General features: G+C 39.9%; 2 pseudogenes; both read left to right on the forward strand.

The window, feature by feature from the left end:
- The first annotated feature begins 20,232 nt into the window (after nucleotides 1-20,232).
- LOC138845026 (myotrophin pseudogene) lies at nucleotides 20,233-26,734 on the forward strand (annotated as a pseudogene).
- Nucleotides 26,735-40,532: 13,798 nt separating this feature from the next.
- On the forward strand, nucleotides 40,533-41,597 carry LOC127488522 (ras GTPase-activating protein 4 pseudogene; annotated as a pseudogene).
- Nucleotides 41,598-72,089: the final 30,492 nt, after the last annotated feature.

Here is a 72,089-nt window from a genome sequence, read left to right on the forward strand (position 1 = left end):
AGGCAGGTCACGGAATGGCAGGTTTCATTTGTAATTACATAAGGGACATGAGAAAACTTGTGTTCCTTTGAAAATTTTGAAGGTTTCAGGTGAGGTTAACATAGGTAGTACAGATTTTGAGTTTGTGTGGACTTTTTAAAATTTCTTTGCTGTTTATAATTGAGACCAACTTTTTTTTAAGGTTTATGTATTTAAAAGGCAGAGTTACAGAGAAAGAGAGGGATAGAAAGTTACTGCTTGTTCACTCTCCAAATGGCCTTAACGTCTAAAACTGGGCCAAGAGCTTCATCTGAGTCTCCTAGGGTGCTGGGGCCCAAGCACTTGGGCCCTGTTCTGCCTTTCCAGGTGCAGTAGCAGGGAGCTGGATTGGAAGTGGAGAAGCTGGGACTTTACCTGGCACCAATAGGGTATGTTGGTGTCAGAGGTGGCAGTTTTACCTGCTACACCACAATGCTGGCCCCAATACCAACTCTTCAATGTGATTCTTCTCAACTGGTTTCAAGAATTTAGACTAGAAATAAATGTTATGGTAAAGAGATATAGTTGCAAAATCAGTTTCTATTATTCCAGATACTGTTATCTTTCCCTAGATTTATCTTGTTTGCTGTTTCTAGTAATTCCAATCAACATGGATGTAGTCATTTAATGTATCTACAACTATTGTTTTTACACTATTGATATTTGGCATTCAATGACTACATATTGCCAAAGAGGGTCCAACTATGGAATTATCACCAATTTAATTGCTCTGAAGTGTGTAGCTACCACTTTGTATTTTTATTTTGAAAAATTTACAGATGATTATGTCCAGGCATTTTATTGTCATTTGAACTTCAGTTTCCCTGGAGTTTCTTGTGTAGATTTTAAAATATTATGCCAATGTGTTTTCTATGGACTCTAAAATAAACTGCATTTTGTTTAGAAAAGAAAACTGAACATGAAATATACATTGTAAAGAAGAATATCAAGATAACTCCTTGAAAATAAACAGCTTCTATCATCAGTTAAATGCCCTTATGTTATGATGATATAAGCTGTGCTTTATTGAATTAGTACATTAGAGAGCGTTATTCACAGGTGGACAATGATATCATTTTAACTTATAGGAGGTTTTTTGGGATACAGAAATAAATAGGTAGAAAAATTCATATATTCACTTATGTTAACAATATTTCTTTCTGTTCTGTTATATAGCAGGTGATTAACACTGTGGTAAAGAGATAGAGGGATCCTCTAGCTACTGGTTTACTCCTCAAATTCCTGCAACAGCCAGAGCTGTGCCAGATTAAAACAAGGGCCCATAACTCAATCCATGTTTCCACATGGGTGGGCATAAAGGAAGGACTTGAGTCATCATCTGCTGTTTCCCAGAGTGTATATTAGCAGGAAGGCTAGATCAGAAGCAGAGTAGCCAGGACTCAAACCAGTTGCTCTGATATGCAGCACAGGCTTCCCAAATGGTGATTTAAGTTGCTGTGCCACATGCCCATATCCAGAGGGTCATTCTTTCCTTAGAAACTTAAGGCCCAGAAAACCAGGGAGTTTGAGTAGTCCTGAATTTACAGACACTGAAATATGTTGTACAAATTAATGTCTACTGAAGGATCCTGTTGTTTGCAATTTTGATTGCATGATTTCACCACAGTTTGTGCAATGTCCTCTTATTACATTATAGTATGAGATTGCCTGTAATTGGGGTTGATGCATTTGCTACAGCAAGGGCCATTGGGTAGACAATAAATAACTGCTTCCTGGCAGAAAGAATATCAGTTCCTGCCCATTGTCCACTTTGGAAGAAGAGACCCTTACAATATAGAGAGCTATTGAAAAGAACAAAAGTGAAAAATTTCAAAAAAAAGCAGTCAGGAAATTCAGGCCTGTGTTTGAGGATACAACACTGAAAACCCAAGCAAATGGCCCCTTTTCCTAACCCTAAAAATCTGGGACTCCTACAGGAGGAGTAAGTGCACAGTGACTCCTGTTGTTGACTAACAAATTGACACTCTTGTTTATGGTGTCAGTAATCACCCTAGACTCTTATCATGACTTGCCAAGGCTATGGAAGCATTTTGAGTTCACCGACTTCTGATCTTATTTAGACAAGATCATAGTCAAAGTGGAAGTTCTCTCCTCCCTTCAGAGAAAAGTAACTCCTTCTTTGATGGCCTGTTCTTTCCACTGGGATCTAACTTGCAGAGATCTTTCATTTAGGTTTCTTTGGGGTTTTTTTTTTGTTTGTTTTTTTTTTTTTTTTTTTTTGCCAGGGTGTCTTGGTTTTCGATGCCTGAAATACTCTCATGGGCTCTTCAGCCATATCTGAATGCCTTAAGGGCTGATTCTGAGGCCAGAGTTCTGCTTAGGACATCTGCCATTCTATGAGACTGCTGTGTATCCCACTTCCCATATTGGATCATTCTCTCCTTCTTAATTCTATCAGATAGTATTAGCAGACACTAGTCTTGTTTGTGTGATCTATTTGACTCTTAGACCTATCATTATGATCAATTGTGAACTGAAATTGATCACTTGGAATAGTGATGTGGCATTGTTACATGCCACCTTGATGGGATTGAATTGGAATCCCCTGGCACATTTCTAACTCTATCATTTGAGGCAAGTCAGATTGAGCATGTCCCAAATTGTATATCTCTTCCCTCTCTTATTTCCACTGTTATATTTAACAGGGATCACTTTTCAGTTAAAATTAAACACCTAAGAATAACTGTGTGTTAATTACAGAGTTCAACCAATAGTATTAAGTAGGACAAAAAAATACTAAAAGGGATAAAGTATTAAGTTATTCATCACCAGTCCAGACAAGGGCTGATCCAGTCACTGTTCCTCATAGTGTCCATTTCACTTCAACAGGTTTCCCCTTTGGTGCACAGTTAGTTGTCACTGAGCAGGGAGAACGTATGATATTTGTCCCTTTGGGACTGGCTTATTTCACTCAGCATTATGTGTTCCAGATTCCTCCATTTTGTTGTAAATGACCGAATCTAGTTTCATTGTTTTAGACTGCTGTATAGTATTCTAGAGTACATGTCTCATAATTTCTTTATCCATTCTACTGTTGATGGGCATTTGTGTTGGTTCCAGGTCTTAGCTATTGTGAATTGAGCTGCAATAAACATTAGGGTGCAGACCGCTTTTTTGTTTGCCAATTTAAATTCCTTTGGGTAAATTCCAAGGAATGGGATGGCTGGGTTGCATGGCAGGGCTATATTCAGGTTTCTGAGGAATCTTCAGACTGACTTCCATAGTGGCTTGACCAGTTTGCATTCCCACCAACAGTGGGTTAGTGTCCCTTTTTCCCCACATCCTCGCCAGAATCTGTTGTTGGTAGATTTCTGAATGTGAGCCATTCTAACTGAGGTGAGGTGGAACCTCATTGTGGTTTTGATTTGCATTTCCCTGATTGCTAGTGATCTTGAACATTTTTTCATGTCTGTTTGCCACTTGGATTTCCTCTTTTGAAAAATGTCTATTGAGGTCCTTGGCCCATCTCTTAAGTGAGTTGTTTGTTTTGTTCTGGTGGAGTTTCTTGATCTCTTTATAGATTCTGGTTATTAAACCTTCATCTATTGCATAGTTTGCAAATATTTTCCCACTCCGTCGGTTGCCTCTTTACTTTCCTTACTGTTTCTTTTGCAGTACAGAAATTTCTCAATTTGATGCAATCCCAATTTTTAATTTTGGCTTTGACTGCCTGTGTTTCCGGGTTCCTTTCCAAGAAGTCTTTGCCAGTGCCTGTATCTTGCAGGCTTTCTCCAATGTTCTCTAATAATTTGATGGTGTTGAGTCATAGATTTAGATCTTTAATCCATGTTGAGTGGATTTTTGTGTAAGGTGTAAGGTAGGGGTCTTGCTTCATGCTTCTGCATGTGGAAATCCAATTTTCCCAGCACCATTGGTTGAATAGACTGTCCTTGCTCCAGGAATTGGTTTTAGATCCTTGATCAAATATAAGTTGGCTATAGATGTTTGGATTGATTTCTGGTGTTTCTATTCTGTTCCATTGGTCTATCCATCTGTTTCTGTACCAGTACGATGCTGTTTTGATAACAACTGCCCTGTAGTATGTCCTGAAATCTGGTATTGTGATGCCTCTGGATTTGTTTTTGTTGTACATGATTGCTTTTTCTATTCGAGGTCTCCTGCGTCTCCGTATGAATTTCAGCATCATTTTTTTAAGAGCTGAGAAGAATGTCTTTGGTATTTTGATTGGTATTGCATTGAATCTGTAAATTGCTTCTTGGAGAATGGACATTTTGATGATCTTGATTCTTCCAATCCATGAGCATGGAAGATTTTTCCATTTCTTGGTATCCTCTTCTATTTCTTTCTTTAAGATTTTGTAATTCTCATCATAGAGATCTTTAACGTCCTTGGTTTATTCCAAGGTATTTGATTGTTTTTGTGGCTATTGTGAATGGTATTAATCTTAGAAGTTCTTTCTCAGCCATGGCATTGCCTGTGTATACAAAGGCTGTTGATTTTTGTGCATTGATTTTATACCCTGCTACTTTGTCAAAGTCTTCTATGAGTTTCCATAGTCTTTTAGTAGAGTTCTCTGGATCCCCTAAAGAAGAATCATATCATCTTCCAAGAGGGATAGCTTGAGTTCTTTCTTCCCAATTTGTATCCCTTTAATTTATTTTTCTTTCCTAATGGCTCTGGTGAAACTTCCAGAACTATATTGAATAGCAGAGGTGAGAGTGGGCATCCCTGTCTGGTACCAGATCTCAGAGGAAATGCTTCCAACTTTTCCCCATTCAATAGGTCGTTGGCTGCGGGTTTTCAAAAAGTTGCTTTGATTGTATTGAGGAATGTTCCTTCTATACCCAATTTGCTTAGAGTTTTCATCATAAAGGGTGTTGTGTTTTATCGAATGCTTTCTCTGCATCTATTAAAATAATCATATCATTTTTCCTCTGCAGTTTGTTAATGTGGTGTATCACATTGATTTGCGAACACTGAACCATCCTTGCATACCAGGGATAAATCCCACTTGGTCTGGGTGGATGATCTTTCTGATGTGCTGTTGCATTCTATTGGCGAGAATTTTATTGAGGATTTTTGCATCCATGCTCATCAGGGATATTGGTCTGTAATTTTCTTTCATTGCTGCATCTTCTTCTGCATTAGGGATTAAGGTGATGCTGGTTTCATAGAAAGAATTTGGGAGGATTTCCTCTCTTTCAATTGTTCTGAATAGTTTGAGAATATTTGGAGTTAGTTCTTCTTTAAATGTCTGGTAGAATTCAGCAGTGAATCCATCTGGTCCTGGGCTTTTCTTTGTTGGGAGGGTCTTTATTACTGTTTCAATTTCTGTCTCAGTTATGGGTCTATTTAGGTTTTCTATGTCTTCCTGGTTCAATTTAGGTATGTTGCATGTGTCCAGGAATCTATCCATTTCTGATAGATTTCCCTGTTTTCTGGCATACAAGTCCTTGTAGTAATTTCTGATGATTCTTTTTATTTCTGTGGTGTCTGTTGTTACGTTTCCTTTTTCATCTCTGATTTTATTGATTTGGGTCTTTTCTCTCCTTTTTGGTTAGTTGGGCAAACGGTGTGTCATTTTTTTTTTATTTTTTCAAAAAACCAACTCTTCATTTGGCTGTTTTTTGTAATTTTTTTTTGATTCAATCCTGTCGATTTCTTCACTGATTTTAATTATTTCTCTTCTACTAGATTTGGGTCTGGTTTGCTGCAGTTTTTCTAGATCCTTGAGATGCATTGAAAGCTCATTTATTTGGTACCTTTCCAATTTCTTGATGTAGGCACCTATTGCTATAAACTTTCCTCTTAACACTGCTTTTGCTGTATCCCATAAGTTTTGATATGTTGTGTTGTTATCCTCATTTACTTCCAGAAAGTTTTTGATTTCTCTTTTGATTTCTTCTATGACCAGTATTAATTCAGGAGCATATTGTTCAATCTCTATGTATTTGCATATGCTCTACGGATTCCTGAGTTTCTCCTTTCCGGCTTCATTCCACTGTGGTCTGACAAGCTGCATGGTATGATTCTAATTCTTTTGAATTTGCTGAGACTTGCTTTATGGCCTAGTATGTGGTCAATCCTGGAGTAGGTTCAATGCACTACTGAGAAGAATGTAAATTCTTTAGACGTAGGATCAAAAGTTCTGTAGATATCTGTTAGATACATTTGGGCTATAGTGTTGATTAAATCTGCTGTTTCCTTGTTGATCTTCTGTCCAGTTTATCTGTATATTTCTGAGAGTGGAGTATTAGAGTCCCCTAATTCTATTGTATTGGATTGTAAGTCTCCCTTTAAGTCTCTTGACATATATTTTAAATAAACTGGTGCCTGTAATTATGTGCATATACATTTATAATAGTTAAATCTTCCTGTTGAATTGATCCCTTAATCATTATATAGTGCCCCTCTTAACAGTTTTTGTGTTAAAGTTTCTTTTGTCTGATATTAAAATGGCTACACCAGCTTTTTTTGGTTTCTGTTGGCATGGAATATCTTTTTCCACCCTTTCACTTTCTGTCTGCATGCATCTTTGTTGGAAAGATGTGTTTCTTGTAAGCAGCAAATAGATTGGTTTTTCTTCTTAATGCATTCAGCCAGTCTGTGTCTTTTAACTGGAGAGTTGAGGCTATTACCATTCAATGTGACTATTGATAAGTAGTAATTTTGCCTTGCCATCTTCCCAAAGATATTTCCAATATATGCTTTGAACTTCCTGTGATCTTTTACTGGGAGGTTTTCTTCTTTTACCTTCTTTCATATTGATGACCGTGTTTCTGTTTCTGTGTGTAACACATCTTTAAGCATCTTTTGCAGGGCTAGATGAGTGGCGACAAATTCTTTCAATTTCTGTTTGCTATGAAAGGTCTTTATTTCACCTTCATTCATAAATGAGAGCTTTGCAGGATATAATATTCTGGTCTGGCAGTTTTTCTCTCTTAGTACCTGGGCTATATCTCGCCATTCCCTTCTAGCCTGTAGGGTTTCTGATAAACTTCTGATATACAGAATTTCAGAATGCAAATTTGTGCTGCTCTAAGACACTAAGTCTGCAGATATTTGCTATTTTAGTCATAGAAAATGAATACACAGGCAAGCAGTTTAGCTGGAGGTGGAGAAGATAGAATGTTGGAAAATAGAATTCAAAAATTATTTTTATTTGGTGATTCAGATATCAAGATAAATGTGTAAATAGATAAGTTATTTTGAAACAGGGAAATCCTGCAATAACACTCAAGTTCAACTATGGTGTTGTTCACTACTTTCATTTACACTTAGAATCACACCTGCCTTTAATTGTTACATCACATGGGAAAAATCTGATTTGTATTAATGTAGGAAATAATCCATGGAATTCAAAGTTAAAATAATGTTTTCTCCATCATGAATCAGTTCCAGTGAGAACTGACAATAGGATTAGGGTTATGCTGGAAGTGAGACAGAGGATACTTATTGAGGAAGTTTGGTATGCTTACGGGTTTCATGGTGTCCTTCATTTCATGAAAGTCAAGAAAGATCTGGGCCAATGGCCAGCTGTATTATAAAAGATTTTGTCAGATTAAAACAGCCTCCAGTGTACAGTTGCAATTTACATTTTTCTTACATTAAGCAGCAGAGCTACGTTTGCAGGAAGTGGGATGAGGGAGAGAGAAAAAGGAAAAATAGAGCTTTCTTGTTCTATTACTTAATTTTTTTGCTTTAGGAGTCCTAGATTGGGTCCAGCATTTTAGTGCAGCAGGTTAAGCCACCACTTACAATGCCAGCCTCCCATATGAGCACCAGTTCATGTTCCAGGTGCCCCACTTCCAATCCAGCTCTCTGCTAATGCAACTGGCAAGGCAAGACAAGATGGCCCAAGTGCTTGATCCTCTGCCACACACATGGGAGACCCAAATGGAATTCTGGGTTCCTGGATTCAGCCTGGACCAGTCCTGATCTTTGCATCCTTTTGTGGAATGAATCAACAAATGGAAGACTTGTGTTCTCTCTTTGCATGTGTGTGTGTGTGTGTGTATGTGTGTGTGTATGTGTATGTATGTATGTATCCCTCACTCTTTGTAACTCTGCTTTTTAAATAAAAATTTTCTTAAGAAATAAAGAAGAGGTCCTGGCTTGTGCTTATAAACTGCTATTTGAAGGCATCCAGGATCCTCCTACAGAATAATAAATCCATACTTCACTATAGAACAACCAACCCAAACAACAAAAATGAAATTGCATGCATTCTTTAATTTTATGTCTATAGCTTTCTCCCAAGAGGAACACTTTTTTAAAAACATCTGGAAGGTGATTAATCTAGTACAATTTATCTAACCTGACTGGAAAAGAAGAAAAATAAAAACACAAGGTCATCTAAAGATTTGAAAGATTTGGAACCACACAGATTAATATAATTACATTTTAGTATTTTATTTTTCATAGTTTATATGAAAAGCAAGTTCCATTAAATTTAGTTTATGTTGCTAAGATATTTTTCTCAGTGAATAACCTCCTTTTGTAGTGCAAATATATTATTTGACCATCAAATTGAAGAATTAATTTTTTAGAGACCGGTGCCATGGCTCAATAGGCTAATCCTCCACCTTGCAGCACCAGCACACTGGGTTCTAGTCCCAGTCGGGGCACCACATTCTGTACCAGTTGCTCTTCTTCCAGTCCAGCTCTCTGTTGTGGCCCAGGAGTGCAGTGGAGGATGGCCTAAGTCCTTGGGCCCTGCACCCATATGGGAGACCAGGAGAAGCACCTGTCTCCTGGCTTCGGATCAGCATGGTACACTGGCCACAGAACACCAGCTGCAGCGGCCTTTGGAGGGTGAACCAATGGAAAAAAGGAAGAACTTTCTCTTTGTCTCTCTCATTGTCCACTCTGCCTGTTAAAAAATTAATTTTTTAGGTTTATTTATATATTTGAGAGACAGAATCACAGACAGAGAGAGAGAGAGAGACAGAGAGAAAGGTGTTATATCTGCTGGTTCACTCCCCAAATGGCACAATGGCTGGACCTGGGCTGATCCAAAGCCAGGAGCCAAGAGCTTCTTCCGCATCTCCTATGTGGGTGCAGGGGTCCAAGCACTTGGGTCATCTTCCACTGATTTCCCAGGCCATAGCAGAAAGCTGGATTGGAATAGGAGCAGCTGGGACACAAACTGGCACCCATATATGGGATGCAGGTGCCACAGATAGAGGCTTAGCCTACACCACAGTACCAGCCCCCCAAATTAAATTTTTGAGTAGCCTTTTGGATCTGAATATAACAGTCAACCTTATAGCTAACTATTCCTTTGTAATGATTTGATTTCCTTGAAAATATTCAGGTATTATGTTTTAAGTATTTTATTGAAAGTATATTATAATCAAGATGTCATTACCTATGAATTGAATCCAACAAAAAAGAAACTTGCTTGCATAGACATGTATTTAAGGAAATTTCTTCCTTTTGTATTTAAATAAAAATTTCCTAGGACCTAATAGAATTTTAAGACACATTGTTAGGATCAATAGTATAGAGTTTGACTTTGTGTAGACACAAGTAATAAAAGACTTTAGAAATATTTTCATTTTAAATAAAAATAAAGCTCCAGTTTGCAGCTCATGTTCAGAGGTTCTGATATACATGTTTTTTAAAAAAAGGCTGGTGTGGTGTGTGACTATAGGAGTTGAATCAATGAGCAGAGACTAATGCCATTGACAGATCCATTGCTCATATTAATAGTGCCATAAAAGATAAAACTTTGTCTTTATAGCTAAATATTTTTAAAAGCTATAGTCAATATACAAGTGAGATTATTATGAATAAGTACATTTCCAAAAATAGAATATGACAGATCAATTTTTGCTAAATTTTGTATAACCTAGAAAATTTGTATCTTTCTGAATAGTGTACCATTTTCAATGAATATTAGAATTTTATAGGAAGGCAATGTCAATAATGATACATATGGATAAAATTAGGATAGTAGTACAAATATAAAACAAATCAAGAAAATAAGTGTAAGGGACATATCTTTGGGCCACCAGGGAAGATGCCACTTTGGATTCCTGATCCAATATTGGGGTGTCTGAATTTCAGTTCCTGCCCTGCTTCTGACTCACCTTTCTGTCAATGTGCATTCTGAAGAGCAACAGATGATGACAACAATATTTAGGCCCCTGCTACCCACAGGTGAGACCTGGATTGACCTGGGTTTCTTGCTTGGCCTGGCCCTGCCTCAGGTTTGGCTGGCATTAGGGAAGTAGACCAGTAGATGGCACATCTCTCTGTATAAGTTTCTCTCTGTTGGTGTCTGCTTTTCAGGTAAATAAAATGATTAAATGAACTTTGGAAAGTATAAAGTCATCTTATAAAGTACTGTGCAGTGACTAAAATAAAAAGCATAATAGATGTGATGCCCACAAACTTCAAGGCAGATTTTAATTGGTTTCAGGGTAGAAATATTGGCATGTGAGAATAATACTGGAGCTGTCATTGTGGACAGGGAGCTAAGCTGCTACCCGCGATGCCAGAATCCCATGTCAGACTGCCAGTTAAAGTCTCAGCTATTCTGTTTCTGATCCAGCTCCCTGCTAATGTGCATGGGAAAGCACTGTATTATGGCCCAAGTACTGGGGCCCCTGTCACTCACATGAGAGACTAGGTTGGAATTCCTAGCTCCTGGCTTCAGCCTGGTCTAGCCCCAGTCATTGTGGCCATTTGTGGAGTGAATCAGCAAATGGAAAACTGTTCTCTTTCTTTCTCTCTGTCATATGTCCTTCAAGTAAACAAATAAATATTTAAAAAATAAGAATGTTGGTTCAAAAGGATGATATTGCATGTAATATAAGTATACCATTTAAGGTTGGGAAAGAACAATTGAAAAATTTTTAAATATTTATTTTATTTATTATTTATTTACTTATTTATAATTAGAGAGAGAGGAGAGAGGGAGAGACAGAGAGAGAAAAGGAGAGAGACCTTGCATATATTGACTCACTCCCCAAAAGTCTGCATTGGCTAGGGCTAGGGCAGGCCAAATCCAGGAGCCAGGAGCATCTTCTAGGTCTCCCATGTGGATTCAGGGGCCCAAGAACTTGGGCCATCCTCCACTGGCTTTCTCAGGCACATTAGCAGGGCATTGGATCAGAAGTGGAGCAGGGGCTAGCTGATGTAGCAGGTAAAGCCTGGTACTGTAGTGTAGGCTAAGCTTCTGTGCACCCACATCCCATATAGGTGCCAGTTCGAATCCCAGCTGCTCCACTTCCAAGTGTCACTTTTTTTTAAAGGTTTACTTATTTGTTTGAAAGAGTTACACAGGGAGAGGAGAAGCAGAAAGAAGGGGGAGTCTTAAGTCTGCTGGTTCACTCTCCAATTGGCCTCAACAGCCAGAGCTGTGGTGATCAGAAGCCAGGAGCCAGGAGCTTTTTCTGGGTCTCCTGGAAGTTCAGGGTCCCAAGGACTTGGCCCATCTTCTTCTGCTTTCCCAGGCCATAGCAGAGATCTGGATTAGAAGTGGAACAGTCGGTCTCAAAGTGGTGCCCATATGGGATTCTGGCACTTCAGGCCAGGGCATTAACCTGCTGTGCCACAGCATCAGCCCCTGAAGTGTCATTTTTATCATATCAAATTAATGGTAAATGCTACTGACATGACTTTTCATTTGTGATGTCAACCATGATCCCCAAGCATTGTAGCGGTTTTCAGGTTCTTCACTATATGATGTTTGTTTTCTCATTCTTTCACTACTCCATTCTTTGAAAACCAGTCACTAAGCATAACAAACTTTCAAGAGGGGGAGAAATTCACTTCCATGACCTTGAGATTTTCTCCAGATGAATCTAGTTTTACTAGACTCAATATTGTTGTATTTTACACCTTTATTTATTTATTTATTTTTTTGACAGGCAGAGTGGACAGTGAGAGAGAGAGACAGAGAGAAAGGTCTTCCTTTGCCATTGGTTCACCCTCCAATGGCCGCCGTGGCCGGCATGCTGTGGCCAGCACACTGCGCTGATCTGATGGCAGGAGCCAAGTACTTATCCTGGTCTCCCATGGGGTGCAGGGCCCAAGGACTTGGGCCATCCTCCATTGCACTCCCTGGCCACAGCAGAGAGCTGGCCTGGAAGAGGGGCAACCGGGACAGAATCCGGTGCCCTGACCGGGACTAGAACCCGGTGTGCCGGCGCCACAAGTTGAAGGATTAGCCTAGTGAGCTGTGGCGCCAGCCACACTTTGGTTATTTTAAGAGCTGTCTCAGGGCCGGTGCAGTAGCTCACATGGTTAGTCCTCTGCCTGCGGCAACAACAACCCATATGGGCACCGGGTTCTGGTCCTGGTTGCTCCTCTTCCAGTCCAGCTCTCTGCTGTGGCCTGGGAAAGCGGTGGAGGATGGCCCAAGTGCTTGGGTGACTACACCTGCATGGGAGACCAGGGAGAAGCACCTGGCTCCTGGCTTTGGATCAGCACAGCAGTGGCCATCTGGGGGGTGAACCAACAGAAGGAAGACCTTTTTCTCTCACTCTCTCACTATCTGTCAAATAAATTTTTTAAAAAGTATTTAGGAGTCATTTATATATGAGAATATAATGCTATTTCTTATAATTTACTGAAAATTTGAATATGGGAATCATTTATTTGATAGGGCTTTGGTCTACAATTACTTTGTCATATTTAAAACAATTTTTTAAAAAAAGAAAATAAATATTCATAAATAAATAATAAGTACATTTTGTTGACTTGCTGAATGGAACATGTTAGTCACTCATCTGAAAATTTAGGTGTGCAGCATATTGATTGCGTGAAATGCCTCCAGTTCTTCAGCTTTCCTTTTTTCATGTCTGTTGCCACATAGCATTCTTGTGGCTTCCCACTCTTCTCTAGATACCACCCACATTTCCTGGTTTGTACAGTGAGATGTGTTCAGGTAAGACAGAAGAAGAGATTTGGAAAGTCATTTGTACATCTCCACCCATGCTCTTGATCTTTTATCGTGGCCATAACCATATACCTGAGCAAGCCTTCTAGAGTTTAAAAATCATGACTGTGTTCTTTGGAGTCTGTTAGTATGGAGCCAGATGTAGAGCCCAGGTGCCCTAGTCAGAAAAGCTGAGGCCATCCTAGGTTAGCTGCCATCCGATGAATTCCAGATATATAAGTGAGCCCCAGTGAGACTGGTTGAGTCTAGCCCAAGTGAACTACACCTCACAAACACAAGCCCTAATTACGTATTTCTTGCTGTAGATCACTGAATGTTTGGTATTCTTAGAATAATTACTGATATAATATCTTCATATTAATATCAAGAAAATGCAACTTTAAATTTCATTAGACTTCCCGGTGTGTTTGTGACATTTCAAATATACCAAGAAACATATTAACTTTCTCACATATTTTAGTAGAAAATGACCTATAAGTGTTATATAATTTTACTTATCCCAGTAAAGGACTAGTGTTAGCAAGTGGGCATTAAGACTTGTTCAAGGGACTTGCCCAAATGGTGGAGTTAGAAACGTGCCAGGGGATTCCAATACAATCCCATCAAGGTGGCATGTATCAATGTCATCTCACTAGTCCAAGTGATCAATTTCAGTTCACAATTGATCACACTGATAGGTCTAAGAGTCAAAGGGATCACACAAACAAGACTAGTGTCTGCTAATACTAACTGATAGAATCAAAAAGGGAGAGAACGATCCATCATGGGAACTGAGATACACAGCAGACTCATAGAATGGCAGATGTCCTAAATAGCACTCTGGCCTCAGAATCAACCCTTAAGGCATTCTGATCTGGCTGAAGAGCCCATGAGAGTATTTTAAGCATGGAAAGCAAAGACACTCTGGCAAAAAAAATAAAAAAGAAGACCTCAATGAAAGATCTCTGCAAGTGAGATCCCAGTGGAAAGAACGGGGCCATCAAAGAAGGAGGTACCTTTCTCTGAAGGGAGGAGAGAACTTCCACTTTGACTATGACCCTGTCTTCCTAAGATCAAAGTCAGCAAACTCAAAATGCTTCCATAGCCTTGGCAACTCATGACTAGAGCCTAGGGAGATTACTGACGCCATAAACAAGAGTGTCAAATTGTTAAGTCAACAAGAGGAGTCACTGTGTACTTACTTCTCATGTGGGATCTGTCCTTAATGTGTTGTCCAATGTGAAGTAATGCTATAACTAGTACTGAAACAGTATTTTGCACTTTGTGTTTCTGTGTGGGTGCAAACTGATGAAATCCTTACTTAATATATACTAAATCAATCTTCTGTATATAAAGATAATTGAAAATGAATCTTGATGTGAATGGAATGGGAGAGGGTGTGGGAGATGGGAGGGATGCAAGTGGGAGGGAAATTATGGGGGGAGCCATTATAATCCATAAACTGTACTTTGGAAATTTATATTTACTATATAAAAATAATAAAAAAAGACTTGTTCAAAGGGCTGGCACTGTGGTATAGAAGGTTAAGCCACCACATGCAGTGCCAGCATTCCACAGGGGCACCAGTTTGAATCCCAGCTGCTCCACTTGTCATCCAGCTCTCTGCTAGTGCTCCTGGGAAAGCAGTGGAAGATGGTCCAATTCTTACTGGGCCTCCTCCACCCACATGGGAAACCCAGAAGAAGCTGCTGGATACTGACTTTGGCCTGGCCCAGCCCCAGCTGTTGCAGCCATTTGGGGAGTGAACAAGTGGATGGAGTGTTTTTCTCTCTCTCTGTTGCTCTCACTCTTTATCTCTCTCTCCTTTCCTCCTCTTTTCCCTTTCTCCCCTCTAACTCTGCCTTTCAAATAAATGAATAAATCTTTTTTAGGAGTTTTTCAGAATTTCCTGAAAAGTTCATTTTCTCATCAGGGAAAAAAAATCACTAATCTCTCTTAACTCAATATCAGGTTTCCTTAAAACTTGCCAATTGGTCACATTTCTTCTTTTCACTTGATATGGGATAAAGACTTTTGCTTATAAACATATTTAAAGTGACTTTTTCAATCTCCTTTCCCCCTTATAAACATCCCCATTGCATAAGGCCACTATAGACCTTAGCCTGCTGAACTTCGTATAGCTCCCCACCTCTCTTCTGTGTTGCACCTGGGACATGTGCCTTCAAATTCTGCACTTTGATAAAATTCCCTTTATAATCAATAGTCATGATTCCCAGTGCAATCATTTTGAATCTGCAGATATTTCCTCTGCATATTTCTATTGGGAAAGTTTGTCATAGGATTCATAGCTTTTCTCTCTCCTTAAAGTCAGTGAAAGAGCATTTAGCTATCATAATTTTAATTCTAGTTCAAGATTCATTTCAGAATTTTGGAAAATCAGTTGATACCTTTCATCTTCCTTTGCGATTGATCTAAAATAAGTCATGGTCCTTTGGTAAATTCTGTCATGATGTTTCCATGTTTGAAAAAAAGAAACCTTTTTCACAAGTGTTTTTCTTGGGAATCATTATTCTGAAAATGTATTTTTCCTTATATTTTTTTAAAAGCTTTATTTCTTTGAGAGGCAGAGTTACAGAGAGAGAACTCTTCCAATCCACAGTTCACTCCCCAGATGGCCACAACAGCCAGAGCTGCACTGATCCAAAGCCAAGAGCTTCTTTTAGGTCTCCCATGAGGGTGCAGGGGTCCAAGCACCTGGGCCATTTTCTACTGCTTTCCCAGGTCATAGTAGAGAGCTGGATTGGAAGGGGAGCAGCTGGGACTTGAACCGGTGCCCATTTGGGATGCTGGCACTGCAGGTGACAGCTTTACCTGCTATGCCACAGTGCTGGCCCCTCCCTATGTATTGAAAGCATGTAGTGTATTCTTATTTATAACAAACTTATCCTAATATAACTCTTTAATTCTAAACAATTTCTTGTATCCTGTCAATTAATTTTGAAGTTTTTCAGCATGTAAATGAATACAGAAAGCAAATTTTAGTAACAGTTATTTATTTATTGATTGATTGATTGATTTTATTTGCTTGTTTAGCACCAGTGCTTATTTCAGGGAAATGGTCTCAAGGGCTACGGTGTGTCCAGCAGAGTCCCAGGGTCTCCTGTTTCTCACATGGCCTTCAGGTTATTGGAACTTTTTTAAAAAGATTTATTTATTTATCGAAAGTCACAGTTACACACACAGAGAGGCGAGGCAGAGAGAAAGAGAGATCTTCCATCTGCTGGTTCATTCCCCAATTGACCGCAACAGCTGGGGCTGTGCTAATCTGAAGCCAGGAGCCAGGAGCTTCCTCCACGTCTTCCACATGGGTGCAGGGGCAAAAGGAATTGGACCATCTTCTACTGCTGTCCCAGGCCACAGCAGAGAGCTGGATTTGAAGTGGAGCAGCCGGGACTCAAACCGGTGCCCATAAGCGATGCCAGCACTGCAAGTGGTAGCTTTACCTCAATCCTCATGAGTTTTTTGTTTGGCCATCTGCTCCAAGCGGCAGGGTTCACCAGTCTTGTGTCCTGTGAGAGCCCCACCACAAGGTCTGTGACGAATGTGTGCTGTGTCTTCCCTGAGTGTAGCACAGTCACCCCTCAGCCATTAAACTGAACCAGTTTACAGGCCTGAGTGGGTTCGTTACTGGACCAGTCTAGCTGCCCTTCAGGAGCAGTTCCACTTCAGCCCTTCTTCTCCACAGCCTGGGCAGTCCTCCTGGGGTTGTGACGATGAGGTCATCCTCCATGATCCAGATGTCGATATCCAAAAGGAATGAGGGCCAAGTGGCCAGTCATTCTGGTCAAAGGGATTTTCAATGGAAACCACAGGATAGTTCTTTTATTAAAAAAAAATATTTATTTTAAAGGCAGCAGTAGAGAGAGGGAGAGAGAGAGAAACCATCTGCTGATTCACTCACCAAATGGCCACAATGGCCAGAGGTGGGCCAATCTGAAGCCAGGAGTCCATCAACTGATAACTAATTAATGAAATTGTGAGATGCACACACACACACACACACACACACACAATGGAATGCTACTCAGTCATTAAAAAATTAAATCCTTTTTTTTTGCAAGAAACTAGATGCAACTGGAGATTATTATGCTTACTGAAATAAGCCAGCCCCATAAAAGTAAATAGCATATGTCTCCCTGATTTATTATGGTTAATATACAGAATAAGAAATGTAGTACACATGATGAAAATTGAGATTTGTTATATTTGACTTTTTCTGCCCTGGTCTATACTCTTGAGAAACAGTGGTTGTTTTTTGTTTGGTTGGTTGATTTTTTTTGTTTGCTTTTTACTGAATTACAGCTTGTTACTGGTTGAATTCTTTATTTAGTGGAGGGTTAAGCTTGTGTATAAAGTAAATTAAAAGTATGTCACTGTAAAAATTAAGAGGAAATTAATAAAGGAAGGAGGAGGGAGGGAGAGAGGGAGGGTAGAGTGAGAAGTATCATTATTCTCTTAAAACTATATATGTGAAATATATTAAATTTGTTCCATTCATTTAAATTTTTTAAGATTTTTTTTATTTATTTCAAGGAGATACATAGAGGCAGAGGCAGAGAGGGAGAGAGAGAGAGAGAGAGAGAGGTGTCTTTCACCTGCTGTTTCACTCCCCAATGGGCCACAACAGTTGGGGCTTCTTCCAGGTTTCCTAGAGGGGTGCAGGGGCCCAAGGACTTGGGCCATCTTCTAATGCTTTCCCAGGCCACAGCAGGGGGCTGGATTGGAAGTGGAAAAGCCAAGTCTTGAACCAGCACCCATATGGGATGCCGGCACTGCAGGTGGCAGCTTACCTGCTATGCCACAGTGCTGGGCCCTCCATTCATTTATATATAATTAACCTCAAGCTTAGTAATTCAATTTACACAAAGCAGTCTAGTCTTAAAAATCAAACATGAATAATGAGTTATATGAAGGGTGTTTACTATAATTATTCATCATAGAATATTGTTAAAAATGAAGCTGTCAAAAGGAGAGGTTAATTTTTTCATCCAATTAAAATTGCGACCTTTAAAAAGAATAGTTAACAACCTGAAAGGAAAAACACATACACACTGTTGAGTAGGAAAAGTAGACTACAATGTAGCATGTCTATTTTGGTCATGGTTTTGTTTGTAAAAGTATACATGTATATGCATGTATCTGTGTGTAAATATTAAGTGACTGAATATAGAAGGAGATTTGATCTCTTCCCATATGCTATATTAAATTTTCCAAATGTTCCATGATATGCACATTAATGCATACATGTAAACAGAGACACATTTTAGAATGAAGTTAAGGAAAATTTTCAAACTATTTATATATTTTAAAGGCAGTTATAGAGACAGTGAGGGAGAGAGATCTTCCATCTGATGGTCCACTCTCCAAATGGCCATGATGGCCAGGACTGGGCCATACTGAAGCCAGGAGCCAAGAACTCTTACCACTCTAATATATTAGGCTATTTTTTTGACAAGCAGAGTTAGACAGTGAGTGAGAGAGAGAGAGAGAGGGAGAGAGAGAGGGAGAGAGAGAGAGAGAGAGAGAAAGGTCTTCCTTCCATTAGTTCACCCCCCCCAAAGGGCTGCTATGGCTGGTGCACTGTGGCTGGCACGCTGCACCAATCTGAATCCTGGAGCCAGGTGCTTCCTCCTGGTCTCCCATGTGGGTTCAGGGCCCAAGCACTTGGGCCATCCTCCACTGCACTCCTGGGCCACAGCAGAGAGCTGGACTGGAAGAGGGGCAACAGGGACAGAATCTGGTGCCCCAACCAGGACTAGAACCTGGGTACTGGTGCCACAGGCTGAGGATTAGCCAAGTGAGCTGCAGCGCCAGCCATATTAGGCTATTTTAACATGAGAAAATAGGACTTCTTTACGATCTCCTAGATAAGAATGATAATCAAAATAAAAGTATCTACAATGTCTCACTATATTGTTTTAAATATGTGTCATATTGTACATTTAAATATTTGCCAAATTGGTGTTTTTAAAGAGATGCAATATGGCTTGTATACACAATTCTAAGAACATAATGATATATCCATCCTCTCTCCTAGTCTTCTTCCTTGTATTTTTCTTTAGTTTTTGAGATAACATTTTAAATACACTTTACAGTAAAAAAGTCTTAATACTTCACCAAAAAACATTTAATGCCTAAAATGCAAAACGACCCTAGTTTAGTGGGAATATAGTCAATGGCTATAAACAATATTTGAAAATGGAGACATTAAATGAAATGTGTCCTAATTCCTTTACAAAAAGTCTCATGGGAAATCTTTTGTTATTTACCAAATATCAGTGCAAAAACATCTATTTATATGATCTCTAAAAAAAATGGATTGTGTGTAATAATGTAGAACTTTCTTCAAGTTTTCTTGACAGTCTCACATAAAAACTGCTTGATAAATATAAACAGTTTCAACCTCCTTATAAATTGTAGAAATCGTTAGGCATTCTACACTATTTTTAGTTAATAATTACACATACTAAAATTAATGGGGTATTTCCCAGAAAGCTATGCAGAAAGGCCAGGTCCTGGAACTGAGACCCTATTTCCCACATGAGAAGAAAGGAGGAACTGAGGACCTCACAGATGACAACTCTTCATGTGCATGAACCCCATACACACAGCACTGCTTCTCCCTAGTGACCACTCCATCCACACTGCACAATCAGAGGAGAAGTGGGGCTGCTGCCACTCAGCTCGCCACAGATGGCTCTGGGCCCGAGACTTCTCTGCTAACAGGGACAGGGCAGTGTGCCTGGGTCCAGGGTGCCAGTCCAGGCCCCACCCTGTAGACCACAAGGAACCCAGGGAGGTTCTGTGTGGGCAGTGAGATGGAGCCCAAGGTTCCAGAGATGACCTCTGGGAGCCAGCGTCCTGCCATCAGGTACCCCCAGCTACACCTTCCCCAACTCTGGACACCTGGCCCCACACACTCACCATTCCCAGGCACCCAGGATGGGCTGTGTTGAGTGGAAAATGTCAAAGAACAGCAGATGCTGCACTAGCTCCAGAGTCTCACAGAGGCAGAGACCGCTCTTTGGACCTCTCTCCTCCTTGAAATTGGAACACTTTTATGTTGTCATAATCCAGTGATTATGTGGCAGTGATGCCATGACACCTGATTGGACAGCTTGCATAGCCGTCAGCACGCAGGACCCAGAAGACACAACAAATCAGCATTGTTTACATCAGGGATGGGAACTCCAGGCCGTACCAGATAGGCAGAGAGGCGAGGCCTGGGTTCAGGTGCCAAGGGCCTCCTCTAGGGATGCACATTTTCACCAGTGGGATCCTGCCACCTGCTGGGACCCTCCTGCCTCCCCATGGGTCTTCCTGGGAGAATCCAGTCTGGAGGCTGCAGTAACCTGCTTAGGGTGAGTTAGAGAGCATTGGCTATTTATTGGCTTGGATCTTTTTCATTTTCTTCATATTTTTGATTCATTTTCTCTATGGGATTTTTCATATTGATTTTAAGAATGCTAACAGATATTGCATAATTCAATTATTTTTTTCTTTCATCTCTCTTGTAGATATTTGTTTTCTAGTCTGTCTCTTGCCCTTTTATTTTCTGTTTGTTTCTCGCTGGTACTTAGTAATTAGTGGATTTTGGGCATTAATTTTTCCAGTAATATTGTTTATCAGTTGTAGTTCTTTTTAGATTTTATGAATTATCTATGTATTTTAGTGACATCCTATGTAATTGTGTGTGTGTGTGTATACACACAATTTTATTCCTGAGAAATTGAACTTTACATGTTTATGCCATTTTATTTCCCTGATTGCCCTTACAGTAGAAAGTTGAAAAGAAACAGTGGTGGCATCCGGGTGTAGGCTTACTTCCAGGGAAAAGCTTTCAATGATCCTGTTTTAGTTGTTTTGGTTGTTGTAGGTTTCTTTTAATCTTGATCAGATTGAAGAAGTTACTTTCTGTTTGTTTTTACTGATGGTAAGGCTTTTTTCATTCGATGTTGAATTTTATTAAATGTTTTCAACATGTAATCTAAACAATCATGTGATTGTCTTTTTGCATTTTTCACCTATTTGGATGGCTGTTTTGGGAATCTTGACAACTCTTGTATTTTTTATCTCTTGGTTGTGATCAATCTATTATGTTTTCCTATATCATTTCATTTATTATAATAATACTTTGCTTAGAATATTTGTATCTGTTTATGAAAGGTATGCTTTTAAAAATTATTTCATGTCCTGGTACATTTGCATCATCATTGACGTAATGCTGGTTTTTCAAAAGAAATGAAAAAGTATTCTCTGCTTATTTCCACTTTGCATAGATTTGAGAAACAGGTTTCTTTTTTCTTCCTTAGAAGTTGGGAATATACCTGTAAGTATGGTTCTGAAATTTTGATTGTTTAACTTTTTTTCTTGGTTGGTTGTAGCTTTCAAAATGCGATTCAACTTATTTGGTTTATGTAGGAATTTTTCTATTTTATGTTATATTTGTGTTTGGGGAATTTTATTTTCAAAGTATGGTAGATTTTTATCTGTTTTGTCAGAATTTTACTCCTAAGGATTTCACACATTTCTCTAAGTGGGTTGGTAAAAGCTATAATTTCTACAAAAGAATGATTGTTTAAATTCCTGAAATAGGTTATTTGTGTGACTTTTACTTTTGTTTCCTTAATCACTTTTAATAATCTTTTATTAACTTTGCTAACATTTTGTTTTGTTTCGTTTTGGTTTTGGTTTTGGTTTTTTTGCTAACATTTCTTAAAAATTTTATTCTTGCTTATTTGCCTGTACTTTTTTACAGCATTTCATTATGCCTGTTGTTATCTTTTTTCTTATTTAATTCCATATTCTTTGAGTTTTTTCTTTATAATTCTTGACAAGAAAGCTGTAATGATTGCTTTTTGGTGTTTTACTTTAACATAATCATTGAAGGGTATAAATTATCTCTAAGTACTGATTTACTGTATCCTCTTTATTCCCTTCTGTGCTTTCAACCCCTTTGTGTGCAGGCCCTGTCTGTCTTACAGTGTCCTCAATACCATATACCTGCAACCATCACGGATTACATGTGCTTTCATTTCTGTACCTGGAACTCATGTTCTGATTGGTAAGTTAGTGTTTGATCCATTAGAGACCCATTATTTACAAGTGTATATGCATGTAATCACAGCACAGCAACCACCCCTTCCATGACTGCAAAATGGCCATGGCCCCTCAGGATATATCACATTCTCATAGAGCAATATATCTCCTGATTTCTTTTAGAAAAGCAGTAAAATTCGCAGACATAGCAAGTAGACATTTCCTTATGTATTGTCAACTGCATGTTTTTGTCCACTTCTAAATCAATTTTTCAAAACAAACAGGACTACCATGTTTGTCTGAATTTTTACTTTATGGACTTGCCTGTTTATTGCCAATATGTGTTGATGCAAAAGATTCATGTACCTTATTCAGGACACATTTAGAAGTGGCCTGAATGGCAGGACTCTTCAATCATAGAGCGTATTTAAAAAAGGTGGTACAGACAATATATTTTTAAGTAAAAATGGTTTAAGTTTTTTTTAATGCTCTGGAAAAAAAAAGACATTATAATTCAATAGATCCTAGCCCTGGAGAAAAAGGTTGCTTTAGGGGCTAATGTTTGGTAAAATGCTTATTTAGTAGTTAGAAATTGTGTGAGAGCAGATGATTCCATGAAATAATTGTAAGACAATAGTGTTCAGCAATGTGATGATTTCTAAGATGGGAAAATTTGTTTTCAAGCCTCAATCATGAAGCAGCCAATTTACTGAGACTTTGACAATGAAAATTGAGTAAGACTTTTTAAGGAAATAGTATGCTAAAATTTAAAGACCACATTGAAGGAAAGGATTTTTTTTACTATCATTTTCCCACTGTTCCAAGGACATTTCCTTTAATTTGAGATGAAGAATCATGAACAGGAGAGAAGTAATAAAAATGTGGTTCATATCTGTCATGAAAATTACTTCTAACAAGGTACTGTTTGGAATCAAAGTGACAAAAGGCCCACTGAGTTTTTGAAGATTTTATTTAATAAACCATGGGCCTTAATTTACTTGTCATTACCAAAAACCTTGATGAGGCTTGGGTCATGGCAGAATTTGTGTAAGGTGGTATCAAGATCACTATTTCAAAGTGGTTTTGCTATATCAGGAAATACCTCCTCAAAAGATGGAGGTATAAGCATTTTACCAAATATTTGCCCCTGCTAGAAAAACCATCTCAAAAGGACTAAATAACTACAGTGCCTATACACATAACCACAAAAATATTTTTTAAAAAGTAAGAAATATTCCAGAACCAAAATCTCTAACAAAAGTGAAGTCTTCATCCAGCCTTTAGGAGAAAAGCTGAAAGGGAGAATGTGGTAAAGAGTTGCAGGTTTTCTGGAAGGTATAATGATGCTGGTGGGGCCTAGGAAGTAACTCATGAAAGTTACCAGTTCATGCACTTATTTCAGAGCAGAGAAATACAATGAAGAAGATCCACTGGGAAGAGAATCCAGTGTGAATGCGAGCAAAACTAAAAGCAAAGTAAAGAAAGTTCAAATATATGATGAAAAGAATAAGAGAATGGAAGCTTCCAGAAAAGAGAGAAGCCATGCTTTAGTACAATTTGTAAACAAAATGAAAAACCTTAGAATCATGATGCTAGAAGATTCTCCCTTGCCTGTCCACTAACAACCTTCATAGAAGCCTAACCATAAAAGAGTATAAAAGCCATTGTGCTCCAACATGAATGTGGAACAGACACAGTAGCAACTCTTATTACTTACCTCTTATTATTATACTTACCTCTTATTATACTTACCTCTTATTACTAAGCGTTTTCTCAAGAAAATGGCTCTTATACAATTTTGTTAGGTAGCTAAGTTACTGCTGCCTTTTCTGTATGGAAGGTTAGCATTATTTATCATAGTCCGTAAGTGTCCCTACTCTGGGACCCCATAATTAATCTCAAGCCTAGTATTTCAACTTATACAAAGCAGCTCTGGCAGCTGATAGGGCTTGGAAGTAACAACAGCCCAGGAGCATTGAATATGCATTGTGCCCTGATCTTGATTTCTAAAGAATTTCTCAAATTAAAGGATCCAGGGCTCTTTGGAAAAATGGTGAGTCTCAGTCTTAGGCAAGGAGATATACAAATATGAGCCTGGGTCATCTTACAGTGCCAGAGAATAAGATATGTCCCTATGGACTAAATGATCCCATGATGAGGGGGCATGACAATGGAACCAGATGAAAAATTCCCAGTGGCCAAAACAGGAATAATTTAAGTAATAATATAAATGAATTAGTACAGGAACTTGAAAATTTTGTGGTAAATTGAATTAAGATATATTTATTTTGGTTCAATATTTTAAAATCTATATATAGGTTTCTTTTTTCATAATGTATATTTTCTGTGAAATCTTTGAAGGCCCCTACTATTGGATAATATTCAAAGTATAAGGTAAATATTCCTGAATCAACAGTGACATGAATGATTGATTGAATACATAAATAAATGAGGAGACAATTTTTCCAGGCAAAGAATCCCAAATAAATTCCACCCTCAGGGATATGTGTCTAACTCTCTACTCCTTAAGCATGGTCTATACATAGTGACCTACTTCAAAAGAGTAGGGTATGGAAAAGGGCTTGAGGTAGGCACAGAGTAGCTTCACATTAGTGAAACCTGAAAAATACTACTTTCCACCAGGTGTTCCAGACCAACATCGGCAGTGATGTCGTGTTGACAGTGACTTATTCTTGTTGCACTGCAATAAAAATCATGGCCCTACTCTCAAAAACCCAGAAACCCAGTCTAGCCATGAAGGCAAAAAAAAAAAAATCACATGAATCTCCAGTTAAGAACAGTCTATAAAGATCCAAGGAAACCATTGGGAAAGTCACACAAATCTAAATTTTGCATCCAGACTTACAGAATACTACAAACTTTTTATGAAGAAAAGACAAATCTAAGTTTCCCAGACCTACCCCAAGTGGAAATAAGCAGACAATATTTTAAAATTTCTTTTGGGGCTCCAGCTTCTCTCAGCCAGTCGGAACCTGCTCTGCTGGGCCTGGGGGCCAAAAAAGTTCATTCTCCTGCCCCAACGGTCATTGTGACCAACTGCCTCGCCTGTCTGGCAGCATAATCCACCTCTCTTCTCTCTGGCTTCCTTCAACCCTGTCTCACTCCCACCTGGAAATATTGGCTTGCTGCTGCCACCGTTTCCTTGTCTTCTGCCCAACCAAGTGGCCCTCCCCACTGCAGCAATGTGCGACAAAGAGTTTGTGTGGGCCCTGAAAAACAGACTTGGGTGAGGTGAAAGAGTATGTGGCCAAGGGAAAAGATGTCAACAGGATACTAGAAGGTTGAAGGAAGCCTCTTCATAATCCAGCATATTGTGGGCAGCTTGAAGTCCTGGAATTTTTGCTGCTGAAAGGAGCAGACATCAATGCTCCAGATAAACATCATATTGCCCCTCTTCTGTCTGCTGTCTATGAAGGTCATGTTTCCTGTGTGAAATTGCTTCTGTCAAAGGGTGCAGATAAGACTGTGAAAGGTCCAGTTGGACTGACTGCCTTTGAAGCCACTGACAACCAGGCAATCAAAGCTCTTCTCCAATGATGGATAGATGGACTGATTATTCAGACGAATGACTCTCCTGTGGCCTCACACTGCTGCCTATCACTCTCTATCTGCCAGCTTGTTCAGCTAAATACTTCTTCAGGGGTGAGGGGAGAGATAAATGCATAACAAGTCAGACTACAAGGAAAAAGTAAAAGGAAACAATATTTTGGAGGAGAGGGAAGAAAGCATGGTCAGGCTTTTCTAGGATTCCTGATCAAGTTAGCCTCTTTTCCATTTCTAATGAACTACACAGTTTACAACCCCAGAGAGAGGAAAGATAAAATATACCAGGAACATTTGAGCTTTTCAGCTCCCCATCTAGTTTGTTTTTATTAGTTTTAATTAGTTTGTGTTGGAAGTCTAATTGTACAAAGGCCAACTCCACATGTTTGGTAGCCCTAGCTGTAAGCAGTAGTGGCTGCTGTGATGTAAACGTAGGGTGCTGAGATAAGCAATTAGCTAGAGCTTTCTGCCTTAAGAATGCACTCTCCTGGGGACTCCCTGGCACTGTTAAGAGCACTGCCTGTGGTTCGTGACCACATCTTTCCTCAACGATCTCCTGCTTTATGTGAAAGCTCAGTTAAGGTGAGGTGGACAAACTCCTAAATTGCTGGGTGACTGAACTTTGGATTTTCTTTCCCCTTTCACATGGATTTCATGTCTCTTTCAATAAAACTGACTAGTTTTATTTATGAAATCCTAAATTTATAAAATCCTAAAGGAGAAATCATTCCAGTATGCATATTTTTTCTCCTCTAGATTCAGACACTTATGTAACATTGAAACACTTTCAAACTCATGCTAGTAGTTAAAGGGGATTTAAAAATAGAATCATAGACATATGCATGTTAATATCATATAAAGAGAGAGCAGTTTTGTTAGTACCTTATGGATTTTCTTTATTTTATATTTGAATGGATTGACCTCAATTATTTTGGAGAATCAAGGAACATTGTTTGGAATGCCTGTCTCAGACCCATCTTGGATGCTGATTATTAAGTGTGCCAAAGCTATCACTGGGGTAAGATTTACTGTTTGGACAAATTTAACCTCATCCCTTCAAAAATGTGGTTGTTACCAGGTTCCGCTGAGTTGGTGATAGGTTTCTGCTGAACATATGCCAACCTACCTACATATATTTATTGGCTTTTTTATAAATCATACATTGCATAAAATGAGACAACTTCAAAATATACTCACATTGTGTTCTTAGAATACAGTGCCTAAAATGATATTCTTTTTTTTAATTTATTTAATGAATATAAATTTCCAAAGTACGGCTTATGGATTACAATGGCTTCCCCCCCCCATATCATCTCTCCCACCCGCATCCCTCCCCTTTCCCACTCCCTCTCCCCTTCCATTCACATCAAGATTCATTTTCGATTCTCTTTATATATATTCTCTTTATATATATTCATTTTCGATTCTCAGTTTAGCATACATTAAGTAAAGATTTCAACAGTTTGCTCCCACACAAACATAAAGTGAAAAATAATAGATGATTTTTTAAATGATGATGAAATCAGATCAGACCTATTGTCATGTTTAATCCCAGTGAGAGTCAAGATGGGAATTGATAATTTCTTCTTTTTTTTTTTACAGATCAGTTTAGTATACATTAAGTAAAGATTTCAACAGTTTGCACCCCCATAGAAACACAAAGCGAAATATACTGTTTGAGTACTCATTATAGCATTAAGTCTCAATGTACAGCACATTAAGGACAGAGATCCTACATGAGGAATAAGTGCACAGTGACTCCTGTTGTTGACTTTACAAATTGACACTCCTGTTTATGGCATCAGTAATCTCCCTATGATCCAGTCATGAGTTTCCAAGGCTATGGAAGCCTTTTGAGTTCACCGACTCTTATCTTGTTTAGACAAGGTCATAGTCAAAGTGGAGGTTCTCTCCTCCCTTCAGAGAAAGGTACCTCCTTCTTTGAAGAATCTGGAACACATCATGCTGAGTGAAATAAGCCAGTCCCAAAGGGACAAATACCATATGTTCTCCCTGATCGGTGACAACTGACTGGACACCAAAAAGGAAACCTGTTGAAGTGAAATGGACACTATGAGAAACGGTGACTTGATCAGCATAGCCCTGACTGTTAATGAACAACTTAATACATTATCCCTCTTAGTAGTTTTTTTGTCTGTTCTACTTAATATGACTGGTTTAATTCTGTAATTAATACACAGTTATTCTTAAGTGTTGAAATTTAACTGAAATGTGATCCCTGTTAAACATAAGAGTAGGAATAAGAGAGGGAAGAGATGTACAATTTGGGACATGCTCAAGCTGACTTGTCCCAAATGGTAGAGTTAGAAACATACCAGGGGACTCCAATTTAATCCCATCAAGGTGGCATGTACCAATGCCATCTCACTAGTCCAAGTGATCAATTTCTGTTCACAATTGATCATAATGAAAGGACTAAGAGTCAAAGGGAGCACATAAACAAGTCTAGTACCTGCTAATACTAACTGATAGAATAAATAAAGGGGAGAGTGATCCAACATGGGAAGCGAGATACTCAGCAGACTCATAGAATGGTGGATGTCCTAAACAGCACTCTGGCCTCAGAATCAGCCCTAAAGGCATTCCGATCTGGCTGAAAAGCCTATGAGAGTATTTCAGGCATGGAAAGCCAAGACACTCTGGCAAAAAAAAAAACCCTAAATGAAAGATCTCTGTGAGTGAGATCCCAGTGGAAAGAACAGGTCTTCAAAGAAGGAGGAACCTTTCTCTAAAATGATATTCTTATGACCTTCCTGAGAAAATTTATACATATCTTCAGATATTTATTTCATAGGCATACCCTTATATTTGTTATCTTGAATTTAAGATATTAAGATTCCTTTGCCATGTAAGCTTATTAAGCTTATTGAGAATACTGGAGTTTTTCCTTAAGGCCAACTCATGCAATATACCTCAAATTTTTAAAGGAGGGGGAAGGAGGATACATTTAGGGACTTAAATTCAGATTGCAAATAATAAAGAATTAATGATTTTTAAAGCAGTGTAGCATTCATTCTACAGTAGGGTTAAACCATGAACAAAAATGGTCAGTTTGGCTAATAACAAGTTCTACTGATCAGTCACTAATTGGTTGGCGTGTGTGTGGCGGGGGGGGGGGGGGGGGTAAGTATGTGTGGGTTTTCTCCCATGAATCCTTTTTTAATCCTGTGGCTTTTTCACTTAAACTAGCCTAAACCTGTAATTTTCTTACATCCAAGAATACAATCACCAAAGGGTGGTTTAAATACTTTGATATATATAGCTAGTTCTGATAACTTAATGCAGCCTAATAGAGTTGGACATCCTCATTGAACCTGGAGGGCATTCTATCAGTCTACAACTATCAACATAGTACACCAGGGTATCTTTGTTCCACCTCTTGGCATAATGCTAATCAAAAGGCTTGAGTTTTACCCATTACTTTCCAAGTGTTTTCTTGTGTTTTCTTGTGTTTGGCTATTGTAAAGAGTGTGTTGTCCTAAACTTGGTCTGCTTTCTATGTAATTATGGTAGAGAAGCCATTGGCATTCTTTGTACATTTTGTCCTGATCTGATGTTCTTGTAATGCAGAAGAGGCTATCTTGCCCTCCCTCTTCTATTTCAGCCATTTTGTAAACCCCATAATTACGAAGCAATTGCCTGAGAAAATAACGTATAAAGATAGAATAGTATAGACTGACCATGGTTGTTTACAATTTTTATGTAGGTTATTTATAATATATTTCTAAACCACTTGGCAGATAAATTCACAACACTTAATGTTCATATTTTGAGTAAAGGAAGCTAAAACTGTCTGCTTTTTGTACTACATGCAGTAACAAAAGGTTAAGTTTTGTTCTCCACTAAAATATTGTTCTACCTCTCAGAAAAGATCTTGCATGTTCTGTAGTTTTGTTTTAAACCAGTCATTTCATAGGCACTATCTCAAGTAAAAACAGGTGATTTACCTGTTGACTGTAGTGTACCAACAAAGTCCCTCTTGCAATTATAGTTCATTGACAACACCTGAGTATCCCAAGTAATTGCCAACTTTCTGAACCCTTTTGGGCATAAAAATAAATAATAGGTAGATGCAGAAGGTGAAAGCTGCAAACAATTAGGCCCTTTATTCATTGATTATTTTTCCCCACAGATAATGGATTTTTAAATCCATTTTTTAAAATTCTATTGTTTTAGAATCCATTTTTTAAAAATCTATTTGATTTTTTTCCCTAGCACTTCAACTGAGCTACTGTTTTCTTCCATGCAATATCGTATACTCAATTTGTGTATAGTAGAAGCTGGAAAGAGTGCCCTCATAAATAAATAAGCAATTGTAGTGTTTTGCATGCAAAATTTAAAAAAATTTAAATTGTCCTGATTCTATTTTGTAAATGGAGAAACGATCATCTTTCTAAGCAGTAATGGAGCAAGACTAGTGCTTTGTGCATTTTGATTTATTTGAGTTCATTTTTTTCATAACATCATACTTTTGACACAATTGGGTCTTTCATGAGTATCCTAGTTCCTGTACATCTGAATGCTAAATAATACTGTGTTAAAGTTTTGTGGTGCAAGAAAAAATGGAATGAACTTGAATTGTGCTACAGAAAAATAAAATTTGTTTTGGAAAATCAGTATTGCATAGATAATGATATAGATTTACCACAACTTGAAATAAGAAGTTTCTTAAAAGTATCCCTTTCATAAACTTAGCTAAAAGTATCCTAAACAAAATATTAATAAATGAAATCACATATAAAACATAAAAAAATCAATAGCAAGCAATATATAATAAAAAATGCAAGAGTGGTTAAGATTCCTTACAAGTCACCCAGGCAGGTAAAAAACTACAAGAAGAAAATCACATGTTCCCTTTGGTCACATGTTTAAAAGCATTTCATAAAGTTCAGCATGCAATTAAAAAAAATTGAGAAAAGAGTAACAAACAAAACACAACAACAATGCAGTGAGTTTTGTAATCTAGTCAACAGAGAAAGGAACCTACAACAAACACAGCTAATACAGAGTCATTTAAATCTTTTTCCTTGAGAGAAAACCTAGACATCAGCCAGCCCAGCGATGGGAGAGGGTGCCATGATTGGTTGGCGCTGGAGTGGCGGGCCATGGAGGGCCCTGGCGAGTCTGGGTTTCAATCCAGGGCTGGACTTTTTCCTTCCATGTTTCAAGGCTGTGAGGGGCTGCGAAGGGTGGGGATTTGGCTCGGTGGAAACCTCAACTTGGTTCTAAGAGCTGTGAGTTTGAGAAGGGATGACTAGAAGTGAGCTTGGGCTGACCAGAAGTGAGGCCTCGTTGGGAAAGAGCGGGTCCCCTGAGGGAGGGGATTTTGCAGCAGAAGGGGGCGGGGGGAAAGGTGGAAGATGACGTGGGAGCACCAGGCTTGCTGTGGGTAGCTGCTGATGCTCTGAGAGAAAAGCGACAAGCAGCTGCTGGGAGCTCAGGGATAGCCCTCGGGGAGGGAACGTGGGAGTTCAGTGTGGGATAGTTGAGTAGGGGAGGCCTCAGGCTCCAGAGAGCTGGCCAGGGGGTATTCTTGGCAGTCAGAGCATCCGAGAGGGAGGAGCCAAGGGTATGGGCAATTTGTTGTGCCAGTTTGGCTCAAGGTGGGCTCTGCACTGGGAGCGCTCAGTTTGGAGTTTCCTCGCTGTCTTGGCACAATTACTAGAACCACACTCCATGCCTTTGTACAAGAAACGGTGTCTCCTGAGGTGCGGAGGGAGCCAGGATGCCCTGGGCTCTGAAGATGCCTCTGGCCAATGAGGTGATGGAATCCAGACTGGTGCAGGACTTTGATGCTAGCCTGTCCGGGATGGGCCAGGAACTGGGTGCTGGAGCCTATAGCATGGGTGATGTCCTTGCATTGCCCATTGTTAAGCAAAAAGAGTAAGTTTGCCTCCTGATAATGAGAATAAAATCCTACCTTTCCAGTATGTGCTTTGTGCTGCCACCTCACCTGCAGTGAAACTCCATGATGAAACCCTGACATATCTCAGTCAAGGACAGTCTTATAAAATTCGAATGGTATACAACAGAAAGATTAGAGAACTTGCAGAAATTAATGGCAAATTGGTTAAGAGTAAATTTCGTGTAGTGGTCCATGACAGAAGGCTACAGTACATTGAACATCAGCAGCTGGCGGGCTGAAGGTGGAACCGACCTGGAGACATATTTCTTGACATAGATATCTCAATGTCTGTAGGTATAATCAAGCTTGAACTAATCCAAACCAGCTAAATACAGTAGAGTTCCTGTGGGACCATGCAAAGAGGACATCTGTTGTACATGCTCAAGGCTAACTGAACTGTCCAATCAGGAGCAGTGGCATAAATGCTACATAATCACGCACGATCTTGACGCCATAATCGTTGTTCAGTTCTGTGGCAGAGAGAGGTCTGAGGAGGGGGCTATACTGCTGGGAGGTTCGTCCCCTGTTTTCCGAGGGTCTTTCCCCACAGGATTCCACACCCCTCAGAAGCCGTGAGAAAGTAAGTGTAGGGCAGGAGCGCAGAGATGAGGAAGGTGGTGAGGGCTCTGGAGTCTGTGGCCCCATCTCACTGCTGGCCCAGCACTACCCTCAGCCCCTCTGTCCACAGTGTCAGGGCTGGGCTGGCACCCAGACTCCAGGAGTCCTGTGCCTTCCTGGCAGGAACTTGTTGGCCCAGGAGTCTGGGGGGAATCTCTTGGCAGCTGTGTGGTGGCCGCCTCACGACTTCCCTGACAGTGCAGTGGGGACCAGGTGGTTGCTAGGGAGAATCCAGGCTGTGTGATGGGGTTCATACAGGTGAGGGGCTGTCATTTATGGAGTCCTCAGCTCCTCTTTTCTTCCCAGGGTGACCTGACTCTCCAAGTTTCCTGAAGATGTTGGAAGCAGAGTCTCAGCCTTGGACCTTGACCTCTCAACATAGCTCTTTCTGGGGTCTGACCTCACTCTATGTTGCTGACATAAGTGTCATAGAGTATGGAAATTAAAATCAAAACAGGGTATTGGGCTCAAGGTTTTTGTCCAAGTGTTAGAGGGCAGGAGACCACTGTAATTTGGTACGTGGATGTCATCTTAGACCTTACACATTATCTTGACAGGTGATCATCTGTCTTTGAACTCTCAAAATAGAAATATTAGCTAGTCACATTTATGAGTGCTTTAAAAATTATTTCTGTTCCCTGATAACCTTCCCAATCCCAAAGATACAAATCTAGATTCCTAAATTATTTTTTATTTATAATTTAATGTAGGGTACATTTTCAAGAATATGTGAGTATAATTGACATACAAAATTTTATATTCCCATGTTCTGTGACCTGTTGTTTTGATATGTGAGGGGATTTTTAAAAGATTATGGAAAATTCATGTTATCTTGTAATCCTATTTTTCACAAACTTCTTTGTGAAAAATTGGCATTTATATCCTATTTTAAACCTTTTTGTGTCTCCTTGTACATATACATTATTTAATGATAGGACAATCAACTTAACAAATCATTGAGAATATATGTTTATAGAAGAATAGTTAAGAGCTTAACAAATCATGAGCCTCTAATACTGTATTTATATTCTATATACTGCACTGTGTATTAGGTCTCAAGGAGTTAATTTATCTCTTAACTGCAAGTATGTGTCATTAAACTACCATCTTATTTCCTTCATTCTCAGCCCCTGGTAACCACTATTCTGTTTTGTACTTCAGTTTGATGTTCTTAGATTCCTCATGTAAGTGAGAATGTGTAGTATTTATCTTTCTGTGCCTTACTTCAAGCATTCTGATGTCCACATTCATACATTTGGATCCATGTTATGACAAAATAGCATATTTTTCAGTATTGAATGTGATTCATGGTGTGTGTGTATATGTTTTCTGTCTTCATCTGTTAACAGTGTGGCTATTTCCATATCTTATTCTTGTCTTCTGAATAATGTTCACATGAACAAATGTATCTTTTTTTTTAAGATTTTATTTATTTAGTTGAGAGATAGAGTTACAGTGAGAAAGAGAGAATAAAAGAAAAAGAAAGCTCTTCCCTTCATTGGTTCACCCCCAAATGGCCTGTATGGCCAGAGCTGCATGGATACAAAGCCAGGAGCCAGATGCTTCCTCCCGGTCTCCCATGCAGGTGTAGGGGCCCAAGCACTTGGGCCATCCTCCTATGGTTTCCCAGGCCATAGTAGAGAGCTGGATTGGAAGAGGAGCAGCCGGGACCAGACTGGGACCTATATGGGATGCTGACACCACAGATGGAGGATTAACCCACTTTGCCATGGCGCCAACCCCCAGGTTATCTTTTAGATAGTGATTCTAGTTCCCTTGGATGTATATCCAGTAGTGGGAAAGCTTTGTTTTTTGCTAGTTCCATTTTTAATTTTGTTTGAGATACCACTATAGTGTTTTCCATTTTACATTCCCACAAACAATTTTATATATTTCCTTTCCTCCACATCTGGTTCAACACTTGTTATCGTTTATACTTTTGTATAATAGCTATTTTTACATATGTGAGGTCACAACCCTTGTGGTCTTGATTAGCAATGCTGAGCCTCCAGGAAGTAAAATAGTGGATGAGAGTATTATCTTTCCCTCTCTGTCTGTTTCTCTGTGTGTCTGCTTTTTCAAACTAATTAATTAAGAAATATGTAAAAACTACTTGGAGTAATTGGTAAAATCAGATTTAGATTTTAGGAGCGAGTTCCTAGTGTTACATAGAATGTTGGGGGTGACTATAGTCCACAGTAATCTGTTCTATATTTTATGAGCAAATAGAAAAAAGATGTTCCAAGGCTCTGATAATGAAGTGTAATGTCTATGTAGGGAAAATTGTTTATCCTGATTCATTAGTACACATTGGATACAAAGCCATTAAATTAAAATTTCACTCTGTAGGCCATATATGTGTATAATTATTGTCAAGAATAACTCCAAACAGCATCTTACTTGGTGTATAAGGTTAAGGGGTGTTAAAACATTTAAGTTAGTTTCACGTTTAATATTATGGTCTTCAGAGCAGCTTATTAAGACTGTGAATCTGGAAATAACAGAATTGGAATTTCGTCATGCTAAGTGGAGTGATTAGGAGGGAGTGTTTACCTTAAGTTGATGCTAAATACGTCTTTTAAATTGTTTCACATAAGAAAAATGAAGTATTTCTTTAAGTGTATTTGGAATTACTTTGAATTAGGCAATATCAAATAAGAAATATGGAATTAAATGTTAAGTTAACTTTGGTGCAAAAATTTCTTAAATAAATGCATAGTTGTTTTATACTAAACATTATCCATTCAATGGTAAAGGCCCCTTGTGTTTAGGTTATTATATATTTTTGAACCAAATTGAGCAAAATATGTGCAACCTTGGCATATTTGTTTGTCTTTAGTTTCTTCTGTGAATCCCAAAGTCAGGAATCTCTGTGCCTAGTCATACTGTTTTAAGTGATTGTTCCATGCTTGTCATATTTTTGGAGTTCCATAATCATAAGCACAGTCTAATATAAATGCAATTTCATTAATCCCCAAATTATTCTTCTTATTTACTGTAACTCCTATCCATCATTAACCCCAGACTGCCATTAATCTGAACTCTGGCTCCAGAGATTGGCCATTTCTTTTTTGGATACATTACAATGTGTGGGCTTTTGCTTCTGATTCTTCTCTTCTTTAAAAAAAATTATTTTGTAACTACTTCCCAGGAATTATATCCGATAGAAAACAAGAAATAACACGAAATATTATACATGAATATGCACATCTATGTTAAGGACATACGTAATGTATTATAGATTACATAATGAGATAATATATGTAATATAAATAGCCTACATTGGTTGGAATATTTCATACATATATTATAGGTATACCTCAGAACTTTAAGGGAATTGTTAATGATGCCATATCATAAAGTTGGAAGATAGTCTAATAGCCAATAAATAAATTAATAAATTATCATATATTTACAATGTAGTATGAATCCATTTTCAAAATGAGGATAGATACATATTATACTGATTATTACACCATTACAGTATATTTAAATCCTTTGGTTTGATGACATATCTTAAAAAAATTAGTTATAATATTTGAGATATCTGTTGATGTACAAAGAAAAGCCCCATGCTACTCTGGCTTTCTGATCAGTTTCTAAAAAATGACTAATCATGAGATTTTTGGGTTTTGCTTCCAGTGCATTAATGCTCAAATGATAGACATTTAAATTATTTGACTATTGTTGAGGGATTGCATACAATTTTATATACTCTGTAAACATTTCTGAATGATAGATAAAACCTATTAAAACATATCAAAGGATCTTTGATCCTCTAAGCTTAGTGCTGGCAAACTTTTTTGTAAAGAGCCAGAAAGTAATACTTTATGATTTATGAACCATAATATCTCTGTTGTTGCCTAAAATATGTATAGGCTGTAAGTAAATAGATGTGGATGTATTCCAACAAAACTGAATTTACAAAAATAGCAAGGAGCTGGATTTGGCCCACAAGAACTGCTAATGCAGTGAATCTTCCTGTTCAGAATACCGCGCATGCATGTCACTACTCATTTTAAAGACAACAATGTGTACCACACCACATTTTTCAAGAGGGAGCTCAAATAAAGCTTCAAAGCCTTACATATATAATAAGATTACTTTCTACATTTTCCTTTGTTAAACAATTCAAAATTTAATATGATTAAGAAATTTTACCTTTGACTAGGATAGAATTAGATGATGTTTACCAAGCCTTTGAGATTTTTCAATCTTTCTCTGGTATTAGAAGTCTAAACAAAATGATAACTGGTACACATAGTACATATTTGGGAATTGTCAGGAGGACCTAACTTTAGAAACGTATCATTTAGTGCCTTGGTCTGCCTTTTAGTGCTACATATTCATTTCACAGTTTAAAAACTGTGAAGTGTTGCAAATTTAATTTATAATTATTATTTAAGGATTAGAAAACACAGATAAAGGAAAATTAGATCATGTATGATTGTCACTCAGGAAAAATACCAGTGAGAGTACTGCCTTTCCTCACTGTCATAAATATTTTTTCCCTTTACTCCTTAATGCATTCCAGTAATTTCCAATTCCAGGATCCCATCAAAGCTTGTTCTCTCCAAGTTAATACTTATTTCTATAAAATTAGAAGTCATTTCTTCAATGTCATTTTATGTAACCTGTCAGTAGTATTGTTCTGAACAGAAAACTCTTCTCCAAAATAGCTTCCTCATTTGTTTTCCAAACATCTTTCTGTCTAGGGAGTGATTTTATTTCACTTGTCAAATATTAGTTGGTTGCCAATATGTGAGTTCATGTCTGCGGTTTCTCTTCTGTCTCATTGGTCAACATGTCTATTTTTCTTCCAGTACCAGGCTGTTTTAATTATAACTGCCCTCTATTGTGCCTTGAAATCTGGTATTGTGATGCCTCAAGCTTCATTTTTATTTAAGATTGCATTAAGTATTTAGGGTCTTCTATTTTTCCATATGAATTTTAGGCTCATTTTTTTCTATAATTGTGAAGAATGTCCTTAGTGTCTTGATAGGGATTGTTTGAATCAATTACTCGGAGTAGAATGGACATTTTGATGATATTAATTTTTCCAATCTATGAACATGGGATATTTTCCGAATTTTCTGTCATTTATTTCTTTCTCTTTTTAATAAAAGATTGTGTTTATTTATTTGGGAGGTAGATTTACAGTGAGAGGGAGAGACAGAGAAAGTCTTCCATCCACTGCTTCACTCCCCAATTGGCCACAAAGGCCAGAGCTGTGCTAATCCAAAGCCAGGAACCAGGGGCTTCTTCCAGGTCTTCCACATGGGTACAGGGGCCCAAGGACTTGGGCCAACTTCCATTTCTTTCCCAGGAAATAGCAGAGAGCTTAATTGGAAGAGGAGCAGCTGGGACTTGAACCATCAGCCATATGGGATGCCAACGCCTCAGGCCAGGGCATTAACCCACTGCACCACAGCACCGGCCCCTCTAATAGTTTTTATTGGAGTCTTTCAATTTCTCTATGTAAAAGGTCATATCAACTGCAAACTGGGGTAATTGTGCTTCTTTCATTCCAATTCATATCACTTTGATTTGTTTTTCTTACCTAATGTCTCTGGCTAAAACTTCCAGAAGTATATTGAAAATAATGGTGAAAATGGTCATCACTGGCTCCAGATTTAGTGGAATTCCTCCCAACTTATCCCCATTCAAAATGATACTGCCTGTGGTTTAGTCATATAGTGCTTTGATTGTGTCATGATAGGTTTCTTCTCTGCAATTTTTAAAGGTTTTTGTCATGAAAAGATGTGATATTTTATCAAATGTTTCTCTGCATATTGAGATAATCATATGCCTTTATCTTTCATTTTGTTGATTTTAAATAACACATTTATTGATTTGTGTATGTTGAACCACCACTGCATCCCTCAAATAAATTCCACTTTGGGTAGATGATCTTGTTAATGTATTGCTAGATTCCATTTGATACTATTTTATTGAGAATTCTTGCATCTTGTCCACTAGGGATATTAGTGTATAGTTCTTTTTGCATCTCTCTGCTTTTGTAATCAAGGAAATGCTGGTCTCAAAGAATGAGTTTGGATTGATTCTATCCTTTTCAATTGTTTTGAATAATATAAGAATGGTGATCAGTTCTTCCTTTAAAGTTTGGTAGAATTTAGTCTCTTCAGGGCTGGCAGTGTGGCATAGATGGTTAAGCCTCTACTTGCAGTTTCTGCATCCCATATAGGTACTGGTTCAAGCCCCAGCTGCGCCACTTCCAATCCACCTTTGTGCTAATGTACCTTGGGCACTTGCACCCATGTGGAAGACCCAGAAGAACCTCCAGGCTCCTGGCTTTGGTTTGTCCCAGCCTCAGTCACTGCAGCCAAACCATTTGGGGGAGAGAACCAGTAGATCAATATTCTCTCTCTCTCTCTCTCTCTCTCCCCCCCCAATCTCCTTTTCTTTTTCTCTCTGTATCTTTGCCTTTTAAATAAATAAATAATATTTTAAAAATGAATTTAGTCTCTTCTACAATAGTATTTGGAAAGTTGGATTTCACATGCTGAAGTTTGAGACCGGTTTGACCCAACTCATGATGGATCAAGCATCTAAACCTAATAACCTCAAACCATCACAATTACTAGAGAGAAACATAGAGGAAAATCTACAATATATGGCCTAGGCAAAGAATTCTTGGGTAAGATCCCAGAAACATGGGTAATAAAACAAACACAGATAGACAAATGTGATTACATGAAGTGAGAAGTTGCTGTGCAAAAAATGAAATAATTAACAAAGTGAAGAGATAATTAACAAAATGAAGAGGTAATCAACAGAATGGGAAAAAATATTTGCAAAATACGCATCCAATAAAGGATTAATATCCAGAATATATAAGGAGCTCAAGAAATTTAATAACAAAACACACTCCAGTTAAAAAATGGACAAATGGCATGAATGAGAATTTTTCAAAGGATGAAATAAAAATGGCCAATAGACAGATGACAAAAAATTCAGAATCACTAGTCATCAGGGAAATGCAAATAAAAATCACAATGAGGTGTGTGACCTCTCTCCAGTTAGCATGGCTTTCATCCAAAAATCAAAAATGACAAATGCTGGCCTTAATCATAAATATTCTGAAATAAGCATAAAACTATCACTCATTTATCTAGTTTTCTATTGCCTTTCTAGTGTATTCATCATAGTCTGTTTCTTTTGTTTTTTTTTTCTCATTTCCCCCTTTTTAAACATAGAATCGTTCTAGAGTGCAATCTTTGATATTCTTTCTAATGACTTTTACTAGCTTGTATGTACTGATGATTTCCAAATTTGTATCTCTAGCCCAGGAACCCTCCTTCATTTCAGATTAGTATATCACACTGCCTACTTGATATCTCTCTTTGGATATCTATTACACAATAGATTTAAATCCTAACAAGTCCAAAATGGTACTAATGTTATTCTTTCTCATACCTGCCCCTTATATAGTCTTCCTACTTAAAACCCTTAAAAGTAAAAATCTACTTTTAAAAACTTACATTTTAAAATTAGTTTTAAAAGTAAAATCTACTATACATATTACAATCTATCTTCTGGCCAGAATTCCTGGATTTGAATTGAGAGTCTGCTGCTGGTGGGCCGTATGAGTTTAGGCAAATCATTTGGCCTTCTTGTACTTAGTTACTTCCTTTACAAGATGCATAATGTTACCTACCTCACAGAACTGTGAGGATTAACCATGGTTTAACACAGGAGCAATGCTTAATACAACAGTTTGTAATTGTGTATTATGTACTATGTATTATGTATTATGTATTATGTATGTATTATGTATAATCATCAATACTAAAGGTTTCTCTCATAGTGACACCTTCCAAAATAGATTTTAGTGACACAGAATCTTGAAAATAGCAATGACAATCAAACTTGGTTTATTTATTCCTACATATAATAAAAGTGATATTGTCTTTTTTCTTTTGCTTTGTTAGAAAGTTTCACATAAAGTTACTTATAATTAGTAGTAGTGCATTTTTCTTGTTCCTACATGTTGCTCTTGAAGTTAACCCCACTTGGAGAGTATTACTGTACATTAAATCGCTAAGTGGAGCACTTAGGAGGTAGTGCTTTATCTTAAATTGATGCTAAATACAACTTTTAAATTATTTCAATAAGAAAAATGAAATATTTCTTTAAGTGTATATGGAATTACTTATGTGGAATTACATATGTGAAATTACAATATATGGAATTCCAGGACCTGCTGTTCCAGCTGGAGGCGGGCCACACCATCAAGGCCAACACTCTTTTGCAGCAACTCTCTGGCCTCCAATTCCATGGAGTCTTTTCTGAAGGTGGTGGGGTGTGGTATCTGCATGGCGTGCTGGGCCCCATCCTTGACAGGGTGTTTGAAGAGAAGTACATGGAGCTGAACCCCAGCAAGGTGGAAGTTAAGGACATAGGGTGCTCCTGGCTGCACCACCCGCAGAACAAGGCTAAGGTGCTGGAGCAGGGTGCACAGACGCTGCGGGCCCACCTGAGGGCGCTGCTGAGTACACGCTGTCTCTTGGTTCGCGCATGCCCCGCCTTGGTCAGCGGCACCTTCCGCCCGCTCTTCCAGCGCATGCGCGAGCGCGTCCCCAGTGCCCAGCATGAGACCCTGAGAACCTGCGGCTCTTCGCCATCACCAGCTTCTTCTGTGTGCGCTGCTTCTCTCTGGCCATTATGTCGTCCAAGCTCTTCCCCCTGCGGGAGCGGCACGCGGACGCCCGAACCAGTTTCACCCTGCTCCCGCTGGCCCAGGCCATTCAGAACGCGGGCAACATGGACACGATGGCACCCAGGGCCAAGGAGGTGTGCATGGAGCCTCTGCAGCCCACAGTGCGCCAGGCATGGCGCTGCTGAAGGACTTCATCACCAAGCTCACAGACATTGAGGAAGAGGAGGAGCTGCACCTGCAGCCATCTCTGAGCTTGCAGGCCGCTCTTCATCCACAGGACCAAGGGCGAGGGTCCCCTGGCTGCCTCCTTCAAGAAGCTCTGCTTCTCCCTCACCGCTGAGGCCTTCAGCCACGCCCAGATGCCTGGCTCCAGGAACAGCACCCTCATCAAGCTGGCACACATCCAGGAGGCCGAAAAGGTGGAGGAGAAGAGCTTTGGCAGCTTCCCTGTCATGTGGGTCATCTACACGGAGGACACTGGCCTGCCCCAGACTGCCCACCTTCAGTGCAAGTGTGTGAATAAGCTGAGCCAGTGGCTGTCAGCGCTGCGGAAGGGAGCACCAACAACCCGGCCTGCTGGGCTCCTACCACCCCAGCGTCTTTCACGGGCACAAGCGGGGCTGTTGCCACCAGAGGGACAAGTCAGCTAGGGGCTGTGACAGGACGTCGTGGCGGGGGACCCTGTGGGAGTGGAGTGGCCCTCTGGACCACGACCTGGAGGCCCAGCTCCTCTTCCGGCACCTGCATGCCTTGGAGCCTGCACCATGGAAGAAGTGTCAGGAGCTGTCTGCAATATCCAATAAGAAATATGGAATTAAATGTTAATTTTGGTGCAAAATTTTTTAAATGATAGTTTTTTCTTTTTTTTTTTTTTTTTTTTTTTTTTTTTTTTTTTTTTTTGACAGGCAGAGTGGACAGTGAGAGAGAGAGACAGAGAAAGGTCTTCCTTTGCCGTTGGTTCACCCTCCAATGGCCGCCGCGGCCAGCGCGCTGATCCGATGGCAGGAGCCAGGAGCCAGGTGCTTTTCCTGGTCTCCCATGGGGTGCAGGGCCCAAGCACCTGGGCCATCCTCCGCTGCACTCCCTGGCCACAGCAGAGAGCTGACCTGGAAGAGGGGCAACCAGTACAGAATCCGGCGCCCCAACCGGGACTAGAACCCGGTGTGCTGGCGCCGCTAGGCGGAGGATTAGCCTAGTGAGCCGCGGCGCCAGCCCATAAATGATAGTTTTTTCAAACTAAACATTGTCCATTGAATGGTAAGGATGCCTTGTGTTTATGGTATTAAATATTTTTGAACCAAAATGAGCAGAGTATGTGAAACCTTGTCATATTTGTTTGTCTTCAGTTTCCTCTATGAAGCCCAAAGTCAGGAGCCTTTCTGCCCAGCCACGATGTTTCAAGTGAGTATTTCATGCTTTGTCAGATTTTTGGAGTTCTATGATCATAAGCACAGTCTAATGCATTTTCATTAATCACCAAATTCTTCATTTTGTTTACAATGATTCCTCATCCACCAGTAGCCCCAGACAGGCATTAATCTAAACTCTGTCTCCAGAGATTGGCCATTCTTTTGGATATGCTACAGTGTGTGGGGTTTTGCTTCTGATTTCCTCTCTTTCTTAAAATATTTTGACTTTGATTATTTTTGTGGTCTTTTGTTTCTTAATTGATGTGTATTGCCAAATAGTATGCCATTATAAAAGATGTGCTGCACACTTTTTCTTACACATTAGTATTTGGGTTGCTTTCATATTTGGCTTTTATGAATATTGCTGCAGTGAGCCTTTATTGGTATGTGGATTTTGTGTCTTTTAGTGGTATACCTGGGAGATAAACTACTAAGGCAATAAACAGTCCCATGTAGAACATGCCAAATTACTGTCCATAGTGGCTGCACTGGAAGTTTATGAGGGTTCCATGCTCTTCATGTCCCTGGCATTTATCTATGGCTGAATCAGTCATTTTACTCTATAGGAATTGATGTATTTCCCAAGATTTGATTGCATTTCTAATGACTAATAATAATAGTATTTTTGCTGTATTAAAATGTCTTACTGAAATCACTGTTTTGTTTTAAAAATTGTGTGTTATATTTTTCTTTTGTAGTATAAAATCCAATTTTTAAAATTTCTTAGTAATATTTTCACTTTGATGCTATATTGAATGCTAATGCTAATTGTATTTTCATTATGTTCATTGCTACTGTACAGAAATATGATTAATGCTTATATCTTTATTTTATATTCTGAACATCACTGAGTTTTACTTTGGGATTTTAGTGAATACCTCAGAATGTCTTTTGCTTGCGAATATGTCTTAGATGTTACAAGCCATGTTTGCTCTTTTGTATGCAATCTGGAGTTTTTTTCTTTTGTGTGTGTGATTTCTTTAGCACAATGTTCCATTACACTGTTGAACAGAAGTGTTAAAATACTTATGCCTATTTCTGTGTTGCTGCGTGTAGCATATCTTAAAGCATCTTTTGTATGGCTGGAGGAGCAGTGACAAACTCTTTCAATTTCTGTTTGCTAAGGAAGTTCTTTATTTCACTTTCATTCATAAATAAGAGCTTTGCAGAGTATAGTATTCTGGGTTGACAATTTTTTTCACTTAAGACTTGGAATACATCTTGCCATTCTCTCTAGCCTTTAGGGTTTCTGATGAGAAGTCTAATATAAGTCTAATTGGAGATCCTCCGAAAGTAAACTTGTGTTTCTTTGGTGCACATTTTACAATCTTTATGTTTTACTGTGGAGAGTTTAACTACAATGTGTCACGGTACAGATCTTTTCTAGTCATACCCATTAGGAGTTCTGTGTGCTTCCTGTACTTGGACATCCCTTCCTTTCTCCAAATTAGGGAAGTTTTCTGTAATTATTTCACTTAATAGGCCTTCTAATCCATTTTCTCTCTTTTCATGCCTTCAGAAATCTGTAAAGCCTGTATGTTGAGTCATTTGATAGTATCACAAAATCTCTGACACTATTTTAAGCTTTCTAATTTCTTCTTCTTGGGATTTTTTTTTTAGAGAAGTATGTTAAATTTCCAGAGATTTGTGTCTAACTCATATTTTTCTTCTGCTTCATCAAGTCTATTCTTAAGGCTTTCCACTGTATTATTTATTTGTTAAAATGAATTCTTCATATTCAATATTTCATTTTGATTTCAAATTGAAATCTCAATTTCACAGGGAAACTTTTTTCTCATGTACAGATTTCTTTTTTTTTTAAGATTTATTTATTAATTTAAAAGTCAAAGTTACAGAGAAGCAACGTCAAAGAGAGAGAGAGAGAGAAAGAGAAGTCTTCAATCTGGGGCTCACTCCCCAGTTGGCCACAAGGGCTGGAGCTGCGTTGATCCAAAGCAAGGAATCAGGATTCTGCTCCACGTCCGCACATGGGGGACATGGTCTTGCAGTGGACATGCAGGGGCCCAAGGTCTGGGCCAGCTTCCACTGATATGCCAGGCCACAAGAGAGAGCTGGGTCAGAAGTGGAGCAGCCAGGACCCCTTCCAGAGCCCATATGGAATGCCAGCACTGCAGGCAGTGGCAACATCTGCTATGCCATGGCACCTTCCTCTTATGGATTTCTTTAGTTCATGGATTTGTTTTTTATGACTTATAATTCTATGACCAATTTTTTGAATTCCATTTCTGGCATTTCTTCAATCTCTTCTTCACATTTATTATTGAAGAGTTTTGTTCTTTTGGGTTGTCATGTTGTCTTCCATATTCTTGTTTCTTGAACTGTTTCATTTATTATTAGGCATTTGTGGTGATACTTGTTTTTGTTTTTTTTTCCTCTGTGATGTCCTTTATCTTTGAACTCTGCTTCTTTGGCTTAGGAGAGTGCCTGTTCTTTCAATGAATACCCAGAGGTGAATGCTGGGTGTGGTCAGGGAGTTCTGCACAGTGCTTCAAGGTTAACAGAGTGTCCAGGATGACACAAAAGTTGGATGTGGTAAATCTCTTTTTTTTTTTATCAGAGGGGAGATTTGTTCTGTTCTCTTGGCATATTCTTGTGCTCACCTCCTCTCCTCAGTGGAGACCAGCGCCTGTGCAGGAGCCCCAGTGGGTATAATTTTCATCCTTGCCACCACAAGAACAGCACAAAGAATCTATGCAGTCCTCCCTGTGAACATGAATTCTACAGCAGTGACCCTCACCAGGAACTCAGGTAGCCCTGAGCATGTGGAGCCACCCACAGTGATTTGCCAAAGGTCCTGACACACCCTGCACCCTCTCACACAGCCACTGTGTTTCCATAGTCCTGGCACCCTAGCATCACACAGTCATGAGCATCCAGCCCCCTGTCAATGCTCCCATCCAGACTCAGGTGTCTCCTGCTTCAGCTGGTTACTTGGGCACACAGACATGTGCTGGTGCAGCTGTTACATGTCCAAAACGGTGCCCACCTTCTCTCAGCCAGTTACATGATGCCATTGCTGGATGACTGGGGAGAGAGAAATGTGCACCCTTTTTTTTGTTCTAAGTTGGCAGGTGCACTGTACCCCCCCCCCACCCAGTGCTACAAACTGGGCCCATGCCAGGCTCTTCCTACAGCTTTATCACCAGTGACTTGGGCTGTTGCAGTCTGGTCTCACCTCATTGCAGAGCTGGTGCAGAGGCCTTTGGCTACTGGGGTCCTGAGCTCTGCACATCATCACCCTCCACATTATGTCCACAGTGGCCCCCAATTTGCATGGAGTTTCCTCTGCTGTTTTCTCCCTAACCCTTCCCTGAGATTGCACACTATCCATTTTTTTAAACTATCCTCTCTTAGGCTAGAGTAGTAAGCTTCCTCCCATGCTGCCATCTTGAATCCTCCCTTTGATTTTCTTTTTGAGTTATTGTGGGTATTTGGATCCTTTTATAGTCCATATGAATTTCTCTATAGTTTTTAAATTTTTCTGCTAAAAGTAACTACTGGGATGTTATAAAGAATCATTTGAATTTATAGATCACTTAGAATCTTATTGAATTCACATATATAGTTTATAATTCATGAAAACACTAAAAATTTCTACATATTTTTGATCATTAATACTTTCCATAATCCTTAGTAAGTATCAGTGTTTAGATATGCTATTTCCTTGATTTACTTCATTTCTAAGTACTTTATTCCTTTTAATACTATTGAAATTCCAATTTTTTTCATTTCCCTTTAATTTATTTTTATATTAAAAATTTTTATTTATTTTTATATTAAAAAAGTTTTTTATATAAAGTGAGCAAATTTCATGTGCTTCATAAGTATGGGTTTAGAAGCAAAGTGATATTATGATGTTTAAAAATATTTTTAAATCAATATTTAAAACCACAAATCACTCAACAGAGAACGTGTCACATGCCACTTTAGTATGGCTGGAGGAGTGGTGACAAACACAATTTCTGTTTGTTATAGAAATTCTTTATTTACCTTCAATCATAAATGAGAACTTTGCAGAGTATAGTATTCTGTGTTGACAATTTTTTTTTTTTTTTTTTTTTTTTTTTTTTTTTTTTTTTTTGCTTAAGACTTGGATTACATCTTACCATTCTCTCCTAGCCTTTTAGGGTTCCTGATGAGAAGTCTAATATGAGCCTGATTGGAGAGCTTCTGAAAGTAAACTGGCATTCCTCTGGTGCACATTTTACAATCTTTTCTTTATGATTTACTTTGGAGAATTTAACTACAATGTGTTCTGGTGAAGATCTTTTCTGCTCGTATCCATTATGAGATTTCTGTGCTTCCTCTATTTGGACATTCCTTCATTTCTCCAAATTAGGGAAGTTTTCTGAAATTATTTAACTAAATTGTCCCTCTAATCCAATCTCTTTCACACCTTCAGAAATTCATAAAGCCTGTATGTTGGGTCATTTGATAGTATCACATAAGTCTCTGATACTCTTATTTTCTAATTTCTTCTTTGTCTTCTTTTTTTGCTTTAGTCTGACTGTAAAATTTGTTTTCTAACTCGAATATTCTTTCTTCTGCCTCATTGAGTCTATTCATAAGGATTCCCACTGTCCTTTTCACTTGTTCAATTGAACTTTTCGTACCCAGTATTTCATTTTGATTTCAATTTAAAATCTCAATTTCATGGGGAAACATTTCCTGCTTCTCATGCATGGATTTCTTTAGTTCATGAATTTTATATTACTTAGAATCCTATGATCAATTTTTTGAATTCCATTTCTGGAATTTCTTCAATCACTTCTTCACATTCTATTATTGAAGAGTTTTGTTCTTTTGGGATTGTCATGTTGTCTTCCATATTCTTGTTTCTTGAATTGTTTCATTTACTATTGGGCATTTGTAGTGATACTTGTTGTTTTTTATTTCCTCTGTGATGTCCTTTATCTTTGAACTCTGCTTCTTTGGCTTAGGTGAGTGTTCTTTCATTGAATACCCAGAGGTGAATGCTGGGTGCAGTCAGGGAGTTCTGCACAGTGCTTCAAGGTTAACAGAGTGTCCAGGATTCTGGTAGAATGAGAAGGCCATGCCAAGGTGGCCACTGGCGAGTGTCAGTTACTCAGGAATGGCTTTGAAACCACCTGGCAATGGAGCCTGCCTGGCAACAGGCTGTGATTGGTTGGGGCATAGACCGCCCCTTGACCAGATTGGCTGGACTTGGCTATATAAGATGTTGTTCCAACTGTAATAAACGAGTCTGCGGGCTGCTCACCTCAAGCCTGCTTTCACCCAACTCCTGGGGTCTGTGTGGTGGCTCCGTGCCTCTTGCCCCCACCATGCTGCTCCTCTCAGAAATGAATCCACTGCAACATTGTTGAAAAATCAATGGTAAATCTTTTTTTTATGAGAGGGGTGATTTGTTCTGTTCTCTTGGCATATTCTCATGCTCACCTCCTCTCCTCAGTGGAGACCAGTGCCTGTGCAGGAGCCCCAGTGGGTATAATTTTCATCCTTGCCACCACAAGAACAGCACAAAGAATCTATGCAGTCCTCCCTGTGAACATGGATTCTACAGCAATGACCCTCACCAGGAAATCAGGTAGCCCTGAGCATGTAGAGCCACCCACACTGATTGCCCAAAGTCCCAACCGCACCCTGTACCCACCCAAACAGCCACAGTGTTTTTTTTGTAATTTTTAAACATTTTTATTTATTTATTTGAAAGTCAGTTACACAGAGAGAGGAGAGGCAGAGAGAGAGAGAGAAAGGTCTTCCATCCAACTGGCTACAGTGGCTGGAGCTACACCGATCTGAAGCCAGGAACAAAGAGCTTCTTCCAGGTATTCCATGTGGGTGCAAGGGCCCAAGGACTTGGACCATCTTCTATGGCTTTCCTAGGCCATAACAGAGAGCTGGATTGGAAGTAGAGCAGCCGGGACTTGAATCGGCACCCAAACGGGATGCCTGTGTTTCTGGCCAGGGCGTTAACCTGCTGTGCCCCAGCACTAGCCCTAGCCACAGTGTTTTCACAGTCCTGACACCCCAGCATCACACAGTCATGATAATTCAGCACCCTGTCAATTCTCCCATTCAGACTCAGGCATCAGACTCAGTTTCATTCATATATATTACACTTTTGTTCTGTGTATATTAGTTACCATAAATCAGGGACAACAGGGTATTTGTCTTTTAGGGCCTGGTGTATTTCATTAAGCATAATGTTTTCCAGTTCCAGCTATGTTGTAAAAGACAGGATTTCATTCTCTTTTATGGCTGAGTATTATTCCATAGTGTATATATGCAACATTTTCCTTATCCAATTATCAGTTTATTGACATCTTGGTTGATTCCACATCTTAGCTATTGTGAATTGAGCTGCAATAAACATGGGGATAGAGATAACATTTCCATATGCTGATTTCACTTCCTTTGGTTAAATTCCCAGGAGTGGTGTGTCTGGGTAATGTGGTAGGTAAATTGTCAGATTTCTGAGAAATCTCCATACTGCCTCCTTAAATAGTGGTTGTACTAGTTTACATTCCCATCAACAGTGTATAGGGTACCTTTTACTCCATATCCTTGCCAAAATAGATTGATTGCTTTAATTTTGGTTTATAGATTTTTTTTGACAGGTGGAGTTAGACAGAGAGAGAGACAGAGGAAGGTCTTCTTTCTGTTGGTTCACTTCCCAGATGGCTGCTACGGCTGGCATGCTGCTCCAATCCAAAGCCAGGAGCCAGGTGCTTCTTCCTGGTCTCCCATGTGGGTGCAGGGGCCCAGGCACCTGGGCCATCCTCCACTGTCTTCCCAGGCCACAGCAGAGAGCTGAACTGGAAGAGGAGCAACCGGGACAGAACCAGTGCCCCAACTGGGACTAGAACCCGGGGTGCCAGTGCCACAGGCTGAGGATTAGCCTAGTGAGCTGCAGTGCTGGCCTACAGATGTTCTAAATGGGATGAAGTGACAGCCTATTGTGTTTATTTTTTAAAGTTTTATTTATTTATTTGAAAGAGTTACATAGAAGGAGAGACAGAGGCAGAGAGAGAATCTTCCAGCTACTTGTTCACTCCCCAAATAACTACAATGGTCAAGGCTTGACTAGGAGCTTCACATGGACCACCCGCATGGTACATAGGTGAGAGGACTTGGGTTATCTTCTGTTACTTTCCCAGTTGCATTAGCAGGGAGCTGGCTCAGAAGTTTAGCTTCTAGGACTCAAACTGGCACCCACAGGGATGCTGATAGTGCAGACAGTATCTTTACATTCTATACCACAGCACCAACCCCTCATTGTGGTTTTTATTTTCATTTATCTGATGACTAGTGATCCTCAGCATTTTTCCATTGTTGGCCATTTGAATTCCATCCTATTAAAAATGCTTTTTCATGTTCTATGTGCATTTCTTAACTAGATTGTTTGTTTTTGTTGTTGTTGAGTTTCATCAGCTCTTAATAAATTTTAGATATTATTCCTTTATTGCATAATTCACATTTTTTCCATTCTGTTGATTGCTTTTTCATTTGGTTAAGAGTTTCTTTTGTAGTTCAGAATTTTTTAGCTTAGTACAATTCATTTGCCTATTTTTTGCTTTTGTTGCCTGTGCTTCTGCGGTCTTTTCCAAGAAGTTTTTGGCTATGCCAATGCATTACAGAGTTTCACCCACATTTCCCTCTATTAATTTGATGGTATCATGTCATAGATCTTATATCTATTTTGAGTTGATCATTATATAAGGTGTAAATAGGGATCTTGTTTCATAACTTTGTATACATGGATCCAATTTTCTCAGCTCCGTTTTTGAAGATATTGCCCTTTCTCTGGGGGTTGATTTTAGCTTCTTTATGAAAGATTAGTTAGTTGTGTATGTATGTAGGTTAGTTTCTGGGGTTTCTATTCTGTTCCATTGGTCTACATGTCTATTTTGTACCTGTACCAGACTTTTTTTGATTATAACTGTTCTATAAATGTGTTTTTGAAATCCGATACTGTATTTCAGGCATGGAAAGCCAAGACACTCTGGCAAAAGATCTCTGCGAGTGAGATCCCAGTGGAAAGAACAGGTCTTCAAAGAAGGAGGTACCTTTCTCTGAAGGGAGGAGAGAACCTCCACTTTGACTAGGACCTTGTCTAAACAAGGTAAGAGTCAGAGAACTCAGAGGGCTTCCATAGCCTTGGAAACTCATGACTGGAGCATAGGGAGACTACTGATGCCATAGACAGGAGTGTCAATTTGTAAAGTCAACAACAGGAGTCACTGTGCACTTACTCCTCATGTAGGATCTCTGTCCTTAATGTGCTGTACATTGAGATTTAATGCTATAACGAGTACTCAAACAACATATTTCACTTTGTGTTTCTATGGGGGTGCAAACTGTTGAAATCTTTACTTAATGCATACTAAACTGATCTTCTGTTAAAAAAAAAAAAATTATCAATTCCCAACTTGACTCTCACTGGGATTAAACATGACAATAGGTCTGATCTGATTTCATCATCATTTAAAAAAATCATCTATTATTTTTCACTTTATGTTTCTGTGTGGGAGCAAACTGTTGAAATCCTTACTTAATGTATACTAAGCTGATCTGTATATTAAGATAATTGAAAATGAATCTTGATGTGAATGGAAGGGGAGAGGGAGTGGGAAAGGGGAGGGTTGTGGGTGGGAGGGACGGTGTGGGGGGGAAGCCATTGTAATCCATGAGTCGTACTTTGGAAATTTATATTCATTAAAAAAAAGTTAAAAAAAATAAAGCATGCATTTTTAAGGTAAAAAAAAAGAAATCCGATACTGTGATGGTTCTGGTTTTGTTTTAGTTGTTTAAGTTAGCTCTTCAGGGTCTCTTTGGTTTCTGCATGAATTTTTTTTTCACTTGAGAGTCGGAGTTACACAGAGAGTGGAGATGCAGAGAGAGATTGATCTTCCATCCAATGGTTCAGTCCCCAAATGGCCACAGCTTCAGATTGGTTAGAACTATGCCAGTCTGAAGCCAGGAGCTTCCTCTGGGTCTCTCACATGGGTGCAGGGCCCAAAGACTTGGGCAATCCTCCACTGCTATCCCAGGCCATAGCAGAGAGCTGGATGGGAAGTGGAGCAGCTGGGACTAGAAATGGCACCCATATGGGATGCCAGCACTTCAAGCCAGGGCATTACCCATTGCACCACAGTGCTGACCCCTCTGCGTGAATTATAACATCTTTTTTTTCTGTGTCTGTGAAGAATGCCATTGGTATTTTGGTTGTGATTGCACCGAGTTTGCAAATTACTTTGGGTAGAATGAACATTTTGATGATATTAATTCCAATCCACAAGTATGGAAGTCTTCCATTTTTTATGTCCTCTCTTTCTTTAATGTTTTGTAATTTTCATTGTAGAGATCTTTCACATCTTGGTAAAATTTATTTCAAGGTATTTAATTTTTTGTAACTGTTGTGAATGCTACTGTTTTTATAAGTTCTTTTTCAGCCATGGCATTGTGTACAAAGGCTGTTGGTAGTGTGTTGATTTTATATTTTGCAACTTTATCAACTCTCATGAGTTTTGGTGGGACTCTTTTGGTTTCACTATATATAGGATCGTGTCATCTGCAAACAGGAATAATTTGACATTCTCCTTTCCAATTGGTGTCACTTTGGTTACTTTTCCTTGTCAAAATGGCTCTGGCTAAAATTTTCAGAACAATATTGACTAGCATCGTGAGAATGGACATCCTTGCCTGGCTCTTAATCTTAGTGGAAATGCTTCCGACTTCTGCCCATTCAGTATGAGGCTGATGTGGGTTTGTCATATATTGTCTTGAATATGTTCATGAATAAAGGTTTTTTATCATGAGAAGATATTGTATCTTATCAAGTTATTCCTCTGCATCTATTGAGATAAGTATATGGTTTTCTTCTATTAATGTGATGTGTCATATTTATTGATTTCCATGTGATGAACCAATCCTGCATACCAAAGAAAAATCCCAGTTGGCCCAGGTGAATGAATGATCTCTGATGTTTTGTTGGATTCTATTAGCTAGCATTTTGTTGAAGATTTTTATATCTGTGCTCTTTAGGGATGTTGGTCTATGATTACCTTTCTTTGTTGTATCTTTTTCTAGTTTTGGAATTAAGGTAATACTGGCCTCATAGAAGCGGGTTGGGAGGAATTCCTCCCTTTCAGTTGTTTTGAATAGTTTGGGAAGAATTGGAACTAGTTCCACTTAGAAGTTTGGTAGAATTCAGCACTGAACCCATTTGCTCCTTGATTTTCTTAGTTGGGAGGGTCTTTACTACTGATTCAATCTCTGTCTCTGTTATTGGTGTTTGGTTTTCTGTGGCTTCAGGAGTCAATTGTGTTAGATTGTATGTGTTCTTTATTATTTATTCAATCTCTGCCTTGGTTATTGGTCTGTTTAGGATCTTTATGCCTTCAAGAATCAATTATGCAAATTACAACTCCAGTTGGAGTGGCTGTTCTCAGACAAAAAATAAATGCTGGTGAGGATGTGGAGAAAAAGGAGCCCTCATAAACTGCTGGTGAGAATGAAAGTTAGTACAACCATTTTGGAGGCCAGTATGGATGTTCCCCACAAAATTCAAAATAGATCTGATCTATGATCCAGCATACCACACCTAGTCATGTGTTTGAATGAAATGAAATAAACACATGAAAGAGATACCTGAGCTCCCATATACAGCACAATTCACAATAGCAAAGTATGGAACCAACCTAGGAACCTATTTATTTATGTGTGAATAGATGAAAAATGCAATATATAAAAACAACAGAATATTATTCAGCCATAAAAAGAATCAAATCTTAACATTAGTCACAAAGTAGATTTAACTGGAGTTTATTATGTTAGGTGAAATCAGACATAGAAAATTGAATACAGCCTTTTTTCCCTCTTACGTGAAAGGTTAGTAAAAGTAGACCTGAAATTGGAATAATGGTTACTAGAGACTGGGGATTATCAAGATAGGCTAGAGAAAGGTCAGTAAGGAATATCAAAAGGTAGAATAAGTAAATTTTAATGTTCCACAGCACAGTGAGTGACTAGAGCTCATAATAAGGTATTTTGTGTTTAGTTTTGTGAAAACAGATATAATAATATCACAAAATGGATTCATGGCAATGATCATAACATAAGAGAAAGTGATATAATGTGCATGATATAAATCATAAAGCAGCATTTATAGTTATATGCAAATATGTCCATGCAATTTGTGTACTGTTTCTATATTAACTTCTGTTGTGGGGCACATCAAACAAAGACCACTCTAATCAATGAAGTCAAATCGAGGAGTCTTTACTAGCCAGCTGGTAGCTGCCCTGCTCACAGAACAAATCCAGAGAAGATGGCCCTGAATTGCATTTTGGCCATCGTTTTTGTCTGAGAGGTAACAGGATCATTCTTGTTATAAACCTTTTGGGCTATCTCCACCAACTCAGAGAGGAGATTTTCCTCAAATCCCTCTAATTTCTGTAATTTACACTGAATATCAGGTGCTGACTGAGAAACAAAGCCTACATTTATGGCACCCCTATTTTGGGGGGCCTATGGATCTCTAGGGGTATATAAGCACTATGTCTCAAGAGACATGCAAGGAAAGCTGAGAGAGACTTGTCTGGCCTTTGGACAGAATCACGCACCCTAGAAAAGTTTGTTGCTTTCCTGGCCACCACTAAGACCCCTCTCAGTAGAGTCTGGCGATACCGATCGAGAGCCTCCTTACTTCTGTCATCATTTGGGTCCCACTGGGGCTGGACTATGGGGAAAACTGCCTCCAGCTGGGCTGGTTCAGAGGTTGATTGACTGGTCCTAGGACTAGCTTTAGAGCATCCCTTTGGATGTGGTCTCTTTCCTCAAAGGTGAAGGGAGTCTGGAATAGTTGCCGGCAATCATCCCAGGTCAGCTGATGTGTGAAGAAAATAGATTCAAGAAGAGAGATTAATCCCTGTGTCTTTTCAGAAAAGGAAGAGTTTTTTTTTTTTATTTTTTTTTTCCTATTATACAAGTCACTGGTGGAAAATAGAACATAGACCAGTTCAGGTGGCTGTGTAGAATCAGGTATTCCTTAGGGCTTCAGGTGAAATGTTGACCCACTCCACATATGTAGGGGGCTGAAAGGATGGCACACCCCTGGTGGCAGTCCATCATCTGTGAAGAGTAGGGGCCCCTGGCATAGTGGCCACTGGAGGTTCCTGAGGTGAGGCCAATGGACTGGTTCCATAGGGAGGGGGGACCTAGTGGGAATGGATCCCCCAGGGTACCCTGAGTAACAGGAAGTGGTGGCACCTACCATTCAGTTTAGCTGAGAGGATACGTCATCTCCCTATCATTTTTACCTGTTCTTTTTGGTAACCTTTTAGCCATGGTGAGGATTGGAAAGGAAATCAATCCAGGTTTCGCTGTATGGAATCTGGTCAGGTTGACCAGGTTTTCTGTAAATCACCTTTTGGACCTGCAAACCTATATATATATATATATAGGTTGGTAGTTCCCTCCAGTGGCCACCCAATGTTGGCTACCCAATAGCCACTCTCATTCACAGAAGAGCTGGAAATCATAAGTATTTAGGGTGAAATCAAAAGATCTAACTGCATGTCTTGTAAGTTCACTGAAATTTTGTCAAAAATAACCAGCAGGGAGGAACGATCCATGTCCCATCCCTATGACAAAGATGACACCAACACAACAATACAGAAGGAACAACAAGACAAATAGACTCTGACACATATTAGATTCAACCAAGACCAGATGTCTCCATTTGGAGACCAGAAGTCTGAGACAACATCTGGAACTCAGACCTGGGTGTGGAAGTAGTGCTGTGTCCAGCCTACCAGCAGTCCCAGATGGATCCATAGACCAGAAGAAATGAAAAAAATGATTCCTACTAACAGGTGAGGTACCAGACAACTCTTTTTTTTTTGGACTTTAGAATTTGGTGGGCCCAGGGACAGTGCACAGGAATTGGATTCAGCCTGGGAATGAGGAACATCTCTCAGTGGCCACCCCCATGAGTTTCCCTGCACTCCAAACACAGAAACGTGAGCTGGTGATCCTTATGCAGAAAAATAGTGCAGGATCTTGCTGGAGCCTCCAAATGTTGAGGGGCACACCAAACAAAGACCACTCTAATCAATTAAATCAAATTGAGCAGTATTAGCCAGCTGGTGGTTGCCCTTCTCACAGAACGAGTATGGAGAAGACAGCCCTGCCTGAGTTGCATTTGTGGGGAGTTTTTAAAGGTGAAAACCACATCTTGGCAAGTAAACAAGCAGTCATATAGAAGCCAAAAATGTGCTGGTTACAGCTGGATAAGCAAACCACACCTGGGTATGCTCTCTCCTTTGGAAAAATTTTAAGTTGTTCTGTCACAAATTTCTTAAATTCCCAATTTCTTAAGTCCACTTGTCACATTTCCACAAAGAACAGAAGATATGTGATATATTTCCTTCTGGGTCTGTCTTTCCAATTACCATTCATTTTACTACAGATTTCAAGATTTCATTTTTTTTTGTGGCTAACTCATATTCTTTCATATATATATATAACATTTGCTTTATCCACCCTTCAGTTTATGGACATCTAGAATCATTGCATATCTTTTCTATTGTGGATTTGGCTGCTATGAACTTGAGAATAACTCTTTCGTATGTTGATTTCATTTCCTTTGGATATATGCCCCTGAGTAACTGGATCATAAATAAATATATCTTGAGATTTTTGAGATATATTGTTTTCCATAATAGTTATAGTAATTTGTATTCCCAACAATAGTCTATTAGGGTATCCTTTTTTCTACGACCTTTTCAGCATTTGTTATATTTTGATTTTGACATAATAGCCACTCTACCTGGAGTGAGATGATATCTCATTGTGGTTTTTATTTGCATTTCACTGATGACTAGTGCTACTAAGCATTTTAGATGCTTCTTTTGGTCATTTGTATTTATTCCTTTGAAAAATATCCACTGATATCCTTTGCCCATTCCTTTTTTAAAAAAGATTTATATCTTTGAGCAACAGAGTTACACACAGAGAAGGAGAGAAAGAGAGAAAGGTCCTTCATCTGCTGGTTCACTCTCCAATGGCTGCAATGGTAGGAAATGGGCCAATCTGAGTTTAGGAGCCAGGGACTTCTTCCAGGTCTCCCACGTGGGTGCAGAGGCCCAAACACTTGGGCCATCTTCCACTGACTACCCAAGCCATTAGCAGAGACCTGGATTAGAAGAGTAGCAGCTGGGACATGAACCTGTACCCATGTGGGAGGCTAGTACCACAGGTAGAGGCTTAGCCTGCTATGCATAGTGCCTTTGTTCTGCCCATTTCTTAACTGGATAGTTTTGTTGTTGGATTCTTGAGCTCTTTATCTATTCTGGATATTAATTTTTTTATCAGATACATAGTTTACAAATGTTTTCTTTAATTCTATCAGTTTTCACTTTGTTTACTTTGTAGTACAGAAGTATCTTAACATTGATATAATCCCATTTCTCTATTTTTTGTTTTATTGCTTGTGCTTCTTGTGTGTTACACAAAATGTCTTTGCCTAGGACAATGTCCTGCTGCATTTACCCTATGCTTTCCTCAAGTAGTGTGATAGTTTCAGACCTTAACGTTAAATCCTCGATTCATTTACTGTTGACTCTTTGTGTAGGATATAAAGTTCACACTTCTGCATGCAGAAATTCAATTTTCTCAATGCCTTCTCAACGACTTTTTTAGCATGTTTCTCAAAGATTAATTAGTTCTATTTGTGTAGTTATTTCTGGTGTTACTATTCTATTCCATTAGGTTGCATGTCTATTTTTATGTATGTGCCATGCTTGTTTTGATTATAATAGCCCTGTCGTGACTTGGAATCTGGTATTGTAGTGCATCTATCTTTGTTTTTATTATTTAAGTCAACTTTGGCCATTCATATTCTTTTGTATTACCATCTAAAATCTAGAATTATTTTTTCTCTGGGGAATATCCTTTTGATGGGGGTTGCAATGAACCTGTAAATTTTGGGGATGGCATGGGCACTTGGAATAACAATTTCTCCAATAGTTGAACCATGAACAATTTTCCTCATTTTTATATCTTCAGTTTATTTCATTAATGTTTTCTAATTTTCAATGCAGGGATCTTTCACATCCTTTGTTAAACTTATCCCATTAGTAAATATTTGGTACCTTTTGTGAATGGAGTGGGTCTTATAAGTCTTTTCTCAGCTAGATAATTTGCTGTGGATGAATAGTATCAATTTTTGTGTGTTGATTTTGCATCCTGAAACTGTTAAATTTTCTTAAAATTTCTAATAGAAAGGTGTTTTTGTTTCCCAATATAAAGAATCATGTCATCTGCAGGGATACTTTTATTTCCACCTTTCCAATTTGCATCTTTTTGGCTTCTTTTTCTTGCCTTATGGCTCTGAATAGAACTTCTAGATCTATGCTGAATAAAAGTGTTGACAGTGGAGATCCTTGTCTGCTTCTAGATCTTAACCAAAATGCTACCAGTTTTTCTGCATTTTTTTTACAATGTTGGCTGTGGACTTTTCATATATTTCCTTCTTAGTATATGCTGCTTCTATACCCGATTTTCTGATTTTTAAATATAAAAGGGTATTGTATTTTATCAAAAGCTTTCTCTGCATCAACTTAGACAATTATATGGATGTTATGCATCACATTTGTCAGTCTGTGTATGCTGAAATATCCCTGAATCACTGATGTATGGTCCATCTGGTCAGGGTGGATGATGTCTTTGATGTGTTGTTGAATTCAATTTGCTTGCATTGTGTCAAGTATTTTTACATCTACAGTAATCAGAGTTATTGGTCTGTAGCTCTCTTTTTTTTTTGTTCTATTCTTGTTTGGTTTTAGCATTAAGGTAATTAATTCAAGCCTTGTTGAGTTAGTTTGGAAGGTTTCCTTCCTTATCAGTTGTTTTGAGCAGTTTAAGAAGAATTGCTGTTAGTTCATCCTTGAAAGTTTAGTAGAATTTATTAGTGAAGTCACCAATTTCTGAGCTTATTTTTGTAGGAAGCGTTCATTGCTGACTCAGCCTAAGCCTTGCTTTTCAGTCTATTCAGTTTTTCTATCTTCATGCATCAATTTTGTTGTATATTTTATAAGGAACTGAAGGAGAGGAGCCAAAGATTCTAAGCAAGAGCTCGGCCAGGTAGTGGGTCTGGAGGGTTGAAGGGGGTGGGGGAGTTGGGGCCTAATGGACACTCAGTTACAGTTGGGGCTGATTGACTGGGTGCATGGTAAGAACTAGCAATTGGGTGGATGATAGAGTGTGAAGCTTGCTTTAGTAAAATAATGCTTACTGTAATTCATTTTATTTATATAGAAGTTACGGTTATTAATATACATGTGCTAATGTATGTAATCGCAGATACTGATGTTTAACATATGTAACAAATATACATTGTATAAATATTAGTATTTATATCATAATATTAGAATATGATTATTTGTAATAGTAGCATTATTGTAAATATTAGAAACCCAGAGAGGCAGAACCTGGAGCTATGAAGAGTTGACTGTATTGTTCAAGACCTGTAGCCCTCATCAAACAGGTAAGCTTAACATTCCTTCTGCCATAGACATCATTTGGCTCTAAGTGTTTGATACAAACCAGTGAGTGTGTATTGCACATATGAGAAACAAGCCCACCTGAGCTCACCCAAAGAATGGACTCAGAAGCATGAAGGGAAGAGAAGGCAAGGTATTTATTGATACTTGGTCATTTTTTTAAAAAAGATTTATTTATTTATTTATATGTTTATTTGAGGGGCAAAGTTACAGGTAGAGGGAGACACAGAGATAAAGGTCTTCCATCTACTCATTCACTCCCCAAATGGCTATAATGGCCAGAGCTGGGCCAATCTGAAGCTAGGAGCCAGTAGCTTCTTCTGGGTCTCCCATATGGGTGCAGGGTCCCAAACCTTTGGGCCATCTTCCACTGCTTTCCCGGGTGCATTAGAAAGGAGCTGGATCAGAAGTGGAGCAACTGTAACCCATATGGGATGCCAGGCTGCAGAATAACCTGTGCCACAGTGCCGGCCCTACCAAATTCATTTTATGATACCATCAGAATGAAGAGATTCATTTCTCCCACTTATTAAGATTTGTCATGAATAAAATGTTGAATGCCTTTATATGTCTCTGAAATGAAAGGATTTGTTGAGTCATAACAGATGCCAGCCAGAAAGAAGGATTGGTCCTGGACAAGTTACAACAGCCCTTGGCACCAAGGATGGCTAGCAGTAGGAGAAATGTCTGCCAAATCTATGCAGCTGGAATATTTCATACTGCTAGTCTGGGGTGAAAAAAGCATGCATTGTTCACATTGAGCCTGCACTGAATACTGATAAGAGCAGCAGAAAATGCAAAGAACAAATTTCTAGTATTCATGGATAGTGCATAACTTGGCGCTGCTGGATTGGTTGGAATAAGAGGTATGGAGGGGGCCAGGCTTGTGGTGTAGCAGGTAAAGGTGCCGACTGTGATGCTGGCATCCCATTTGGGTGCCAGTTTGAGGCCCAGTTGCTCCACTTTGATCCAGTTCTCTGCTAATATACCTGGGAATGCAGTGAAGGATGGCCCAAGTACTTGGGCTTCTGCACCTGTGTGGCAGACCTAGCTCTGGCCATTGCAGATGTTTGGGGAGTGAACCCGCAGACAGAAGATCTCTTTCTCTATATGTCTGCCTCTCCAGCTTTGTAACTCTGCCTTTGAAATAAGTAAGTCTTTAAAAGGAGGGAGGAGGGAGAATGGAATGAGCATGATGCCCATGCTCCTGGGGTGTTGAGTGAAGTTTCAACACATGTTTAGGAATAGGAATCAGTTTTTTGCTCTTTTGTTGTGGCCCCAATCTGTTAGCTGAACTACTTTTTTCTTTCTCCAAGATTATAAATACATTAAGGACATCTTAGAAATTTATCAGTTTCTAGGCATAAGACAAATGAAGAATTTTATGCTAGTATTCTCCTACTTGTTTCTACTGACATAAAATACACAAGGGCAAACAATGAGTCCACCTAGAAGGTTTATAACATAGCATTCTGGGTCTTGGGCTTTTCCACATCCCTGGGAGGTCTCCAGAATCCCACCTTTCTGTCCAGCTCCACAGGGCTGCCCTTCAAGACTGATGCCATCTTACCTGGTACATATGTGTATTGCCTCAGGGGTAATTTCAGAACCCAGAGTGAATTCAGCCAGCTCCAGCCACCTCCATTGGCACCCAAGTCTCTGAGTCCCATGGGGTATTCAAAAGATGATTTTCCTTCTGGTGAACATCTTTGAAATGAATGGCCAGTGGCCGGCTCCTCACTAAGAGTGAGGTTCAGTGATGAGGTCTTAGTGATTGGTGTTAACCAAGAGCACCTTCTTATTTTCTTTTAATCTTTGCAATTATACTTTCTTTCTTTTTTTCTTTGAGAACAAATCTTATCATTAAAGAAGCACCTAAGAAAAAATGTAATGGAATTGGACACTTAGGCTTATCTAAGACTTATGAGGTATAAGAGTATCTTCCACTAGTACACTAAAATGAAGTCAATCTTTGAGAATAAGTTTTACCATTAACTCTCATAATACAGCTCTTTGAGGACAGAGGTCCTGCATGGGAAGTTAGTGGACAGTGACTCTTTTTGTCAACCTAATAATCAGCATTTTTATGTATGCTGTCAGTGATCCCCCAAGGCTCTGGACATGAGCTGCCTAGGCTATGGAAGCCTTTTTTAATTTATTTGTTAAGTACAACTTTAGGAATATAGTTATTCTTCCCACCATATCAGCCCTCCCACCCCTCCTCCTTCTCCCTTTCCCCTTGCCAGTCCCATTCATTTGGAAGCCTTTTGAATCCACAAGCTCCTCCAGTATTTAGACAAGACCATAAGCAAAGTGGATGTTCGCCCTTCAGAGAAAAGTACATCCTTCTTTGATGACCTCTTCTCTCCACTGGGATCTCACCCACAGTGGTCCTTCATGTAGGAAGTTTTTGCCACAGTGTCTTGGCTTTCCATGCCTGAAATGCTCTTCTGGGATTTCAGTCAGACCAGAATGCCTTAAGGGCTAATTCTGAGGTCACAGTGCTACTTTAAGTGATTGTCCTTCTATGAGTCTGCTGTGTAGACTGCTTCCTATGTTGGATCATTCACACCTTTTTAGTTCTATTAATATTATCAAACCCTTAATCCTATTTATATAATCACCTTAATACTTAATCCTAGCTATATGATCTCTTTAACTCTTATTGCTATCCCTATGATCACTTTAACACTTAAATTTCTTTTTTACCACCCTGCTTAAGGGGATTTGGTGTCCCATGGCACGTTTTTAAACTGTGCCCTCAGAAGTAAGTCCATAGGAATGTATGCATAACTATACACCTTTACAGTTGAAACTTCATACATTTCATAATTACTTCAGGAACATGATGATTCTTCCTGTGGTCATACTCCCACCCACACTTACACCCCCCTTCCTCCTTCCTCTCTTATTCCCACTCTTACTCTTTTTTAGTAAGTTTTTTTTTGACAGGCAGAGTGGACAGTGAGAGAGAGAGAGACAGAGAGAAAGGTCTACCTTTTCCATTGTTTCACCCTCCAATGGCCGCTGTGGCCAGCACACTGCGGCTGGCGCACCATGCTGATCCAAAGCCAGGAGCAAGGTGCTTCTCTGGGTCTCCCATGTGGGTGCAGGGCCCAAGGACATGGGCCATCCTTCACTGCACTCCCGGGCCACAGCAGAGAGCTGGAGTGGTAGAGGAGTGACCGGGACAGAATCCAGCGCCCTGACTGGGACTAGAACCTGGTGTGCCGGTGCCACAGGTGGAGGATTTAGCCTATTGAGCCATGGCACCAGCGCTAAGGTTTATTTTCAATTAACTTTATACATATATGATTAACTCTATATTAAGTAAAGAGTTCAACAAATAGTATGAAAAAGAAGAAAAACTTCCTCAGTTGTCAAGACAGGGCTTTTCAAAGACATTGCTTCTCAAAATGTCAATTTCAGTTCTGTAGATTGCCATTTAGGTGCTCTATTAGTTATCACAGATCAAGGAGAGCATAAACTGTCCCTTTGGAACTGGCCTATTTCACTAAATTTGATATTTTCTAGTTTCATCCATTTTGTTGTAAATGACTGGATTTTTACTACTCCTGTGTAGTATTCCATGGTGTACAGATCCCATAATTTCTTTATCCAGTTTTCAGATGACAGGTATTTGGGTTGATTCCACATCTTAGCTATTGTGATTGAGCTGCAATAAACACGGGGGCACAGATAACTCTCTCATATGCTAATTTTATTTCCCTTGGATAAATTCTCAGGAGTGGGATTGCTAGGTCATATAATAAATAGGTCAGCATTCATATTTCTGAGGAAACTCCATACTGTCTTTCATACTGGCATTTCCAGTTTATTTTTTAAGATTTTTAAAAATTATTTGAAAGCCAGAGTTACAGAGATGCAGAAGCAGAGAGAGAGAGGACTCCCATCCCCTGGTTCACTCCCCAGTTGGCTGCAATGGGTGGAGTTGGGCTGATCTGATGCAAGGAGACAGGAGCTTCTTCCAGGTCTCCCACATGGGTGCAGGGACCTGAGGACTTGGGCTACCTTCTACTGCTTTCCCAGGTCATCAGGAGGGACCTGGATTGGAATTGGAGCAGCCCAGACAGGAATTGGTGACTATATGAGTAACCGGCATTGCAGGTTGTGGCTTTACCCACTACGCCACAGTGCCAGCCCCACTCAGGGGATTATTCAAAGTATGAGTTTTTCCTCTATATCTAGACTCATTTGAGTATTTTTGCAGTTTTGTGTGTACCTTAGAGTTCCTTTAAGTTTTTCTATTCATTTACACAAGTGCACAGAACTAAGTATTGCCACAAGAAGATATTTTCAATAGGGACACCATACAGGTTTTTTCCCCCAAACATTTACTTATTTTATTTGAAAGGCAGGGAGGAAGGAGGGAGGGAGAGAGGGAGAGAGAGTGAGAGAGAGGATCTATCTGCTGGTTCACTCCCCAAATGGCTCAAACAGCCTGAATTGGGCTAGGCCAAGGCCAGGAGCCAGGAGCTTCATCTGGGTCTCCCACATGGATACAGGGGCCATCTTCTGCTTTGCCAGGCATATTAGCAGGGAACTGGATTGGAAGTGGAGCAGCTGGGACTCAAACCAGAGCCCATATGAGTTGCTGGCATTGCAGGTAGCAGTTTAGCCCACTGCATCACAACACTGGTCCAACCATACAGGTTGTGACCTGTTATTGATGATCCAGAAGACATCTGGAAACCTCACTAAGCTATACTCAGAAAGGAGCTGGACTGAACAAGGCTCTGCTTCCTAATCTGTCCTGGCCTTGTACATGGCAGTATAGATCCCACACACCTCCTTTAGCTAGAGTGACACTCTTCACCCTTGAGTGCTGGGACTGGAATTAGACCATCTGCTTGTGCATCTACCTGGATCAGCACGCCCAACACCCTGCCTCCGTCCAAATCATTTTAATGCTTTGGGATTTAACAATATTTTTGTTCATGCAAACATTAGGACAGCTATGAAGAATATTTTGTAGAATATGACACCAATAGAGGGAACTTATGATTAGTTATTTCAAAATATACATATTCACGAATGATTTTACTCTTTAAAAAAAACAATTTCATGTAAATCTGGATGTTGGTTTTTCTCATCTTTATTTAGGTAATTCTCACAAGGAAAAATACATTTACATTTTTTTAAATTTACTTGTTTTTGACCGATTGAGAAGGGGAAGGGTGGGAAGAAAACACATTTCCATCCACTGCTTATGTCCCCAAATGCCTGCCATGGCCAAAGTCTGGGGCCAAAGTCAGGAGCTGGGAACTCAGTCCAGGAGAGGCAAGGACACTGATCTGCTGCTTCCAAGTGTCTGCATCAGCTCAAACCTAGAGCCAGGAACTGAAGCCAGGCACTAGCGCATGCAATGTGAGCCTCTTTCCCTGCATCTCAGCTGTGAGGCCAAGCAACCACTCCAGTATCATTGTTTTTTACTTTCTTAGATTTTTTAAAAATTAATATTGAATTCCTCATCTCCAGTAATTCTGTGTGGTTCTTCTTTTTTTTTATTTGACAGATAGAGTTAGGCAGAGAGAGAGAGAGAGAGAGAGAGAGAGAGAGAATGGTCTTCCTTTATTAATTCACCCCCCCAAATTGCCGCTATGGCTGGCGCGCTGCGCCGATCCGAAGCCAGGAGCCAGGTGCTTCTTCCTGGTCTCTGACGTGAGTGCAGGCACACAAGGACTTTGGCCATCCTCCACTGCCTTCTTGGGCCACAGCAGAGAGCTGGACTGGAAGAGGAGCAACTGGGACTAGAACCTGGCACCCATATGGGGTGCTGGTGCCACAGGCAGGAGGATTAACCAAGTGAGCCAGGGCGCCAGCCCCCTGGTTCTTGTTTATCATTAACATCTGAAGAGTTCTGATTATATCCATGTACTTTTTCCTGATTTTATCTGCTGGTCTATGCATGTCTTGTGTAACTCAGTGAGCTTCCATTCAAGTGACTTTTTGACATTCTTTCAGCAATTTGCAGATCCCATTTCTGGGGCTGTTGCTGGGCATTTGTTATCATGCATTTCACTCCCCATGTGCACTGTGAGAAGCAGCCACCACTCCCACTCTTTATACACAGTCTTCACAGGGCATGTCCACAGAACCCAGCAGTGATCAGCTGGAGGCGAGACAGAGACTTATCCTAGGGTGTGCTCATGTAAGGCTGGATGCAAGCCCCCATCACTGCTCCCCTTCCCATTTCACAGGGAGGAACTCAGTCCTGAACCTCATTGAAATATCCAAGATCAGCACTGGCTCTGAGTGCAGGCCTTGACCTTCCCCTTGTCTCTGCTGTCCCATCAGTCATGCTCTGTGGGCTGCTCACTGTGCAGGAAGAGCCAGCCCATACCCTGACCCCATGGAGGGTGACATGAGCAGTCAGAGGCCAGGTGGCCAGGTGCACTGTTCAGTCTCATGTTCTCTCCTGCAGAAGTCAGGGGTGAAGGCAGCCTTGTCTGTGTTTGCTAAACCCAGATAGGTGAGGGGATGATGCACATTAAGTGAAATTGCTCTTCTTACCCCATATAAATGCGACTGCTCTCAGGTTGTGCCTGGTGCTTCAGGTTCTCTGCTGATTCTGAACTTCAGAGCATTTTGGCAGTAACCACAGTGTCACTGTAGGTGTTACTGTGGAACAGTCAGCATAAGTTTCCTGCTCAGCCTTCGTCCTGTGAATTTAATTTGAAATGTAAATCCATGCTTTGAAATCTGGTGCTTTCTCTAACACTGCCCTTCATATTGGAGGCCATAGTTTAGAAGTGACCTTAGCTTCTAGTACACAATTCAAAATGCTTTGTAGTCACCTTAATCACGGAAATATTAATCTTAGAATCATCTTCCCCATTAATACATAGTTCCTCACACACACAGGCTTTTGAAACAAACATTTTTTTTCTCCAAGATGCAATGATATTTCAATAGAATTTACTATTTGTAAGTTTGTGGATATTTCCTCTGGAATATTGCTGTAATTTTCAAGCTAGAGATTCTAAACTATTTGAAAAGCTCTCATGTAGTTCCCAGATGTCCTAGCAATGGCTATTTGTGCATTTTTGCTTTGCATTAATTAACTGACCAAACTGTCTGAGTGTTGGGATGTGTCTGGGCACACACTCAGGTTGAACATTTTTATTTGTACAGATTCCACAGGGAAGGCTCCTGGGATGGACAGATCAGCCCGAGTCCCAGTGCACACTCTGGAGGGTGCCCATGGGGAGTTCTTCGTGTCTCATTCGGCCTTAGCTGCTGCTGCAGCCACTGCTGTCTTCATGCATGGATCTACTGCTTCCAGACTGTCTCCATCATGCACATGTGCACCAGGAGGTCAGACCATTGCCCCCACTGCCCATGCTGCCTAACCAGTGCCTCCACTGCCCATCCTGCCTGACCAGTACCTCCACTGCCCACCCTGCCTGCATTTATGAAGTCCCAGGATGCACCACATCATCCATGCATCCTCCCAACCTGTGCTGGCCTCCTCTGTGGCAGGTCACCTGTCCCTGGTATGGAGTATCAGAGGCGGGAAGGGCTTGTGTTAGGTAACACTTGTCTCTTGCTGAGAAGCGGTGCCAGGGGTTATTTTGGATGCAGCTGGATCCTGGTACAGCTGCCCCACCAGAGGGAGTCCATGGCTAGTGAGCAGCAGAGCATCCCCAGGTCAGGAAGCCAGGAGTGTGCTTGTACAACCCTGGAGAACATTAAGAATAGAAATTAAGCAGAAGATTCCTTACTATTTGAGAGAAATAGTTGCATACAGATGCAACCAGAGGAAATCTGAAGTATAAATGAAGTTCTTGGGGAAAAAAAAAACATAATGGGGATACAAAGGTAATGTTGAAAATAATTCAATTTTTCCTGTCAATGGAAATATACTCTCAAATCCCATCTGAATAGATTACTGGTTTCTGAGTGGGAGTAACTGATTGCAAGTGATATTGCAGTAAAATCTCGACCTTGAAGAAAACTCCTTTGGGCATCTAGACTGAAAGAAGTGACACAGAAAGGTGGACATTAGAGGATGGTGGATTGGAAGCAGAGAACCTTGGACTCAAACTGTTTTCAGTGGGGTCCCGGGCTGGGATTATTCCAGATTCTTCACTCCACATGTGTAAGAATTCAAAGTGGAGACAAAAAGTGCATAGAAATGCAGGATTCATGTAAAGCACAGGAAAAGTGCACATTTAAGAGCTAAGTCAGGCCAACTCGAGAGAGAGAGTGAACACACAGACAAAACAGAAAAATGACTTCAACACTGCAGAAACCTCAACAAGGCTCAGACCACACTTTTATGCTATTGGTAAGTGTGGAAGCTGGTGTCTGGGGTAGGACTTCATTGAGTTTCAAATTATCAGATTGTCATGGCATCAGGTGCTTGATGGGAATGGGAGTGCTGGCCATGGTAAATTTAAAATAATGGCATTATAGTGACCTAAAGGTATTGTGGGGACATACCCTGCAGCCATATTGCATATTTGCAGCTAGCACTGGTTGTACATTTGCTGTGTTGAGGAACTTGTGTAGGTTTTGTGTGTCCTTTTGCTACTTGGAAGTGTGTGGGCTTAGTGGTGCATGGGAAGTGGGGGTGGATGCTGCACATAAAGGGAGTGTTGAGTTGTGGGCTGGCCTGGGCTTGCCTGCAGGGGTGAGCTGCAGCTGCTGTCAACTCGCAATTCCCCCAATGGTGCCATCCTATGATGCGTTGGGCCAGAGCAGTCATGTAGTGGCTGGCACTGCTGCATGTGTTGGCTTGAGCTGCCCAGTAGTGGCTCATAGTGCCACATGAGTTGACTCCTCCCTTCACTACTTCCCTTCCCACATTGGAACCAGGTACTCATATATGGGTTGTGGGCATCCCAAGTGCTGACTTAACTGCTGCATCCAGCTCCTGCCCCAGGTAGGTTTCAATGAGGGAGTGATCATGGTAGTATTCTCTAGGGTGACTGTTTTATAATTCTTTATGTTCTACTCTGGCATGGATGCTTTCCCTCATGAGTTTTATTCAACAAACAAGCATGAAAGCAACTAGTACTGGGTGATTGGAATTTCACATAAAAGACTCCAACATAACACATTAAATGGAAAATATTAATTATAGAACATGGCTCTAAAGTATCTGTAACATAGATCTGGATCTATATCATTAGAAGCTAAGCAATGATGAATGAGGGTATTTGATGGAGGCCTGCTGTGCACATAGTGGTCCTGGTGAGGATGGACGTGGCTGCTGTTGTGTTTCCTCCTGTGTTGTTCAAGCTTCCGATGGCTTGGGAAGCTCCAGTTCCTCTGAGTCCCAGGACTTCACATCGCAAACTTCCAAGGAATTAGAAGGATCAGTATCCTAGCTACAGAAGCAAGGATCACCAGGTAGAGCAGAGAGGAGGCAGGAGGGCTCTACTGAGCTAGGTATTCAGATTGAGAGCTCCCCATGGCCCTGGAAGGTGACTTTGAACCCTGACCTGTTCGATGCTGTCCATCAGCAGAGAGAAGAGAGCCGTCCTTTACGAATGAGTCCCCTTAGGCACTCACCTGGGCTGCCTTCAGGGGATGGCCCCCTTCAGCAGTGAACTTGTATCACAGGAAAGTGGAGGTCTCTGGGTCCTAGGGGGAGAAGCCAAGGCCCACTGGGCCCTCAGAGGAGCAGGAGGTCTGAGGACAGAAGGAAGAGTGCTGCCCCTGCCTGCCCCCTGCTTTTCCCATGCAATCCCTCATGGAACTGATTGTTGACTATGGAAAACTTGCCAGAGCTCTTTGGTTTTCTCTTCTCATCTGTAAAGTTGTGTCTATCTGCCCCATAAAACTGATCTCTGTATGTTTTGCTGAAAAATAATTGTGTTGTTGTATTTAACTTGTATAACTTAAGTTATACAAGTTAAATTAATTAAAAATTAAAAAATTGAAATATACTTCAATTAAAGTATATTTCAGCACCACCAGAGTTATGGAAGACATTTTTTTAAATATTTAAGTTATACAAGGTGCATGTATCTCATATATACAGGTTTAGGAATATATTAATTCCCACCCTTCCCTCCCTGCCATCAACACACCAACCATTCTTCGTCCTCCCTCTCCCATTCCCATTGTTAATTTTACAAAGATCTATTTTCAGTTATTTAATGGTCGTAAAGTTAACCTTACACTAAGTAAAAGATATCAACAAATAATATGAAGAAAAAGACACTGTTCCTCAATGCAAGAGATGAGGGCTATAAACAACCATTATAAACAACCATTATACTTAGTGAAAAACCAGCCCCAATTTTATGTTTTCCTTGATCCAAAATAACTACTGAGTACCTATAATGCAGTCAATTGAAGTGAAATGGACAATTTGAGACACTTCTTTTTAAAGAGTAATGAAGCCAGTAGTATTTACATTACTTAAATATAGAATTATGAAACAAATGAAGGAAACATAACTGACCTGTGGTCCTAGGCCTATAATTCACTCAAAGGAAGATTGCAGTGAATTGCCATCAAGTGATATGAGTGCATTTGATGGATAGAGAGATAAACCTTAATCATATCAAAAGTAAAAAAAAGACCTATACATACAAAACTCCCTTGATCCTCAAAAGAAAGGTGCCATGAGATGACCCCCATTCTTCCAGGGACTGAGGGGAGCCCAGGTCTTGGGCAAATGCCAGTAGTGCTTGTATTCTGTCATCTCCCCCAGGTCATGTCAGGAGCCACTCAGTGCCCACAGAGCTGCAAAGCTCAGCCAGGTTCTGGGGACCTCTCTGTGCCTCATGCTTTTCCCAAGAAGCCAGAGATAGGGGAGGTCAGGGGTATCCTCCCATGTCTCACAAACTCCAGTGATTTACTGGGTCAGGCCCCACTGGTGAGGTTGGGCAGGCGAGGCTTCGGCTACAGGATGATATGTCTGTGAGCTCTGCTTTCACTCTGCACACACACCTCTAGGAATGGCCCCAATGCTGTCAAACAGTTGCTGATCCTACCAGGACCTTCATACTCTCCTAAGGGTTACTGGAGGGCTCAGTCGAGCAGGCCTAGGGACAAACACAGAATGGGGATTTGGCCTTGGCACCTTCCCAGGATACATACCTCTCTTGCCTGCCTAGATCCTGTACAACCACTTCTCTTCTCTTGCTGGTTTAGGCAAGATGGTCACCTTTCCAGTTTGGGGTTCCATTTCCTTGGCTTGCGTGATGTGCCATAAAGCACATGAAGCAATGGAGTCCATGTGGACTTCTCACCACTACCCCTATCTGCCTGCTCCTCACTCACATTCCCTCTCCTTCCTCTGGGTCAAGGTTTTCTATGTACTGCATGCTCTTGGATAATTCACTTGGAGAGAACATGTGGACCTCTGGAATGAAAGCAGCAAGCATTCTTTGCATGCTGCAAATGTTGCAGTGCAGGATAAGCCCTGTTTTGGGGGCACCAAAGTCACCATCACACTCCCTGGGTTCCTCTCTCCCGAGCTTAGTGGGGCCCAGCTTACCTGCTCCTGCTACAGCTCCGGTTAGGTTGCTCAGCATGACATCACACTGCAGCTTGGAGGTCAGAGGTTAGGGCAGCTCATCAAGTGAGAGAGGAGGGCTGCAGAGAGGTTGCCTCAGCACAACCGGTGCAAGTGTATCCACTGCCTGGGTGACACCGGTCCTTCAGGATGAGAATCACCCGTGGAATGGAAAGGGAGTGAAGAGGAAGCAAGAACAGGAGCTTAGGAGGAGAAAGAAAGTGGGTCAAGAGGAATTCAGTTCCCTGCAAATCTTCACTTACTTCTGTTTGCACATTGCCATGTTGCCCTCTGAGTGCAGGAGCAGTGGCTATGATGGGGAGGTCTTGGGAGTGAGAGGGAGGGGAAGTCGGACTTGAGGTGCAGGCTCAGGCTGTCATTTTTGAATAGTATCTTGAGTCTAGTCTCAGTGGATAATAGATCTGCACTTGAATCTCCCCCACTGAGGAAAAGGCTTAGGCCATGTTAAATATGCACGAACATATTTTCATATATAAAAAAGGATAACAAAAATAAACAACATTTCTGTGTCTGACAAAGAGAGGCAACCTTGACAAGAGATGTGTCCTCCTCACCTGGCTGTTCACTTTGAATCTCTTCCACCAGGTCCTCAGGGACAACTAGGAGAACACAAGGTAACTGTCAGTGAATTGGCCTTGTGGAAGAGTTAGGCAGGGAACCTTTTTGCTGCGGACATGGAACTAGGTTGTGTGGAGGTGGTCAGTGAACAGTCACTGACTCAGGCACTGCCGGGCCGTCCTCCTTGGTGTAGTCAAGAAGCCCCAGGAGAGGATCAGGGAAGTGGTGAGAAACGGTGTCTTGGCCTTCTTGCTACAGACAACCAAACAGTATGAAAGAACCAGTGTAGAAGTTGATGAACGCTCTCTGCACTGTGTGACACAATGAAGGCATCTCTCCCTACTGCTGCCCATGCTGCAGGCAGGGAAATCCCTGCTTTTCTCCACCTGTCCCAAGATCATTCGGCTTGTGAAGATCTACATAAACTTCTACCATGTTTACCATCAATTCCATTGGGCATTTAGTTGTTACAGTGTGTATGATATGTAACATTGACTATTCTGTAATTTGTTAGTAGATTCCAGGGACATTATTTACAATGACATACCATGTGCCCATCGCCACTGTATGCACCAACAGTTTGCATTGCACCCAACACAAATTCTGAATTACAATACAAACTTCCCTCTCCTTCCATCCTGGGGTCGTCTCTACTTTCCCTTCCTTTGAATTTGTCTGTTGTAGATACTGTATTGTAAGTGACTCCTGTATCTCAGTAGGCATGTTTTACTGTGTCCATCTGTGTTGTATTCTGAATAAAAATTCAACTCATGCTTGTGTCTTTATAGCATCCCTTGTATTTGTATATGACATGTACACTATCCATTCATGGAGTGATAGGGAGGAAAGCCAGGAAGCCCCTTCATGGTTGCCAGGGCCTGAGATTGAAGCAAGGGGAACTGGACTGGTGGAGGGATTTGTTTTCCTTTGGGTGACAACATGCTTCTTTTTTTTTTTTCTGTGTGTATGTTTTTTTTATTTCTTTTTTTTTTTACTTTTATTTAATGAATATAAATTTCCAAAGTACGATTTATGGATTACAATGGCTTCCCCCACATACCGTCCCTCCCACCCACTACCCTCCCCTTTCCCACTCCCTCTCCCCTTCCATTCACATCAACATTCATTTTCGATTATCTTAATATACAGAAGATCAGCTTAGTATACCTTAAGTAAGGATTTCAACAGTTTGCTCCCACACAGAAACATAAAGTGAAAAATAATAGATGATTTTTTTAAATGATGATGAAATCAGATCAGACCTATTGTCATGTTTAATCCCAGTGAGAGTCAAGTTGG

Source organism: Oryctolagus cuniculus, chromosome 13 (assembly GCF_964237555.1).
Source record: "Oryctolagus cuniculus chromosome 13, mOryCun1.1, whole genome shotgun sequence".
Lineage (NCBI taxonomy): Eukaryota > Metazoa > Chordata > Mammalia > Lagomorpha > Leporidae > Oryctolagus > Oryctolagus cuniculus.